This window comes from Ornithorhynchus anatinus, chromosome 11 (genome assembly GCF_004115215.2).
Source record: "Ornithorhynchus anatinus isolate Pmale09 chromosome 11, mOrnAna1.pri.v4, whole genome shotgun sequence".
Taxonomy (NCBI): Eukaryota; Metazoa; Chordata; class Mammalia; order Monotremata; family Ornithorhynchidae; genus Ornithorhynchus; species Ornithorhynchus anatinus.
The window spans coordinates 5,371,226-5,442,619 of NC_041738.1; the positions used below are offsets into that span (position 1 = coordinate 5,371,226).

Below are 71,394 nucleotides of genomic sequence, written 5' to 3' on the forward strand. Positions count from 1 at the left end.
TCGAGAGGAAAGAAAAGTCAATGTTTTCAAGTTTATACTCTGGGTGGCACAGGCCAGGAAACCCAGAAGGTGAGTGAGCTGGTAGATTCTGTGAATTAATCCGCAAGGTTGGAATTCAATGTATGTTTGTGAACTGCTACTCACCTTAGGTAAGGGATGCAAATCTGAAAACTACATGAAAGAACCAGACAGCTCCATTTTAGACATTTAATGTCTTGGTAGGATTGACCGTCTCTTCTGGCCAGTGGAGGAGCCGGGGAATAATCAAAGACATTATTACAATTTATGAAAGAAAGTGAGTCTTTCAAGGTATTTCCATCTTTCTTGTTCCCTTTTGTAATTCAAGATGAATCTGCTAATTTGTTCTACATGGCCATTTTTAACTTTTAGGGGCATGAAATTTTATCCTAGAATTCTTTTTTTTCCCCCTACGGTACTTGTCAGGCACTTAGTACGTTCAGACACTGTTCTAAGCGCCGGGATAGATACAAGATAATCAGGTCGGACGCAGTCCCTGTCCCCCATGAGGCTCACAGTCTAAGAAGGAGGGAAAAGATCACACGGCAGGCAAGTGCCAGAGGTGGAATTAGAACCCAGGATCTCTGACGCCCAAGCCCAGGCTCTTTCCATTTTGGGTATCCGATTTCCCGCAACTCAGCTACCTGTGGATTGCTGAAGTCACTACATCCCACTATGGATCACATGGTCATCGTAGCTTGATCGGCAAAAGATGGGGGAAAGCCCCAAGTGGCCATTAATTAATAACTCTGAGGCCATCTCAACTAAATGCATCTAAAAGGATTGGGCCAGAATTCAAGGAAAACACTACAGGGCCAAATCCAAACAAGATCTCTCCTTTTCCCCATAAATCTGCAGTGAATTTACTGAAAAACTGTAAATAGGATGGAAGGCGCCAGCGAGCTCTTTACTCTCTTACCCTCAGACTACTCTAGGCCTCCGATCGCACTCACTCTTTCTGGGAGAATTCTATTGCCTCTCCACATTGTATCGCTGTTTGAATCATGGCTCAAGGTCAGTCTCTTCCAACGTTTATGATGCGCCACCCCCTTTCCTTAAAACTAATTTGTTGCCCTGCTATTTTGGGCCCATAAAGTTCACTGCCTCAAGCATGTTTACAAACTCCTCTGCCAGATAATGTTGCTGAGATTGTTAGACAATTAAATATACACTAGACGGGATTGGGGCTGGGGAGGGGAGACAGACAGACAGGCGGACAGGATAGTCATAGAGACAAAGAAAGGGTGAGGGGGACAGAGCTATAAAGTGAAACAGAGACAGTGAGAGGGCGCAGGATCCATTCAAATCCAACTGTTTCCTTAATTATGAATTCTGTATATCGAGAGAAACACCTAGGAATTATTCCTAAAAGAGGAAGGTTGAGTGAAGTACACCTACTGAGACATTGAAGAATGAGGACAAATGCGAGTGAATGGATAAATTAGCGATTAAGGAAGAGGTTGTTCTTTTTTTTTTATTATTATTCCAGGATCTGTGTCCAGTCTGGCTTTCGAGGTTCGAGCAATCTTTCATTGTCAGCGTGGGCCAGAAGATTGATTCAATTAAGATTAGCAGAGTCAGAAAAGTGGCGTGGGTTAGTTTTGATTAGTATTGTCTTTCCTCTCATCTCCCAGTGGTTTTGACCCTCCTGGACCAAAACAGTTTAAATATATTGGGTCATTATGAAGGCGGCTCTTGTGTTTGGTGTGTGATGAGGGGAGGGGAAGAGAGCTTGCTCTGATTCCAGAGATTTCATAGGTAAAAAGCACTTTCGTTAGCTCTAATTTTTTTTTTTTTAGAATTAGCTCCTTCTAGGAGAACACAGATAGGCCTTGGGACCATTGGATTCAGGTACCCATTTCCTGGAGCAAATCTATGACCCTAAGGAGGTAGATGATGATAATGATAACAATAATAATAATAAATTTATTCATTGCTTACTAAACACTGTGCTAAGCATCAGGTGGAGCATAATCAGATTGGACACCATCTTTGCCCCACTTAGAGCTCATTCTCTAAGAGGGAGAGCAAGTATTTTATCCCCATTTTACAGATGAGGAAACAAGCCCAGAGCAGTTAAGTGACTTGCCCAAGGTCACACAGTAGGCAAACGGTGGAGCCAGGAATCCTGACTTCCAGTCTCATGCTGCCTTGATGATGAAGATGATGATTGATGATGATGTCTTCAAACTGTCTCTCTCACCTTGGTCCCTGGGGTAAATGTGGTGAACTGGACATTTTCTACCCAGTTCATTCATTCATTCATCCATCCATTCATTCAATCATATTTATTGAGTGCTTACTGTGTGCAGAGCACTGTACACAGTGCTTGGGGAGTACAACAATAAGCAGATAGATTCCCTGCCCACAACAAGCTTACAGTCTGGAGGGGAGACAGATATTAATATAAATACATTACAGAGGTATATAAATGCTGCGGGGCTTGGAGGGGGGGGATGAATAAAGGGAGCAAGTCAGGGTGATACAGAAGGGGCTGGGAGAAGAGGATAGGAGGATTCGGTCGGGGAAGGCCTTCCGGAGGAAATGTGCTTTTAATAAGGCTTTGATGCCGGAGATGCCAGATATGAGGAGGGAGGGCTTTCTAGTCTAGAGGCAGGACATGGGCAAGAGGTGGTCTAATGAAAAGAGAATGGTTCTGTGAACCAAGAGCCCTGTGACTCTTTTTCTAGTATTTGTTAATTGCTTACTATGTGTCAAACACTGTTCTGAGTGCTGGGGTAGGTACAGGTTAATTAGGATAAACACAGTCTCTGTCCCGCATGGGGCTCACAGTCTAGATAAGAAAGAGAACAGGTATTTAATCCCCATTTTACAGTTGAGAAACCGAGGCAAAGGAAAATTAACTCATTTGCCCAAAGCCAGATAGGAAGCAATTGGCAGAGCTAGGATTAGAACCCAGGTCACCCGAGTCCCGGGCCTGTGCTCTTTCCACTGGACCACGCTGCTTCCCCGTCATCCTAGAGCTGCAGCTGGCCAGACACCTAACCTCAAGGGTGCCTTTCTGTGCCTCAATTTTCTCATCTGTAAAATGGGGATAAGATGGCGGCTCTCCCTACTTCCTAGATTATGAGTGCTGTCTGGGAAGGTGCTATACCCTATGTGATTATTCCTGCCTCCGCCATAGTTGTAGGATTTGCACCCTTTATTCACCCCACCCTCAGCCCCTCATCACTTATGTACATATCCATAATTCATTTATTTTGTATTAATGTCTATCACTGCTTCTAGATCGTAAGATCCCTGTGGGCAGGGAACATGTCTACCAACTCTGCTGTGCTCTCCAAAGCACTTAGTACAGTGCTCTGCACACGGTAAGCCCTCAGTAAATACGATGGATTGATTGGCCTATAGCTAGCACTTAACATAATAATGTCGGTATTTGTATTTGTTAAGCGCTTACCAGGTGCAGAGCACTGTTCTAAGCGCTGGGGTGGACCCAGGGGAATCGGCTTGTCCCACGTGGGGCTCTCAGTCTTAATCCCCTTTTTACAGATGAGGGAACTGAGGCACCGAGAAGCGAAGCGACTTGCCCACAGTCACACGGCTGACAAGTGGCCGAGCCGGGATTCGAACCCATGACCTCTGACTCCAAAGCCCGGGCTCTTGCCACCGAACCACGATGACTTAAAAAGGGAGAGTAGCTCTGAAGTGAGCTCTGGATGTGGTCAACTCCTTTCCCGGCAGCTCCAAATAAAGGCTCCTCAATGGAAACCGAGAGGTTTTGTGTTTTTTTTTCCAGGATTAGATCATCATTCCCCAAGTCCACTGGCTTCCGACTCTCTCTGCCCCCCCCCGGCTCCTCCTCCACTCCAGGGTCTCCAAAAAGGAGGGGGAGGAGGGAAGGGGTGTGGGCAGAGAGACCAGGAGCCCTCTGGCTTCATTCACGATTCACTTTTAAATGCGGTAACAGTTTTATGGCCCTTAATGATCCCCTATTGTGCTGTTGATCGCCAATCAAGGATCACTTAATGACCAAGGGGAATCGTTTAACCCTTATTCGAATGACAATAAGGAGAGTGGCCCACTTTGGTGTTTTGACGGCCGAGGGGTCAGAGGGAAAGTTTTTCTGGCTGAGTGATCTAGACGGCCCGAACAAGCTGTTGCATCTCCTACTCGTCAGCAGCCTGGGACAATACGATGAACTTTGAACCTTCCCTTTGATGGACTGCGGGCATTAGAGCGTTTGAGCCGCCCAGTCCGAGACAGGTGAGCCGGCCCTCCCAGCAGCAGCGCCCCAACGAAAGGAGGCTCTAGCAGGAAACCGCGTCTTCCACTGCCAAAACCATTCCGATTATCATTATGGTATGTGTCAAGCGTTTACTATTAAGCATCGGAGTAGAGACAAGATAAATCGAGTTGGTCTCTCCGGTCAGACTGACGGGACCGACCCTCTGTCTTTCACTAAGAAGACACACGCAATCGATGACGCTCAAAGGAGTCCCCAAGAAGTAAAAGAGCCGATCCTTGCCTTCGAGGATTTTACGGTCCAACACAAGGTCATCTGCCAGTAGGAAATGGACAAAAGCGGATAGGTGAATAGATATATGCGTAATTAGTAGAGAAGCGGTGTGGCTTACGGGGTAGAGCAGAGGCCTGGGAGTCAGATGGATCAGGACTCTGATCCCAGCTCTGCCGCGTGTCTGCCATGTCACCTTAGGCAAGTCACTTAACTTCTCTGTGCCTCAGTCACCTCATCTGTAAAACGGGAATTGAGACGTGTGGGACAACCCGATTATCTTGTATCTACCCCGGCGCTTAAGCACTTAACAAATGCCATCATTATTATTATTTTTGTTGTTATTATTGTGTACATCTCCTTGATTCTATTTATCTTGATGACGTTGTCTTGTTTTTGTTTTCTTCTGTTTTGTTTCGCTGTCTGTCTCCCCGTCTAGACTGAGAGTCCGTCACTGGGCAGGGATTGTCTTTATCTATTGCCGAATTGTACGTTCCAAGCGCTTAGTACAGTGCTCTGCACATAGTAAGTGCTCAATAAATACTACTGAATGAATGAAGTAGTAAGCACTTCACAAATACCTTTTTTTTTAAAAAAAAAAAAAGTGGTATTTTAGGAGGGTTGTGAAAATAGGGAGAGCTGGGATAATAATATTAATCATAATGTTGGTATTTGTTAAGCGCTTACTATGTGCAGAGCACTGTTCTAAACGCCGGGGGAGATACAGGCTAATCGGGTTGTCCCACATGAGGCTCACGGTTAATCCCCATTTTACAGATGAGGTAACCGAGGCTCAGAGAAGTTAAGTGACTCGCCCACAGTCACACAGCTGACAGGTGACATAGCCGGGAGTCGAACCCATGACCTCTGACTCCGAAGCCCGGGCTCTTTCCACTGAGCCACGATCATGATGATATTTGTCAAGCTCAGTTAATCATGCTGGATTCAGTTCTTGTTCCACATGGGGCTCGCAGTCTAAGTAGAAGGGAGAACAGGTACTGAATCCCCATTTTACAGATGAAGAAATAAGGCCCAGAGAAGTGAAGTGACTTGTCTAAGGTCATACAGCAGGCAAGTAGCTGGAGCGCCTTAGAACCGAGGACCTCTGGCTCCCAGGTCTGTGTTCTTTCCACTGGGGCACGATATCATTAAAGCTCTTACAACCCATTTAGATTCCAGGAAATGTCTCCATGGGCGGACATGACCCCAGTCTTGGAAACTGATGCCGCGACTAGAAACGCGTTTAGCTCTCCCACGCGCTGTACTCTGCCTTCTGAGGACAGCAAGGTAATCTCAAAGCAAATGTGTGGCAGGAGCTGGGATTTTTAATTTCATCCATTTTATTAAAGTGCCCAGAGACATCTAAACACTCTAAATATTGGATTTTTTTTTTTACAGCTGGAAGATAATATCTAATTACAAGAGAGAGCTTTAGGTTATAAATATGTAATTGGCGTTAATCCAGTACAATGCAAACAAATAAAAAACAAAATCACAGATGCACCCCCCCCGCTGAGGCCCCGTTGCCGTGATGGTGTCGGGGTTTGAACGAAACTTGGGCTTAGTCCTGCGCACCGGACCTAAATAATGATTGTAAGAATAATGATAATAGTATTTGTTAAGCACTTACTATGTGCCAGGCACCGTTCTAAGCTCTGGGGTAGATAGAAGCTAATCAGGTTGGACGCAATCCCTGTCCCACGTGGGGTTCCCAGTCTTAATCCCCATTTTACAGATGAGGTAATGGAGGCACAGAGAAGTGAATAGACTAACCCAAGGTCTCACAGCAGACAATTGGCAGAGCTGGAATTGGAACCCAGATCCTTCTGACTCCCAGCCCTGTACCCTCTCCACTAGGCCATGCCGCTCGCCCCTCCTGTCTACCCCGACCCCAATCCCTCTGCCCATGTCCTTCTTCACAGAGGGCAAATACAGATGTGCCTGGGGGGAGCAGATGACACCCCGAAACTGGAAACGATCCCCAGGTCCACAGTCCCTGTCCCACATGGGTTCGCAGTCTAAGTGTGAGGGAGAACAGGTATTTAATCGACCTTTTACAGATGAGGAAAGTGAGGCCCAGATAGTGACTTGGACAAGTTCACGCAGCAAATAAGTAGCAGAGCCTGACTGAGAACCCAAAGTCCCCCGACTTCCATTTCTGTGCTTTTTCCATTATGCTGCACTGATAGTTCCATGAAGGAAGGTGAAAATGTGGATTTATTTTTTTCCCCTTCCTAGAAAGTTTTTTCACCTTCAACTGCAAATACATAAATGAGGATAGGATTAATGCAGGGGTTAGTCTTATTATTAATATGGTACTTGTTAAGTGCTTACTTGGGCTTAAACAATGTTCTAAACTCTGGGGTCAATGCAGATTAATCAGGTCAGACACAGTTCCGGACCCACATGGGACTCGCAGTCTAAGTAGGCGGGAGAACAGTTATTGAGGCTCCATCTTACAGATGAGGATACTGAGGCCCAAGGAGTTGCCTAGATTTAAACAGCAGGGAAATGGCAGAGTTGGGATTAGAACCCAGGCCCTCTGACTCCCAAGCCTGGACTCTTTCCCGAAAGATGGGGAGAACTGGGAAGCGGAGGCTGAGGAAGCCAGCGGACAGGACTTCATGTGCAACTGATGGAATGACCTGGACGGAAGGGAAAGGGAAAACAGATATGCAGATGAGTAACTGCTTAAATAGGGAGGAGAGTAAATCAGTATTTATAAGAGTGCTTCGTGCATCCCGTTGGCACTATCAGAGTCAGAATCCTAAACTGAATGGATTTTGGACCCTGGATCTTATCCTGCCCCCAGCTCCCTTAAGTAAAAAGTTGGACAGAGGGGAGGCAGAGTGATCTAGTCGAAAGAGCATAGGATTAGGAGCCAGGAGACCCAGGTTCTAGCCCCTGTTCTGTCACTGGCCTGCTGTGAGACGTTGGGTAAGTCACTACACTTCTCCGGGCCTCAGTTTCCTCATCGGTAAAATGCTGGTTCCATACCTATTTGTCCACCCCTAGACTGTGAGCCCCAAATAATGCAGGTACTATGTCTGATCTGATTAATTTGTGTCTACTCCAGCGCTCGGCACTTAGGGAGCGCCGATAAGAAGGCCACCAGTCTTATTCGAGTCACGGGGGGGCGTTTCCCCCATCCCCATCGCCCGCACAATGCCCAAGTAGCACCAGCAGCTCTGGCCCTCACCCCCTACACACCAAAGCAAAGCGCCTGGCTCTGAACCCCAACTTCGGATCGGGGCCGCTGGACCAATCCTGCATGGGTCCCCGGGGCAGCCAGCGTTTGTGCAGAGATGTCCCGGTTAAATCTCCCGGCTTGCTTAATTACACACTCACGGGCAACTTGTTTATCTCCCCTAAACACTGCCCCGGTGGTGAGCGTTTGTTATCTCCAGTGTGAAATGGAGGCTGACAACAATTGATACCCTCCTAGCCGGTAGCTCGGTGGCGCTCAGCCCGGGAAACTGGGTAATTCCCAGCGTGCGACTGGGCAGCTCCTGGGCCTCTCCCCGTCACTCATTATCCCGGGGCTCTGAGAGTGTTGGCGGCAGCTGACAAACTCCCCGCGGCCTCCTGAGAGACTCCGATGATAAAGCATCCTGCTTTGTGGTGTAATCAACTTGCTATACATGCATTACTTCCTAATGAGAGCCGTGTTTAAACAAGTGTATAGAACACATCTGTCCGGGCCGGGGGATTTGAGACCGTGTGACCGATTCAGCATCTGAAAGTTAAATTAATGGTAAAGAGTTTAATTGTGAGTAAACAATACCGCATTAAGGAGCAGAGAGCGCAGCAGTAGGGGACTCAAAGACCCGGCTAGGCCATCGCAGATGCGGCTGCTTCTGGGCCGCCGTTAACGATCTGCCCGGGTCGGGTTGCCTGACAACTTCTCCCGCTTCATCATTCATCTAAATGGGCCGTTTCCCTCCCTGGCCCTGCAGCAGCCCACGGGGGCATCGGGGATCTCGCCACCCGGCGTCGAGAGGGCAGCCCGGCTGTTGGACTTCAGGGCCGCTGTCCTGGGCCGGGCTGGGATTTAATAAGAATAATAGTAATAATGTTAGCTGTTGAGCATTTACAATGTGCCCAGCACTGTTCTGAGCTCTGGGGTAGATACAAGGCAGTCAGGTTGGATGCAGTCCCTGTCCCGCATGGAGCTCACGCTCTTAATTCCCATTTTACAGATGAGGTCACTGAAGCCCAGAGAAGTTAAGTGACCCGCCTAAGGTCACACGGCAGACATGTGGCGGAACCGGGATTAGAACCCAGGTCCTACGGACTCCCAGGCCCGTGCTCTCTCCATTGTCGTGCTGCAACTGTGGTATTTACGGAGTGCTCACTATGTGCCGAGCGCCGTACTAAGCACTGGGTTGGCTACAAGATCATCAGCTCCTACAGGGGACTTGCAGACTAAGTAGAAGAGAGGACGGGTACTGAATCCTCATTTTGCAGATAAGGAAAGTGTGATTCGGAGAAGTGAAGTGACTTGCCCAAGGTCACACAGCAGACAGGGAGTAGAACCCAGGTCCTCTGACTCCCAGGCCCATGCTCTTTCGACTAGGCCATGCTGCCTCTACTTTGAAAATAGTTTTACTCGTGTCTCCCCATCTAAAGAGTAGGCTCCTCGGGGGCCGGGGCTGCGATGAGAACCTGCCAACTTCATAGACGGAGTGAATGGAATATGGGCCTGGGAGTCGGAAGGTCATGGCTTCTAATGCCAGTCCCGCCACTTGTCTGCTGTGTGACCTTGGGGAAGTCACTTCACTTCTCTGGGCCTCAGTTACCTCCTCTATAAAATGGGGGTTGAGATTTGGAGCCCCCCATGGGGCAGGGACTGTGTCCAAGCCAATTTGGTTGTATCCACCCTGGTGCTTAGTACAGTGCCTTGCACATAGCAACTACTTAACAAATACCACAATTATTATTATTATCCTTGGAAAGTCCCTCATTACCGACCGACCACCTGGGTATGACCGTCCAGTGTGAGCCCTGTGGGCTCTTCAGGGAGAAGTCCAGCCATTTCCTCTTTAAAACAGAGAGCAGAGGGTCAACCCATCTTGAAAGGGGGCAAATGTCACTTACTGAGACTCTGAAGGTCATTTCCCTTCCCTTCCAGATCTGTGGTTCACTTTGAAGAGTCCATTTTCACAGTGTATTGATTTTTTGTTTCCTTCTGGTCTATGACTGACAACCTGGATTAAGTCAACACCATGTGAAGTGTCACCAAGTCAGCATCACTCCGCCGTGCTGAACGAATGCCTTATCCCGCATCGCAAAGGGTCCCGGAACAACGCAGAAGATCTCTGCTAGGATGGAAGATCCTCGAGGGCAGGGATTGTGTCCACCATCTCTATTGTACTTAGTCCGGGGCTCTGCACAGAGGGAGTGCCTGGTAAATACCGATGGTTGAATGCAACCAAAGACAGAGCAGGTGGACGGGTGGACAGGCCATGCCTCAGGAAGGGGCCTGGGAGGAAACTGACCTCCGGGCCCCTTCGTGGCAAAAGGGGCTTCAAGGAGCTGCAGGTATGTGAGGTGAGGGAAGCGGACATCTATCTGAGTCCTTCGGTACACCCTGGCTCCCGCATTTCTGGACCGATCAACTCCTCTTCTTTTGCCGCCTGTCTGTCGCGGCAACTTCCCAGAGTCTCCTGAGCCAGAGGCGCAGGGCTCCTCGGGGCCCGAGAAGGTAGGGGTGAAGTGTCCCAAAAACGAATCACTGCACAACATCAGCCTGGCAAGAGAGGGGCAGGGAGAAATCTCCGGATGGGGCTTCCGTTCTCCAAAGGGGATCACAAGGTGGGGCAAAGGTGGAGAAATGTGGCATTTCAAGTCCATCGGCTGCTGGGATATCTGCACTGCAAGTCCTCAAATGCCTTGGGACCTAAACTGAACGATGACTGGGTAATGCTGCGGTCTGAGAATGACCATCCAAACATTTAAAGGGAACTAAAGCTGCTAAGGGGCTCAGCTGATCAAATGAGCTAGGCTATTAATGTACTTTTCTAAAACTGGCCAGGGCTGCCTGTAAACATGGACCGACCCAGCTTCAGACCATGTCATTTGGTTGGTTTATTTAAGCCTGTCCCCGTGGATAGATCATGGGCCTGGGAGTCAGAAGGACCTGGGTTCCGATCACAGTTCTGCCACTTGTCTACCGTTTGACCTTGGGCACTTAACCGCTCTGTGCCTCAGTTACCTAAACTGTATAATGGGGATTAAGACTGTGATCCCCATGTGGGGCATGGACTGTGTCCAACCTGAATAGCTTGTATCTACTCCAGTGCTCAGTATAGTGCCTGGCACATGGTAAGCACTTAACAAATACCATAAAAAAAGCCAATTTAAAAAATCCTGAGATGTTAGCGTCCTTATCTATTCCAAAATCCATGAAACTCCTCATTTCCCTGTGTTTAGAGTGACTAATTCTCCAGATTGGCAGTAGTAGTAATCTTCCAGATTGGGAAACAGCATGCCATTGGTGGATAGGGCACGGATCTGGAAGTCAGGAGGTCGTGAGTTCTAATCCTTGCTCCGCCGCCTGCCTGCTCTGTGACCTTGGGCAAGTCATTTCACTTCTCTGTGCCTCTGTTCCCTCATTTGTAAAATGGGGATTAAGACTGTGAGCCCCATGTGGGACAGGGACTGTGTCCAACACGATTTGCTTGTATCAACTTCAGCACTTTGTACAGTGCCTGGCACACAGAAGCACTTAACAAATACCAGAATTATTAGTAACACAAGGCATTAATTGCTTGATCATCTTCAAGCTTTCTTCAGTTTGCTAAAAATGCGGGACAATAGTTATAGATCAATCAAACATTTTTTTTTTTGAGCACTTACTGTGTGCAGAGCGTGTACTGAACATTTGGGAGAGCGCAATATAAGAGAGTTGGCAGACACGTTCCCTGCCCACAGTTATCAGAACTTCACAACATCAACAGGAGGGCAGGATGGGCCAGGAGTTGGCAGCCCAAATGAAGTTACCCGTGCCAACACCCAGGATTTCACGGCTCCCTTTCCGCTGGGATTATCCTCCCAACCCGACTCTGCCTCTCGAGCAGTACCCTCTCTACTCAACTTCTCCAGGTTCAATCTCAGCATCGGCCACATTTATTAAGCACCATCTGTATGTACAGCACCGTAGTAGAACACCGGAGGAACCCACAGAAAAAGTGAAAGATGCCATCCCTGTCCCCCCAGGACCTGATCGAACTGACCAATATACCCCAGTTAAGACTGAGAAAATAGATATAAGAGGAACAAGCGAAGGAATGAGCAAATGAATGACAGACCCATTTATAAATAAATATCATGCTTCATACAGAACTGGCTCAGGCACTCGAATGACCAATGAGTGAACAGATTTTGATCCCTCCCTTCCAGGAAAAACAGGCCCAGTGCAAGAGGGCTGGAGAAGAGGGAGAATCGTGAGGTTGAAGAGCCAGGGAGGACATTGGTGGCATTCGAGAACGCTGCCAAGTAAGTCAGTCGTATTTATTTAGTGCTTTCTCTGTGCGGAATGCTGTAATAAACCCTTGGGAGAGTAGAGAATAGCGATAGACCAGACACGCTCCCTGCCCACAACAAGCTTACAGTCTAGATGGGGATACAAAATTAATATCAACACTGGACACCCTCACACGCAGAAGCAAAGACACACACACAGCAGACAAGGGACAGACTAACCGAAAACTGAACTGTCCGATATAAACAGAAGAATTGCCCCCTTACAAAGCTTGGGATGAGGTGGTGAGGAGATGGCAGCGGCCTAATTGCCGCCATCTTGCCAAAGGGCTTTCAATTTCCCCACCTCACCCTAGACTAAGTAAATAGAGACGAGGAGTCAGGAATATCAGCTTTTAAACTGGGCCCTTAAAGGAGGTTAATTAAAAGGGTGCCACAATCCAGTCCTCTCTGCGATCCTAACAGATTGGAGGGTTTGCCTTTTTGAACCTCTCAGCACGATGAAAAACGGGAGGCAAACAACAAAAGGTGTTAATAGCTTTATTAGAAGCACCATGCTGATAGATTACCCATTATGGTGATGGCTCCCAGGCTAGGGCAAATAGGTTTGATCAATTAGATTTTAATGTAAAGTGGGGCTTGGAAAAACAGCAACCAGAAGAGAGAAGGCCCTTTACTGCTAATGTGTCTGAAAAAAGCACTTAATTGAGGTCATAATAATATTAGCGGTCCTCTCCATCAATAATTCAACCTTATTTATTACTGCCCAGGAAAGTCCTGTCAAGGCCGAACGGTGTGGGCTTTCGAACAGTGTGAGCTTTTGTTCGGTGTGTTAGCGTGCGGTGAGCTGTGGGACGGTGGGCCCCTCGGCTGCTCCACATTATGGGAAGGCACCGGCTACCGGTCCCCTCCTCCAACCCTGGCTTCTCACTGGGATGGTCATTTGTCTGATTCTGTCAGGAAGTCAGCCAGTCTACCCGATTTAAGGAGCGTTTACTGTGTGCAGAGCACTGTATTATGTGCTTGAGTGAGTACGGAGAACGATATAACAGACACATTCCCTGCCCGCAGTGAGCTTACAGTCTAGAGAGGAAGATGGACCTTAATACAATTAAATAACAGATATGCGCATAAGTGCTGTGGAGCTGGAAGGGGGGATGAATAAAAGGATCAAGTCAGGGTGATGCAGAAGGGAGCTGGAGAAGAGGAAAGGAGGGCTTAGTCGGGGAAGGCCTCTTGGAGGAGATGCGCCTTCAATTTATTAAGACTTTGAAGGCGGGGAGAGGGATTGTCTGTCAGATATGAAGAGGGAGGGCATTGCAGGCCAGAAGCAGGAGGTGGGCGAGAGTTCGGCGGTGAGATAGGTGAAATCGAGGTAGAGTGAGATTCGCATTAGAGGAGCGGAGTGTGAGGGTGGGTTTGTAGTAGGATTCTCTGCCTGATAGCCTGTATTTCATCTGATCTACGATCCATCAGGTACTCTGAAGGTGCTTGGAAGGATGGGCAAGAAACCAAGACAAGTCCTGTGTTCTTGATGTTGTCGGTGTCCATACCCTTTTCTCAGCTAGCCAGTTTGGCAACTTGCAGAGATTGGCTCTGCGTATCTAGGCTCTTCTGCACAAGCAGGAGAAGCAGCGTGACCTAGTGGAAAGAAAGAGTACCATCCTGGGAGTCACAGGACCTGGGTTCTAATCCCAGCTCTGCCAATTGCTTGCCGTCTGACCTTGAGCAAGTCACTAAACTGTTTTGTACCTCAGTTTCCTCAACAGTAAACTGGATATTCAATACCCGTTTTCTCTACTCCTTAGACCGTGAGTCCCATTGCGGGACAGGGACCTCTGTGCAACTTGATTATCTTGCTACCCTAGCGCTTTAAACAGTGCTGGACATGTAATAAGAATTTACCAGATACCATTTAAAAAGCAAAAATTGCGGTCCATTCAAGAAAAACAGTGGGTCGGGGGAGAGAAGAGGCTTTATCGCTGAAGCAGTGACCCGTGTATCTTGCCTAGACTGTAAGTTCATTTTGAGCAGGGAATTTATCTACCTACGTTTTTGAATTGCACTCTCCCAACCGCCAAACAAGGTGCTCTGCACACAGTAAATCCTCAATAAATACTATTGATGACGATGATGAAGAGAAGCAGCATGGCCTAGTGGATAGAACATGGGCCTGGGAGTCAGAAGGACCTGGGTTCTAATTCTAGCTCTGCCACTTGTCTGCAGTGTGTCCTTGGTCAAATCACTTCACTTCTCTGTATCTCAGTTATATCATCTGCAAAATGGAGATTAAGGCTGTGAGCCCCAGATGGGTCAAGGACTGTGTCCAACCTGATTTGCTTGTATTCAACCCAGCGCTTAGTACAGTTCTTGGCACATAGTAAGTAGTTAACAAATACCACATTTATCGTGATGACGATGATAGTAAGATAACCATCAGTAGAGAAGTAATTTCAATCTTTGCACGACTTAGTCCCCTGAAGAGGAATCAGCCTCTTCATACAGTTTTAATCACCTGTGGTTGGTAATCTTAAAAAAAAAAACAAAGAGCTGCTCAATGAACGTATAATTGTACAATTAAAGATGCTAACTCCAGTGTTAAAATTTTAAGTGTATTAGTCTCATAAAACTGCCTCATTAATCTCCATGTCTTAAAGGACACACTTGTCATTTAACGAGGCAAACGCTGGAAATGGAAGGCAGAGAGTGAGAGAAGAGTGAGAATGAAAGAGAGGGAGGAGGAGACATTCCAGGTCAATTCTTTTTTTCGTTTTTCAGAGAAGGGTAAAAACATTTAATCAAGATCATTAAAACACTAAAGCCCTCTCTTCCCCACCCCTCACCCTGCCCCTTTGTCTAAAAAGCTGGAACCTAAATAGTAATAGTAATTACTAGAGTAATAATACTATTACTACTGTTGGGGACAGGGCTGAAAACTTAACTTTGAACCTCTCCAACCCCAGTTGCCACTCCTTGGCAGGACACAGCTTTCTTTTTCCCCTTGCATTCCCTGATGGAACAGCCATTTGGAAAGAGAATTCACTAGCTCATTCCTGAAATATTGACCGCTCTGGAGCTGAGGAACCCAAACTGCTCCTTACTGCCAGAGAAGCCGGGGATAAATGATGGTATTTGTTAAGCGCTCACTATGGGCAAAGCTCTGTTCTGAGCACTGGGGGGATACAAGGTGATCAGGTTGTCCCACGTGGGGCTCACAGTTTTAATCCCCATTTTACAGATGAGGGAACCGAGGCACAGAGAAGTTAAGTGACTTGCCCGAAGTCACACAGCGGGCAAGCGGCGGGGCCGGGATTCGAACCCATGACCTCTGACTCCCAAGCCCGGGCTCTTTCCACTGTACCACACTGCTTCTCTGATTCGCATATTGGCTAGAAAACCGGCTTTATACGGCAAGCACTCTATTCCCGCAGCAATCCTTTTACTCTGCTGCGTCCCTTATCTGTAATTTATGTGACCGAAGGCAGTGTTCTTTCCAAGGCTATGTTCAATCTGCTTCTGAATCCCACCTCAAGGGTGACTACTGACACGCTAAGGAATTCTGAACTCTGCTGACTCCATAGCAAAAGAGGAGGAAAAGAAGGAGGAGGATGAAGAAGGAGGAGGAGGATGAAGAAGGAGGAGGAGAAAAAGGAGAAGAGGAGAAGAAGAAGAAGAAGGGGAAGGAGGAGGAAAGAAAGAAGAATTTGTTAAGTGCTTACTCTATTCCAAGCATGGTACCGAATGCTGGGGTAGATATAATAATAGGGGTATTTGTTCAGTGCTTACTTTGGGCCACGCACTGTACTAAGCATTTAGGAGAGTACAACACTACGCGTTTGGGGGAGTTGGTAGACACGTTCAACTGAGGAATGTAGAAATTAGTCGATTTGCCGAAGGTCATACAGCAAGGTATAAAGAAGTCCGGCACCTATCAGTATGGGGTGGGAAATGGCCATGTTGAAAACTGACCTACCCATAATATCATGTGAAAAGTGTCCAATCCAGTCCTGGACCGTAGGAGCTGAACCATTCTGCAGATGTTTCATCGATAATAAAAGTTCCTTTGATCAGTTAGTCTCTCTATCCACTTTCCTCTCTCCTCATCCCACCTTCACTCCCGAAAAAAGACTGACACACTCCCCAGAAGCTACCAAATTACAAATGCAGCTCCCTAGCCATTTGCACGTTTAAAAATAACTCAAACAGCACCTATGATTCCTAATTGGAGCAGAGCTCTGATTTTTAAATTTGCTATTACTTCTCTTTAACCAATGCCGCAAAGCACGTCAGCCTGACCAATTTCCCCTGCATATTCCGCTGTTTGCTCACGACAGTTTTTGAACATGCTTATTATTTCTTGTAAAGCCCTTATCATTTTCAGTGTGAAATTTAAATCACACTGATCCGACTCTTCTTAGCTAAAGTCAGCTTTATCAACCACAAGAGATGGGGGATTTCAGAGAGATCTGAGTAAATTCACATTGTTTGATTCAGGGAGCTCAGTAAATCAAAGCTGAAATGGATATGTGCCCCAAAGAGACTTCGGTGCTTGAAAACAAGTTACTTTTTTTTTTTTTTTAAGGGTTAATAGTTCTGGTCCTTATTTTAATAAATATCTTCACAGTCCATGATTCGAATTGTTACTAGTGCTGGGGCCACTTGACACCAGATGATATAACAAAGGATGTAAAATTGTTTACACATGGGAATCAAATCATCCTAAGAAATAGCATCTCTCCCCCTACAAGGCCTGGTCAGTTTGTGCTACCAGTTATAGCAAGAGTCCGTTCGACTTTATCCCACCCTTAAAGGAACCGTGTGTATCGTGACTATGTAAAACCACTCCTCTGTAGTTTTAATTATCTCAGTCTGCAGGGAACAAACCAAAATGAAAGTGTGCGCCCGCTGACAGCTAAAATGTCTGTCCTGGCCGGTTGAGATTTCCTGTAAAATCTGCATCGGAAAGGCGGCTTTAGGTACACTTAAAATAAAAAGAGTATTTGCATCTAATTTGCTACACTCGCAGTATTAGAGTTTTATCTGCATAAAGACACGTCAAATGGATTTATATAGTTAAGCTTACAGTCTAGAAAGTCAACACAGTCACATCAGCTAAATTCAGCAAAGTTGCACAGAGCAGTTAAGGGTGTTTCCAAATTTTTTCACCGTGACTTTAAAAATCAAGCAGACGGTCGAGCAATCTACATTCTTGTGAGGTGCTGGGATGCGATTTTTTTTTTTATGAGTTTGTATAGAGTTTCCCACCTAGAACCAGAAGGTTGCAAATCTTAGCTCCCCCCCCGGCAGAGAGTGAGAGAAGGATGAATTCTATCCTGGGGTTGTTATTGCATATTCATACTAAGGATAAGCTCTTGTTAAGGACTCAAATGGAAACAGGGGAGTGGAGAGGGAGGCAATGGTTCCCTGGGCCACGTTTTCCCTAATGTGCACGTGTGAGTGGCGGGGAGGGGGGACTTAGAAAAAACACAAACCATTCCCACACCTCCCAATAGCTGTGGGACCACAACTAAAACGCTCTATTCCTTGGCGAGCCTTGTAGGATTTAAGGATCAAGGCACAGTCCACTGATCAGTACGACCCAGAGATCGTTTCTCTGGGCACCGCATGAGTTCCCGCCATTTTGTAGTCCCACTGGGCGGCCCCGCTGGCTCTCCAGGCGCGAGTGGAGGTGAGAGCTGGGGGCTTGTAAGGCGTGCTCCCCCTGCTTTGTAACACTCAGCGGGATGAAGTACACCAAATCCCCAGATCTCGGCAACAGCCTCGCCCAGCTGGAGTCGGATTCCTCATTCCACCAACCTCTCCTTCCCACTGCAGAGTTGGGCGCAGACATTTGGTTCCTGTCAGAGACAGAGAAGGGCGGGGGGAGAGAGGAGAAGAGAGAGGGAGAAGAAAAGGGAGAGAGGGAGAGAGAAAGTGTGTGTGCACACAGGCATGAGGGAGAAAGAGGAAATAGAGAGAAAGAGAGCCAACACCTCTGTGTCCATCCCAATACTTCCAAATACAGGCTCCCCAGCCAAGCATCCTTTTGTTTTCTCTGGACTCCCCTTCCCCATCCAGCTCTCTCCCCATCTCCTTCCTATCAAATATGCAAACTCCTCCAATGGGTTGTTTACACTCACTGCCTCCACTTCCTCTCCGCCTCCCTCCCCGATCCTCTACAATTTCCGCCCCCTTCACTCGACTGAGAATCTTCTCTCTAAGGTCACCAACGACCTCTTTTTTCTGTTAATGGTATTTGTACCGCGCTTACTCTGTGCCAAGCACTGCACTAAGCACCGGGATAGAGACGAGATAGGTCAGATGCAGCGCGACCCAGTGAGAAGCGGCATGGCCTAACGGCAAGAGCCCGGGCTTGGGAGTCAGAGGATATGGGTTCTAATCCTGGCTCTGCCACTTATCTGCTGTGTGACCTTGGGCCAGTCACTTGACTTCTCTTTGCCTCAGTTACCTCATCTGTAAAGTGGGGATTAAAATGGGGAGTCCCCTGTGAGACAACCTGATTACCCTGTATCTAGCCCAGCGCTTAGAACAGTGCTTGGCATATAAGTACTTAACAAATACCATCATCATCGTTATTATTATTATGCAGTCCCTTTCTGACCTCGTTCTCACCACCTAAGAGGAAAAGAGAGCTGGGATTTTATCCCCAATCTACAGATGAGGAGAGTGAGGCACAGAGAATTTAAGTAACTTACTCAAGGCCATACTGTGGGCAAATGGCAGAGCCGGAGTTAGGACCTGTGCTCTTTCCACTGGGCCATAGCTGTTCTAAAGCTGTTTTGCCTCAGCCCATTCCCTCCCCACCCCACATAAGCGGCTGGGCTTGGGCTGAGGAAAGGAAACTGCGGAAAGGAGCAATCTCAGACTGGCCCCCTCCTCCGCTTCCTTACCTAGAGCTGGTCAGTTTGTAGGCCAACCCCTATGAGTTTACCTCTATTTTATCAGCCCAAAACAGCGCCCACCCACATCGAGTTTGCTTGAGAGAGGGAGGGGGCGGTTTCTTACCATCCCACCTCCATCTCCAGATGCCCCGAAGGCAAGGAGAGGTCAGAGGGACTGAAACGGTGTCTGGCTGGTCCCATTTTCTTCTTTAAATCAAAGCTGGATCAGAGAGGGCATGGGAGGTAGAATTATCCCATTCTTTGTGTCTGTGTCTCTCTGTGATCTACCAGTCAGGGATGTGATTGGATTTCAGCTCAACAAAACCTTAAATTACACACCTATCGTGCCCCAGCTAAGCTTGGCTTCTCTGTGGTGAGGTCGGCTCCTCACCGCTCTCTGGTCCCATTGGATCAATGCCGGCTAGCATCCGCAGGATGGGGAATGGGATTAAGAAATCCCATCCCAGTGAGGCTACTGGGGGATTTGACAGAGACTGGAGGAGAGGGGAGGAAGTGGATGGCGCTGCCTGATAGGAAACAGTCTGTTCTACCTGGATTCATTCAATTGTATTTATTGAGCACTCACTGTATGCAGAGCACTGTACTGAGCACTTGGGAACGTACGGTACAACCATAAACTGACACGTTCCCTGCCCGCAGTGAGATTGCAGTCTAGAGGGATGTCACCAGCAACACTTGGAAGACCTGGAAAAGGGTCTGGGTGAAGGTTGGCAGGAAGCTAACCTACTTCCTAGCCCAGACCAGCCCACGACAATTCATATCGCTGTACTAAACGCTGGGGTAGATACAGGATATTAGGCTGGTCACAGCCCCTGTCCCATATGGGGCTCACAGACTCAATCTCCATTTTACAGATGAGGTAACTGAGGCCCAGAGAAGTGAAGTGACTTACCCGAGGTCACACACTGGACAAGTGGCAGAGGTGGCATTAGAACCCACGACCTCTGACTCCCAAGCCCGGTCTCTTTCCACTAAGCCATGCTGCCTCCCCAAACACCGCCGCTTAACAAACACCACGGTCATTGTTAAGTATCGGTCCAAAGAGGCAGATCAGTACAGCAGGACGGCATAATGGACAGAGCACGGGCCTGGGAATCGGAAGGTCATGGGTTCTGATCCTGGCTCTGCCACGTGTCTGCTGTGTGACCCTGGGCAAGTCACTTCACCTCTCTGAGCCTCAGTTAAAATGGGGATCATTGGTAAAATGGGGGTGAAGACTGTGAGACTCATGTGGGACAGGGATTGTTTCCAACCCAGTTGGCTTGTATTAACCCCAGCACTTAGTACAGTGCCTGGCACATCGTAAGTGCTTAACGAATGCCGTAATTATAATCATTATTACTCTCCAACAAGATGGGGGAAGGGGCCCCTAACCCTTTAAACAGTTACGTTTCGTCAGATGTAGCATTCACTGTACCGGACCGGCCCTCTCCCTCCCCGCACCCCACTCTTTCCCGTTTCCTGCAAGAGAGAAGGCCGCCATCACTCTCAAAAAGCACAGGAAATGAAAACCACCAAGTGAGAGGCTCCTTATAAAAGGCAATAAGCCGGGTGGCATCTCCTCCCCTGCCGCGAGGAGTGCCCTGCCCGCTCACTGGGCCCAGCCTCCCCGGCTCTCGGCCTCGCTCACGTCGGTCCCCAAATGCCACGCAGATGTGGGAGCGGGGCCCGGTGGTCCCCATCCCCCTCTCCTCTGTCAGTGGGAGTTTCACTCTCATTACCAGGGCCTGTTTTGCACGTTGTAAAACTCCCCGGCCCTGACCGCCATAAGAAAACGAACATTTAGCTCAGGAAACGGTAGCTGACCCCGTCTGCTCCCTCTCTTCCCTGGCATCGGCATAGACTATTAACACCTCCCCCTAGGCCGCCTCCGCATTCCCGGCCGGCCCGTGTGTGTTCTGCATTCGTCCCGGACAATCCCGGCTGGGACTTCCCACCGGCAGCTCTAGGCTAGGCTCCTACTGCCTCCTTCCCTTCCCCGGAGTCTCCCTATCATCCCCTCTCTGCCCCACTGGCACCTCTTCTTCTATCTCCTGCTTCCCGGCTGTTTCGGAGTCTCCTGCCTGCTCTCCATAATAATGCTAATAATGATAATTGTGGCATTTGTTAAGCACTTACTATATGGCAAATACTGTAGTAAGCCCTGGGGTAGGTACAAGATAATCAGGTTGGACACAGTCCCCGTCCCACCTGGGGCTCACAGTCTCAATCCCCATTTTACAGAAGAGGTAACTGAGGCTCAGAGAAATAAAGTGATTTGCCCAAGGTCACGTAGAAAAGTGGCAGAACCGGCATTATCCGACCCCCCGTTTCCAGTGCCTCTGATCCTTCTCTCTCCCCCTCTCACCTCTCCAATTCCCGGCTCTCTTCAACCTCTCACCCTCTGTTGCCTCATTTCCCTCTGCCTTCAAACCCACCAGAATCTCCCCCTATTAAACGAAGCCCTCTCCCAACCCCACAACTCTCTCCTGCTATCACCCCGTCTCTCTGCTCTCAATCCCATACAAACCTGTGGAATCGATCATGGAGAGTTTCTAATCCCGACCCTGCTGTGTGATCTTGGACAAGTCACTTAACTTCCCCGTGCCTCGGTTTCAATATCAGTAAAATGGGGATTAAATGCCTGCTCTCCCTCCTACTTAGAATGTGAGCCCCACCAGAAGTGTATCCTACTTAAATATCTTCTATCTACATGAGTGCTTAGTACAGCGCTCAGCATATAGCAAACATTTAACAAATACCATAGTGTTATTATTATATTTGTTCTCTCCATCCACTATTCCCCAACTCACTCTCTCAAACCAACCTTCTAGCTGTACCTCACTCTTGACTCTCCATCCTCAGTTCCCTTCTCCACCCCGACCTGGCACTCTCTCCCGCATCCCTTGCTCTCCCCAAATCCCACCTCCTTCAGCGTGACTTCCCTGATTAATTCCCAGAACTCCAACTCACGGATCCCCCAGCAATCCCATCCAGATCAACGTTTTCATATGCTATTCAACTGCCCGTTCAGTTACGTTGAGCACTCTATTCGTAAATATATTTACACCTCTCTCCCCCATTAGAGTGCTCGTCCTTAGGGGTAAGGAATGTTTCTATCTCTTCATCTAGATTGAAAGTTCCTTGAGGGCAGGGATCGGGTTACCAAATCTAGTGAACTTCCCAGGCGCTTAGTAAGGTGCTCTGCATGAAGGAGGTACTCAGTACATACCATGCAATGATAAGGACACACAGCTGGATGCTACTGACATCCTCAGCATTTCTGTAGCCCTTCAAACCATCCTCAAATCCCTTGTCTCCTGATCGCAGTTTCTTTCATTTTCCCCCAAACCTTTGACGTCTCAGCCACGATCCCCTAACAAGCCATTAGCCCGCCCCCAGCCACCATCCCCATGCCCAGACCAAGAACTAATCTCCAGAGTGACTCTTCCCTTCTCTGCCAATGATTATTAAACTCCACTGGTGCTCCAGACCCAAGTTAAAATCTAATCCCAGTGAGTTTGACAAACCTGGGCTTTAACAGCCCACTTCAGCGGGATATGGAGGGGGTGTTAATTTTGAATCGTGTCAGCATTTCCCGCTTGGAGTATTAATGTCAATTAGTGCTGTGTAATCTCCAAGTCCTCATCTCTCCCCTGCCTGGATGAGAAGGTTCCGTGTCTAAATGAGTCCTGTCAGGAGCAGAAACCAACAGGCCCGAGAACAGCCAAGTAGGCCTTGGGGATGGGAATAATAATAGTAATGATAACTGTGATGTCTGTTAAGTGTTACTATGTGCCAGGCACTGTACTAAATGCTAGAGTAGATATAAGAAAATTGGGTTCTGCCACTTGCCTGCTGTGTGACCTTGGACAAGTCACTTCACTTCTCCGTGCTTCAGTTCCCTCATCTTTAAAATGGGGAGTAAGACTGTGAGCCCTGTGTGAGACTGTTCAACCCGACTATCTTGTATCTACCCCAGCTCTTAGAATAGTGCATGACGCACAGTAAGTGCTTAACAGATATCACAGTTATTATTATCATTATTACCCAACAGTGCATCAGAAATGAAAACGAGATCAGCAGATGGCCACTAAATCCGTCCCCAAATATCCAAGCACGGAGCTGAAGTTAACTCTGCGACCTGATTCCTCTGCATTTGCATCCCGTCTGTAACTCCACAAGATCCAAGGTTCCATTCTTGGCTCCATTTCTATCCCACTGGGTGACCTTGGGCAAGTCACTGAACCTCTTTGAGCCTCCATTTCCTCACCTGTGAAAGGAGGTGAGTTCTCGCTGTCGCCCAGGGAGATGACAGATGTCAAAACTATGGGGAGGATGGGCCCGAGATAGGGCCGTGGCTGGAACGTTCATATTCACGAGAAGGTTGTTGCCATTTTCTCCTCTGGAATTGGGAGTGTGGTCAGAGATGCCAGAATGGACATCCAGCTGCCGGGGCCAGCTCACGAGTCAGGCGTTAAGCAGAAGGTGTTTGCGAAAGGGCCGCCTGACACTGTCAACACGTTAAACAGGTTGCATCTCCGCCATGTCAGACACCTCATTTCCAAACAGACGGATCCTACCCCGCACACTCTGACCTGGCGGCGCGAGGCCCCTCCCAACCCCCTCACGGACTGACCCACGGTGGGAGAGGGGGCTGCTGAGGTGGGGACGATTCCGGAAGTCTCCGCTCTCCCCTCCAGACTCCCGCCAGGCGGCCCTTCAGCCCCCCACGCTCCGTGGGAACGTGAAGCCGATTAAGTAATTTCTCCTCACCAGCCGGCTGGTGTTTCCTGGCAGGGGTGGGTTGGGAGGACCGTAGCTATGTTGAAATGGCACTCAGGGCCTTGTACCAACACGACAAAAGCGGCTAACACCTCCTCCTCCTCCTCCTTCCCCTCCTCCTCCTCCTAATGCGATCGCCTCTTCCTTTTCTCCTCCCAACTTCTCACTCCACACTCCCCCCAGCCCCCCCATCCACCAAGGGCCCCTGCCATGACCCACGAAATCGCCCCACCTGGGACGGAGAGGCCTGACCGGCAGCGGGACCCACGACGGGTGCTGAGCCCGGAGGCCTGGTGGGAGATCAGGAGTCCCGGGGAGATGGCCAACTCCCTTCCCCTCTTCCCCTGAGGGTTGGGCTCCCGTTGACTGATTATTTTTTTCAATGTTTAATAACTTACACTCCAAAGCCTGACAGAGGCCATGGCTGATCTACAGCTCTGAGAAGAGTTGTTTACGGTTCCCATAACTCCGTGTTACGGCACGGATCGCCTAACACTCAGAGCACTAATAAAGGTGGCGAGCGTCCCGCCGCTAATGGGACTTGTATGCACAAATGACATGTAATTGATCCAAATGCATTACACAACCCGGCAGATATTTGAAAAACAAAACGCTTCCCTCCTCCTGACTCCATTTCCCATCCGTCCAGCCGCAGACAAGGGGCTCCTGTCCTCAGCTCACCCACAGCCAAATCTTTGATCGGATTTTCTATTGATGCTTCTGAAACCAAGGCCCGTTTTGAGAAAGGAGAGGAGGGAGAGAAGAGAGACAGAGGCGGAGAGACGGAGGGAAGAGAGACAGAAGATCGAGACAGCCCATTAGAGAGACAGAGGGGGCAAGAGAGAGAGAAGGCAGTGAGAAAGAGAAGATGCATAGGGAAGACAGAGGGAAGAGAATGAGAAGACAGAGAGAGGCAAGAGTTAGGGAAAGAGGGAGAGAAAAAGGACACTGAGAGAGGACACAGAGAGAAAAAGCCAGGGAACCAAAAGGGAGAGAGAAGAGTTCGAGTCACAGAGGCAGGGGGAGGAGAGAACACAAAGACACAGGGAAACAGAAGGGAGAGAGAAGGTAGAGGCAGAGAGAGGAGAGAAGACAAAGTCACAGAGAGACAGAGGGGAAGAAAGAGGAGGGGGGAGAGAAAGAGAGAAGACAGAGATGTGGGGAGGTGGGGAGAGAAGTCAAGGAAAAGAGACAGAGAGGGAGATAGAGAAGACAGAGACAGAAGAGGAGAGAGAGAGAGAAGACAGGCACAGAGAGAGAGAGGGAGAGAGAAAACAAAGAGAGACAGAGGGGGAGAGAAAGAAGACAGTGACACAGAGAGATGGGGAGAGACTGCTCTCTCCTCCAATGCTCACGTCTGAGCCCTTGAAAACAAGGAAAGCAGCCAGAAAAAATCAGCCTCCCCACCGCAGACCCCAGGCAGGAGAGAAATCAGGCTGCGGCAGAAAGTCAGCCTTCTGGAAACCAACCTCCTGTCCCTTCCTTCGGTCTTGAGCTTCAACCTCCTAGCGACCTGATCTATTCCTGTTCTCCCTGGGATGGGGATGGGGATGGAGGGGGCCTGAGAGGGCGGGGATGGAGAGGGGCAGCAGGGGAGGGTGGGATTGGGGGAGGGGAGGTTGTCTCAGGCTGTTTGGGAGCTGGTCGTCCGCTCTAAATGAGGAAATGGATGGACTTTCCTCCAGCTGGGCTACACAATCAATCGATCAATGAACCAGTAATGTTGATTGAGCATTTACTCTAAGCGGAGCACTGTATTCGATGCTCGGTACCGGTCCACTTGCCATCTGATCTCGCTCCACTCAATCCCCTGGGCCCTCTGGCTACCCCTGGATGAGATTGAGTCGGAAACTTCTATCCCCCCACCCCGTCCTCTCCCAGCCACCCCCATCTCCCATCTCTTACTTGTCTGGGTTAAACTGAACTCCCCTTCTTTGTGGCATGCAGTGTCAGTGAAAATCCACCACTTGTCTGCTGGGGGATCTTGGGCAAGTCACTCTACTTTTCTGTGCCTCAATTACCTCATCTCTAAAATGGGAATTGAGACTGTGAGCCCCAGGTGGGACAGGGGCCGTGTCCAACTCGATTCGTTTGAATCCAACCCAGCATTTAGTAAAGTACCTGGCACCTAGTAAGTGCTTAACCAGTACCAACCATTACTTTGGGAAGATTATAGTAGAGTCAGGGAGATATGAGCCCTGCCCTCGAGGAGTTAACAAGCCTTCGGTGAGCTTGGGCATTTAGGAGAGAATGAATAGTCAAGATCGCTACTTTCAAGGAGCTTACAGTCTAGCCAGGGCTGGGGTTACTCCACAGACTACCTCGGGCCCGGCACTCTCCTTCAGGGTGTTCTTATAGATACTTATATGCTTGAACTCTCAATCACAGGCTGACCCACTCCCTACACCAATTTTCACCCCTCCCATCCCACCCAAGGAAACTGCATTTGGGAGTTTCCTTCATTGTCATTTATTATCATCATCATCATCATCATTATTATATTTAAGTGCTTACTATGTGCAAGCACTGCTCTAAGCTTTGAGGTAGATACAAGTTAATCAGGTTGGGCACAGTCTCTGTCCCACAAGGGGCTCACGGTCCGAGTAGGAGGGAAGACAGGTTTTGAATCCTCGTTTTTTATAATTGAGGAAACGGAGGCAGAGAGGAGGTAAGTGACTTACCCGAGGTCACACAGCAGACATGAGGCAGCACCGGGATTAGAACACAGGTCTTCTGACTCCCAGGTTCGTGCTCTTTCCACTAGGCAACAGTGCTTCTCAAGCGCAAGTGTTGAAATGGTGGGAAATAGACACACAGAGATCCAAGGCTGCCAGGGACCGGCAGGCAAGCCGAGTCCAGCTCCACCAGAGACGCTGAGGGACTGGAACTTGGGAGAGTCCATGGCCCACTCTCAGACAGGAGGGGGTTGGGGGGGAATGGAGGTCCAGGGAGGCAGTTATCACATGGCTCCTCCCAGCATTCTGCTGCCTGGGAGCCAGAGGACCTGGTTTCTAACCCCAGCTCCACCACTTGTCAGCTGTATGATCTTGGGCAAGCCACTTAACTGCTCTGGGCCTCAGGTGCCTCATCTGTAAAATGGATTTCAGTATCTATTCTCCCTCCTACTTAGACTGTGAGCTCCATGTGGGACAGGGACTTTGCCTGACCTATTTGTCTTGTATCTCCTCCAGGGTTCAGCGTAGTGCTTAACAAATAGCACTATTTTTATTATCTTCCAAATCAGATGCACTCTGATCAGGTAGATGCATCATGACGGCACAGAACCTTTATCCACGATCTAAAATGGGCGTTGGCACCAGAATCAACCTTGACGCCCCTTTTCCGAAAGCAAGAGCTGCAGCCGTGGCACGCCACGTACTCGGGCAGGGAGGTGGCGTGGCCTGGTGGAAAGAGCCGGGGGCTGGGAGTCAGGAGACCGAGTTCTAATCCCAACTCTGCCAATGGGCTTCGGGGTGACCCAGGGCACGTCGTTTAGCTCCCAAGGCTTCGCTTTCAACATCCGTAAAATGGGGAAAAGTTACCTGCTCCAGACTGTAAGCTTGCCTCTAGACTGTAAGTTCATTATGGGCAGGGAACGTGTCTGGGAACATGCCCATTCTGCTGTATGTACTCTCCCAAGCGCTTAGTACGGTGCTCTGCACATAGTAAGCACTCCAATTCCATCAACTGATTGTTTTCTATGTCTCTTAAAAGATTGCAAGCCCCAGGTGGGGCAGGGACTGAGTCTGATCTGATTTTCTCGCCTAGCACAATGTTTGGCATGCAATAAACACGTAATAAATACCATAAAGAGGTAAGCTGTGAGTCATTTCCACACACCAAATGGTGTTTCCAGGAGAGAGCACAGTCCTCCCTCGAGTGAAAGAGATCTGCACAGAGGGGAGGGACATGGAAATCTCCCCAAAGGCGGAGAACTGGCCAAAAAGTGGAAACAAGGTGAAGCTAAGAGATCATCGGCCCAGCTGCAGTTTGAATTGCGTGAGTTTGGAAATGAGTTTCACAGGTGACAGCCGCCAGAAGAATACCAACTGACTAGAGAGAGATGAACCCCCTGGCCGGAAGCTGCTGGGGGAGAAAGCAGAATCAGAGTCTGGCAATCACTCCCCTTCGCTGGGGAACAGTCAATCATATTTATGGAGTTTTACTAAGCGCTCGGGAGAGTCCAGTATAACAGGCTCGTTCCCTGCACACAATGAGCATACGGTCTAGAGCTAGCTAGAGGGCCTGGGTGAGATCCCAGCTGATGTAGGGCGGATGGGGTCGCCGTGCCAAAGGTGACCGGAGAGTTGCTGAGGAAACCCCCTGTCTAATAATAAATAATAATTAATAACGCATAGACCGAGTCCCAGCCACTACTGCCAGACACCACCAACACACTGGTTGCTGGGTTCATATTTGCAGGAAACCCCTGTTTTTGTTTTTTTTTTTAAAAAAAAGTTAAGTGCTTACTACTTGTCAAACATCTTTCTAAATGCCAGGATAGGTACAAGTGCATCATTTTGGACATAATCCCTGCCCCGCCTAGGGCTCACAGACTAAATAGGAGGGAAAACAGGAGAATTGAGGCATGGAGAAGTTAAGTGACTGGCCCAAAGTCAAACTGTAAACATTTGGCAGAGGCGGGATCAGAACCCAGGGCCTGTGATTTCCAGGCCCGTGATCTTTCCACTAGGCCACGGTCCTTGTCTGATTGACAAGAGAACCATGGCAGAGCCTGTTTGGAGGCTGAGGTCATTGTTTTGTGACAGGGGAGGGAGTGGGTGGCTTCTTTGCAGGGACAAGGCCTTGGGAGTTTGAACAGAGACCAATTGGTTGAAGAGCAGCCAGGAAACTGTCTGACTGAACAGCATTTACATAATGCCAGCCTCCTCCCCAATCTGCCAGGATCACCCTTCAGTCCGCAAACTCTTTATAGAGGGAAAACTCTTTAGCCAGGGAATCTGATTGTCCAGTCACCTAAGAGATTCCTGATGGCATCTTTAGAAGTAAACCAATGAGTGATAATAATAATTATTAAGCAGGGTCTATGGGCCAAGCACTGTACTAAGTGCTGGGATAGATATAATAATAATAATAATGATGGTATTAGTTAAGTGCTTTCTATATGCCAGGAACTGTCCTAAGTGCTGGGGTAGATGTAAGATAATTGTGTTGGACACAGTTCCTGTCCCACCCAGGACTCACAGTCTTAATCCCCATTTTGCAGCTGAGTAAACTGAGGTACAGAAAAGTGACTTGCCCAAGTTCACACAGCAGACAAGTGGCAAAACTGGGATTAGAGCCCGTGACCTTCTGACTCCCAGGCCCAAGCTCTATCCACTGGGCCACGCTGGGAAGCCAATGTCAAACAGATTCAGAGGTTCCATTTAGATGCCTATCTGAGCCTTTTGGTCTGGGAATTAGGCTAAAAGTCTCCCGTGAGCCTCCTTTCTCCCAAGATTTTCAGGACTTCACGATCCTAACGGGGATGGAAATGATAATTCAGTCTTTTTCTCTTTATCACAGTAGTTTCCCATTGATCCTGAACAAATCAATAGGAGCAAAAATATAAGTAATCCACTGGGGCGGACTGGCCAGAAACTGGGTGGAGCAGGGTTGGGAAAGGAGGATTCTATACCAGAGATTTCTATAAACTCAGTGAGAAATTTCATTCTGGGTTTTAATCGGGATTCCAGTCAGGGGTTTAATTACCAGTCAATCAGTCAAGAAGCAGTGCTGCCTAGTGAATACAGAATGGGTCTGGGAGTCAGAAGGACCTGGGTTCTAATCCCGACTCTGCTACCTGTCTGCTGTGTGACCTTGGGCAAGTCACTCAACTTAGTTACTTCATCTGTTAACTGGGGACTAAGATGTGAGCCCCATGTGGGACTAGGACTGTGTCCGACCTCATAAGCCTGTACCTACTCCAGCCCTTAGTACAGTGGGTACTAAGTACCTAGTACACTTCTATAGTAGGTGCTTAACAAATACCATAAAAAAGATCAGTAAGTCAATGGTATTTATTGAGCATTTAGTGTGTGCGGAGCACTACGCCAAGTACTTGGGAGAGTACAAAATAACAGAGTTGGTAGATACATTCCCTGCTCATAAGGGGCAGAGGGTGGAATATCAAGGGCTTGAAGGGGACAGATCCAAGTGGACAGACAACACAGAAGGGAGAAGGAGTAGGGGAAAAGAAGGCTTAATCTGGGAAGGCCTTTTGGAGGAGATAAAATTTGAATAAGGCTTTTCATTTGGGAAGAGCGGTGGTCTTGAACGTGAAGAGGGAGGGAGTTGCAGGCCAGAAGCAAGATGTAGGCAAGGGGTCAGCATCGAAATAGAACAGATTGAGGTTCGGTGAGTAAATTGATATTAGAGGAGCGAAGCATACGGGTTATGTCGTAGTAAGAAATCAGAGAGGTAATTAGTTGGGGGAGCGCTGATTGAGTGCTTCAAAGCCAATAATAAGGAGTTTCTGTTCGATGCGAAGCTGAATGAGCAACCACTCATGGTCCTTGAGGAGGGGGAGACGAAGACTGAATTTCTTTTGAAAGTGATCCGAGGAGAAGAATGAAGAAAGGACTGGAGGTGGGAGAGGCAGGAGGCAGGGAGGTCAGCGAGGTGGCTGACGTTGTAGTCAAAACGGGATAGGATAAGTGCTTGGATCAGGGTAGTAGAAGTTTGGTTAAAGAGGAAAGGGTGGATTTTAGCAATGTTGTGAAGGTAAAATTGATGGGATTTGGTGACAGATTGAATATGTGGGTTAATTGAGAGAGGTGAGTCAAGCATAATGCCCAGGTTATGGGCTTGTAATACAGGAAGGATAGTGGTATTAAATACAGCGATAGGAAAGACAGAGGAGGGCAGGGTTTGGGTGGGAAGATGAGTTCTGTTTGAACATGTTCAGCTTGAGGTGTTGGGGGATAGCCAGGTTGAGATATATTGAAGGCAGGAGGAAATGTGAGAGTGCAAAAGAAGGAGAGGAGTCAGGACTGGAGAAGTAGATTTGGGAATCATCTGGGGAGAGATGGCAGTTGAAGCCTCGGGAGCAAATGAGTTCTCCTTGGGAGTGGGTGTAGATGGAGAATAGAAGGAGGCCCAGAACTGAGGCTTGAGGGAGGCAGAGGAGGAGCCCATGAAAGAGACTAAGGAGCAGCTAGAGATGTAGGAGCAGAGCCAGGAGAGGACAGTCTCAATGAATCAAAGTTGGATAATGTTACCAACCAGTCCTTCACTAATTTCCTGCAAGAAAACAGTTTCCAACACTACTATTACTAGTACTAATAATTGTGGTATTTGTTAAGTGCTTATTATATGCCAGGCAATGTACTAAGCTCTGGGAAGGATACAAGCAAGTAGGGTTGTATACAGTTCCTATCCCGTATGGAGCTCAAAGTCTCAATCCCCATTTCACAGACAAGGGAACTGAGGCACAGAGAAGTAAAGTGACTTGCCCGAGGTCATACAGCCGAACATTCCACTCTTCAGTCTGACAAAGAGACAGAGCCAGAGAGCTGAAGAGATGGGGGGATACAGAGATAAGGGGAGACAAAAGGAGGGAAAGAGACCAGATGAAAACATACCAATTAGAGAAAATGAAAGGTACGCTGACTCTGCAGGAAGACAGTCGAAATGTCCCGGGATTCATCTTGCTCAGCAAATTCCCAATCGGACTCATCTTCTGCAGCTCAAGGGTTCCCAGTAGGGATATTTTCCAGTTTTCTTTTTAACCAAATGAGGTGCTCGGCCATGGTTTTCCACAGTGCTGTCAGCATCCTCATTTGCTTGACCCTGAAAGCCAGGCCCCTGCAGCTTAGGCTGTGAACCTCCCTCTGAAATCCACAAAAGAAAAGGAGAGAGGAAAGCTTATCTCCATCGGGCCTGCTTCGCCCACCCATCGTCCCTCCATCACCTCAGAAAGTCTTCCTACGGCCTCCTCCCTCGCTGACATCACGGGAAGCGAAGGGGAAAGGCAGAGGCAGACTAGAAGTCAGCACTGAAACTAGATCTGGATTTCCTTCCCTCTTCCTTTATCACCGTAAACTCACTGTGGGCAGGGAACGTGTCTACCAACTCTGTTATAGTGTACTCTCCCAAGCAGTTAGTACAGCGCTGTGCATAGAGTAAGCACTCAAAAAATACAATTGATTATTTGACTGCTTGGCTGATTGATCGACTGATCGTCCAAACTCATGCCACTGGAACTCGTTTTCCAAAATTTGACATCTGGTCCTTCATCATCAGCAGCAGCAGCAGCAGCAGTGTGCCTAACTGAAAGAGCATGGGTCTAGAAGCCAGAGTACCTGGTTTCTCTTCCCATCTCTGTCCCTTGCCTGCTATGTGACTTTGGGCTTGTCACTAAACTTCTCTGTGCCTCAGTTTCATCATCCATGAAATGGGGATTAAATCCTAATCCCTCCTACTTAAACTGTAAACCCCATGTGGGACAGGAACTGTTTTCAAGTCTGATTATCTTGTATCTACCCCTGTGCTGAGAAGAGTACTCGGCACATAAGTATGTAATACATGTTATCATCATTATTATTATAATTATGGGAAAACCTCACCTCAGGAACCCAAAGGAAATATGCTTCTTGGAATCCGAGGAGACAAGATACGGGATTTGTCTATCCATTCCATTCAAGCACGAACTCCTTGTATCCATTCAATCAATTGTATTTATTGAGTGCTTACTAAGTGCAGAGCACTGTACCGAGCGCTTGGAAAGTAGGGAATCAGTCTGGTGCTTCTACGATGCTTTCCCAAGCGCTTAGCACGGTGTCATGAGTGTCATGAGAACAGTACTTGGCACATAATAAGCATTTAATACATGTTATTATTATTATTATTATTATTGGAAAACTTCACCTCAGGAACCCAAAGGAAATATGCTTCTTGGAATCCGAGGAGACAAGATACGGGATTTGGCTATCCATTCCATTCAAGCGCAAACTCCTTGTATTCATTCAGTGATATTTATTGAGCGCTTCCTGAGGGCAGAGCACTGTACCGAGCGCTTGGAAAGTAGGGAATCAGTCTGGTGCTTCCGCGATGCTTTCCCAAGCGCTTAGCACGGGTGTCATGGGTGGCGGCTCAACGGACACCACCCCTGCTACTGCTCCAAACGCTCAGATGTTCTTCCAGAGTTCTAGAATGTCTGGTCCTTTCCACGGGGGATTCAGGAGGCGCGGATTGGAAGTGATCACAGAAGTAGTAGCTTGATTGATAAAGTCCCTATCTGGTCATTTACGATCTGGCTGCAGGAGAATCAGCTTTTGCCAGACAGAAAAGCAATTAATCTACAAACAAGCGAAGGAACAGCAGGGCTGTGCATTGGAGTCTCAAGCTGCGGCAGCTCATGAGAGGAGATAAGACCGCAGCCTGCTATTTATTGTACATTTTAATTAAGTGCTTGTTAACGGCAGTTATCTTAACAGTCATAAAATTACTGTTGTACTGCATTTTGTTTGAGGAAAAATGGAGGGAGCGGAGGACTTTATGAAAGCAGTCACAGATTGCCTTCACTTTAAATCAAAGAATAAATTCTGAAGAGGAGGGCTGTAGCGATGATCCAAGCTGAACGGCTAATGGTTATTTAATGTGGCCATCAGTGTTTGTGGAGTCCCCAGCATACGGAAAGCACACAGTAGCCTCCAAACTCTCTTTAACAGTTATTTGAGATGACAGGAAAAATGAAACCGTTTGTGCTTTCAATGGAAAACCAATCACCGGTACATTATATTCCGCCCGCCCTATCATGCAAATGCATGGAAAAAATGTCACCAAATGTATTTAAGGACCTGATGGAGTGTTGCCGTTTGATTCCTGTTCCTGGGCTGATTAATAAAAATCTTCAATTTGTATGTAAATGCAGCCGGGGGTCTCATATCATCCGCATACCTGCACCTGGAGAAAATAATAAACTGGAGCCTAATGCAGCAATTATCAACATTTATGGGAGTCCTAAAGCAGCAGTCGCCTGGCTGACCTGCCGGGAGGGGGAGGGAGGGCTGAGGGAGAAGAGATGGGAGAGGAGGGATGGAGGGAGGAGGGTGACCAGTAAGATGAAGGAGCCGTTGCTGAGAGAAAGAACCACCGGCGGCCGGCCTAAACCATCACTCTAAAATAGGGAATAAATTCAGAGCCATCTAAAGTGTCATTTATCCAAACTCGGTCTGTAAATGAAGGCTGTCCTTTATTTTGGAAAGGGAAAGGACCTTTTATACGTTACTGAAGAAACAGATAGCACCCGTGTCTTCTCAACTTCTAATACTGACTCAGCGACGAGCCCGATTTGCGACTTGAGGCGAAACACTAAACTCCTCCATGCTTCAGTTTCCTCATCTTTAAAATGGGGGTTCAATCCCTGACCTCCTTCCTACTTAGACTGTGAGCTCCATGTGGGGCAGGGATAGTGTGCCATCTGATTATCTCATATCTTCCCCAGTGCTTAGTCCAGTGTGTACAAGTGCTTAGGAATCACTTAACAAACATCATAGCTATTATGAATTATTACTTATGGATTTACATATTCCACTATTTAAGCATTTATTCTCTTGCCCATCTTCCCATTCTCTTCTTCCTCCTGTCGATTATTTTGTGTCTGTCTCGCTCTCTCCTCCTTTGCAATCTTGAACCTTTTCTGCCTCCAGGACATCTCTACATGAAAATTCTGTTGGCTTTTCGAATTCACCTGAAGTCATCTTCCCACCCAAATCTTATTCTCGGAATTTCCCCATCACTGATGACAACACCACCATCTTCCTCAACCTTCAACCTCACGGTGCTGGCATTTTTCTTGATAATAATAAATGTGGTATTAATTAAGTGTGCCAAGCACTGTACTAAATGTGGGGGTAGATACAAAATAATCAGCAGGGGGAAACAAAATAATCAGCTAGGATTCAGTCTCTGTCCCATATGAGACTCACAGTTTAAGCAGAAGGGAGAACAGTTATTTAATTCTCATTTTGTGGAGGAGGAAACTGAGACAAAGAGAAGTTAAGTGACTTACTCGAGGTCACACAGCAGGCAAGGGGCAGAGCTGGAATTAGAACGCAGATCCTTTGACTTCCTGGCCCATGTTCTTTCCACTCGACTACACTGTTCCGCTTTTCTTTCGACCCCCAAATTTAGTCGGTCTCCATTTGTATTGATGTCTGTCTCCCCCGCCTCTAGACTGGGAACTTGTTGTGGACAGGGACTGTCACCATTTACTGATATATCGTACTTTCCCAAGTGCTTAGTACAGTGCTCTGCACACAATAACCACTAAACAAATATGATTGAATGAATGAATGAATGAATGTCCAATAACTCTTTCTGAAGGACTTCGTACGGTGCTCTGTACCGAATCAGTGCTCAATAAATACTACTGACTGATCGATTTGTTTTCTGCTATCTACTAACAGCCTCACCTCTTCCTTTCCTTCCCAATTCCCTCATGCAGGGAGGCACAGTCCTTACCCCATCAGTTAGGATCCTAGTCCCAGCAGAGGCACGGAGAAGCTCTTCAAACTTTCAGACTTTTCACTTTAGTAACCAACATCGATTGGGAGCAATCTTCTGTCAAAAAGAGAGTCAACACAGCACCCAGCTCAGCTTGTCAGGGAGGTTTCGATCCCCACAAGGAGCTTCCAAGCCTACCATGGGGAGTTTACAGTCTACAGAGGCAGTAGTGGGAATCTGACCTGAACAAGTCGTCTTCTGGTGGAGAAATACTTAGGCCCTTCAAAAGGTTCCTCTGAAGACTTTTTTCTTACCACACGGCCTGTCTCCTGATTTGATTCCCATCCAAAAAGATGATTAATTCCTATGCTATTGATGTCTGCCTACTTGTTTTGTTTTGTTAGTCTGTCTCCCCCTCGGGCAAGAATTTAAATGGCTTGCCCAAGGTAACACAGAAGGCAAGGGGCAGAGCTGGAATTAGATTCCGGGATTAGAACCCAGGTCCTCCGGCTCCCAGCTCCATGCTCTTTCCACTAGGCCATGGTGCCTCTCTCAGGCCTACTAACTTTCCCTTAGCATTTAATACCGTGTTCTGCACAGAGTTTGCAATCAACTGAATGATGGACCGATTGTCGCTTGTCAATCCTCAATCTCAAGTCTTTCTGACTGGACCGAGGCTCATCTGTTGTTTATGACAGGAGACTCCAGTCATCATAACCTTGGGGTCATCTCATCTTGGAGTCACGATTGAAATTAAACCAGGGTCCTCTTCATGCAATTCATTCATTCAGAAGTATTTTTTCTGGCGCTTGATAAGCGCCTTCCATGGGCCCGGCACTGTATGTACCAAGTGCTGGGGTATATGCAAGCTAATTAGTTGTACACCGTCCATGTTCCACATGGGGCTCACATTCTTAACTCCCATTTTACAGATGAGGAAACTGAAGCACAAAGAAGTTAAGAGACTTGCCCCGGGTCACAGAGCAGACAAGAGGCAGAGCGGGGATTAGAACCCAGGTCCTCTGACTTCCAGGCCCGTGCTCCTTCAGCTAGGCCACACGGCTTCCCAGTGTTGACCGTGCTCCTTGTGAGTGAAGAGCGCTGGAAAAGACACCAGCCAAAACCATGTGCATTGGAGTCAAGGGTTAAACTCCATTCCTCATGAGGAGGTAAAGACAAGAATTAGCCACTGTATATCCTCTCCTTTCAGATTGTTCTTCCTTCCTGACTCTGGTCTAACACAATGGAGAAAGCTCTGACATCATTAATCACTGGTGCAACCCCAGGGATAGAATTCAGGAGGTCTAACAAGGTTACAACCCTCCCACCGAAAGGCCAAGTTTTTGTCAAAATCTCCTCTTGTTGGCTTTGATGGGCTGCTTTGGATGAAAGGCTTTCAGAGGCTAAATTATCCCAGAACAAGAGAAAACAGACCAAGCGCTCCCTTGATCATCAAGAAAGCTCCACTCTTAGGTTTTGGAAACCTAACATTTTTGGTGCTTGTTTTCTGGCCTCTCATCAGAGCGAAATTTGTATTCTCCCATAGATTCGTCTTACTAAAAACTTGAATCATCATTCCCTTCTGCCAAGGCATTTTTGAATGACTCAAACCACGAGAATCCTCTGAGTGAGAGAGTGACTGAGCAATATTAATACATTTAAATGCAAACTGGATGTCTCAGACGAGCCCAGAATGAGTTGGGCGGCTTTTATTTGACTAATTTACCTTGTCAGTCTCCTAACAAATGACACAATAAAACCTGCATGGCTTGTAATTTCTGCAGACTTTGAAGGAAAAGGATATCCTGCAGAATTTAAAGAAAGGCAGCCAGTTTAACGTGCCTGTAAATAAGCCGTTGACTTTCTTGATGAGATCTCCTTCTGCTTGATCCAAATGTCATGTTTTTCTTACATGTGGTTGCCAAGAAAACTGTCCATTACTCCCAAGCCCAATCTCCCATCTCAGCTTCACCTTGAGGGAAATGAGAGGATGATCACCGATATGATTACTTCTCTTCAGGTAATCTATCTCTGCTTTGTAATCTTCCCCTCGGATCTAATCCTTTTTCATCAAGGAGTCCAGGTCTGAGAGTCAGAAGCCCTGGATTCTAATTCTGGCTCCACCACATATATATTGGCTGACCCTGGGCAAGTCACTTAACTTTTCTGGGCCTCACTTTCCTTACCCGCAAAATGAGGATTCAGTACTAGTTTTCCCTCCTACTTAGACTGTGAATCCTATGTAGGAAGTGATAAACTTGTATCTGCCCCAGAGTTCAGAACAGTGTTTGACACATAGTACTTGCTTAACAAATACCACCAGCAAGCCAAGAGTACTTTTCACTATGAAAAAACTAGAAAAAAACCCCCAGGATTCATGCAGGAGTGTTCAGCCTGTAACTAACAAATGGATAAACTTATACCTTCATGAAAAGGAGAAAGTGAGATAAAGTGCTGGACAAATTGCAGGATGGAGCTCTGATGCAATCACGTCCTCTAGACCGTAAACTCGCTGCGGGAAGGGAATGTGTCTGTTTATTGCGATAGCGTACTATCCCAGGTGCTCGGCACAGCGCTTCGCACCTGGTAAGCGCTCAATAAATACAACTGAACGAATGAAATGGATGAATTTTCACGTGGGGCCAACACACAGATGGCCCAAGCTGATCCGGACTCTAGACTGTGAGCTCAAAGTGGGCAGGGAATGTCACTGGTTATTCTTCCACTGTGCTTTTCCAAGCGCTTAGTACAGTGCTCCGTACACGGTAAACGCTCAATAGAAACGATTGAACGAATGAATCCAGAAGCCACGAGGAGTAGCGGTAACAGCGATGGTAATGATTAAGCACTTACTGAGTGCAGAGCACTGAACTAAGGTCTGGAAGAGAATACAAAGGTGGGAATGGCACCTATTTTTTCTCCTCACACCTTGGAACTGCAGCGAGTCAACGAGGAGATGGGTCACAGCTCAAACATATCCCAGAATGTTTATGCGTGTTCTACCTTGCAATCTGATCGTCTCCTTCTCCGTAACAACTGGGAATACGGTTAGCCTGCCGTCGGCAATGAAACTAGGAAGGACAGCGAGAAGCTGCTCAACAAGCTGAGAAGCGCAGCCTTTGGAAAATTGGCAGTGGCAGTTTTTTTAGGGGTTAACTCCTCAGCCCCAGATCAACAGTAATCAACGAATCAACCGGTGGTATTTATTTATCACTCACTGTGTGAAGAACACCGTCCTAAGCGCTTGGAAGAGTACAATACGATAGAATTAGAAGACACAATCCCTGCCCACAAGGAATCGATAATCTTGAGGGGGGGACAGACACTGCACCCAGTAAGCGCTCAATAAATAAATGGAAGGAACGAATAAGGATACGTACATAAGTGCTGTAGAGCGGAAGGTGGGTGACTATCAAATGCTTAGAGGGTGGAGTGAATTCCTTAGGGGTACAGATCCAAATGCGTAGGTGACGGGAGGGTGAGTAGGTGAAATGAAACAATGGGAAATAATACACAGATGTGAATTAGACACAGCCCCAATTTCTCTGGGGGTTTGCAATCCAAATATTAAAGGAGAGCGGACTGGTAAGAGATGAAACAAAATACTAAAACAACATGAAGACAAACACAAAGCTCAGTAGGGTGCCGTGACCAGAGGAGAAGAATTTCAGGCTCCTCATGGCTGCGAGTCCACAGTCAGAGTCACAGACGAGAGAGACGGCTGCAGCAGCAACCGCCTCCGTCTTCCTGAGGTTTGCGGAGGCGGTGCCGTGCGGGAGCTGGGGTAGTATTCCCGTGGGGGGACTGGAAGGAGAACCAACTGATGGGAGGGGAATTAGGGCCAAACCTTCCCTGAAAAAGATTAAAAACCCCAAATCCACCAACTGAGCATTCACCGGTACCCACATGGGACTGCATTCTGAATGAGGTGCTTGACAGATTTCTGAGAAGTTTACTTCCAAAGCGAGGGAAAGAGAGACAGTGTGTACTACCGGATAAACCATGTCCCTGGCCCTGGACAGCCGTGTGACTTGGAGTAAGTCACTTAGAAATCAATCAGTCCATCAATTACTAATCCTTACCCTGTGCAGAGCACTGTACTGAGTGCTTGGGAGAGAACAATATAAAAGACTACCTCGGTTTGCTCATCTTTAAAATGGGGACTCGATACCTGCTCTCCTTCCCGATTGGAATATGAACCCCATGTGGGATCTGAGTATCTTGTCTATTTCCCAGCACTTAGTACAGTGCTTGGCACATAGGAAGTGCTTAACAAATTCTACAATTATTATTATTGTTGTTGTTGATGGTGGTGGTTATCATTATGATCAGGGCCTCAGTTTTCTCCTCTGCAAAGTGGGGGGTGGTCAATATCCATCCTCCCTCCTTGTTCTATGTGGGACAGAAGCTGTGTCCTACCTCTATTTTATTACTTAGTGTGGTGCTTGGCACAGAGTAAGCACTTCGGAATCCCCATAATTATTAGGGGACTCTGGACGCAACCACCGGCTGCTATTGCTGATGGGGTCACTGAGGCACCGTGGGAAAGGCATGTCCTAGCCTGAGAGAGCGTGGGAAGGAAGATGAATTGCTCCTACCTGGACAATGGCTTTGGCTGTCCCCTTTGCCTCTAAAGAAGCCTCCCTGTGGGGGTGCCTCTGTGATAAAGAAGCAACCCATATCCTCTCCGCAACCCTTGAGTCCTGACACCACCCCCAGACCGGTGACCACCTCCGGGGTAGGGGGTCGGGGAGGGGTCTCTCTCTCTCACTCAGTCCCTCCTCCACCCGGTCTGCACCACCAGCAGCAAAGATGGGAAGCAAGATGGCTTACTGGAAAGAACTTGGACCCGGGAGTCAGAGGACCCGAGTTCCGATCCGGCCTGCGCCACATACCTGCTGCATGACCTGGGGCGTGTCATTTAACTTTTCAGTGCCTCAGTTCCCTCATCTGCAGAATGGGGATTCAATACCTGTTCTCCCTCCTACTTGGACTGTGAGCCCCATGTGGGACCTGATCACCTCATATCTAACCCAGCACTTAGTTCAATGCTTGGCACATAGTAAGCGCTTAACAAATACCCACTATTATTGTTGTTGTTATTGTTATTATTATTTTAAAGAGAAAGGAGCAGGTGTCTGCCCACCAGTGGGAAATTACAGCTCCCCAGAGATCTGCCAGTCTTTCCCTACCTCCCCCTCTCAACTCTGTTGATTATTCGCCTCTGATCGCTATCTGCTCAGCCACTCTCTCCAGTTCGCCCATATATCTGCATTAAGCTTCAGGATCAAGTGGAAGGAAATCCTATCAGCTCTTTCCACTATCACTTCTGCCAGCGGCTTCCACCCTTTCGGGAGGGCAGCTTCCCGGGCCGGACATTAATGGTACTCATCACACTTGCCACACATTCACACTCATCAGTGTGATCGAGTGGAAAGAGCATGGGCTTGAGTGTCAGAGGACATGGGGTCTAATCCTGAATCCACCACTTGGTTGCTGTGTGGCCTTGGGCAAGTCACTTCACCTCTCTAGGCCACAGTTTCCTCATCTGTAGAATGGGGATTCAGTGCCTGTTCTCCCGCTGATTTAGAATGTGAGCTCCACGCGGGGCAGAAACTGTGTTTGACTTGATCGCGTAAATGCAGTGCTTAGTATAGTACCTGGAGCACAGTAAGTCTTAACAGATGCCAAAATTACTATTATTATTATCACACAATCAGCCACACTCACACTTTCCACACACCATGCTCACATAAGCTCCTCACACATACTTAATCATAGTTCAGCACTTAGTAAAGTGCCTGGCACATGGTAAGCACTTAACAAATACCATAACTTTATTATTATTATTATTATGATCATGACACTCACACACACCACACACATACTCACACACAATCATCACACTTGCATACTCACACTCATCCTACAAAAGTCAACCATACTCACACTCACACGTGTATACGCACCATCAGTCAATCGGTGGTACACATCGAGCTTTTACTAAATACAAATCACCGAACCAGACGTCGCAGTGACTGTAACAGAAACGAGACACACGTTTCCTACCCTCAGAGGACTTACATTCTAACCGGACAGACGGCAAACAAAAATGACCTACTAAGATCGGAAGAAGGAAGAAGAATAAAGGAATAAAAGAGAGTAGAAAGAGTATGAAAGATTAAACGGCTGAGGAGATAACCGAACGTACAAATATACGATCGTACCTAAGCGCAGGTCATAGGAATCAAGTGTGCATTTTCGCTCGCCACACTGACTCTAAACTCTCTCTCTCTCGCACACGTACCCAAACACACCTATTTCTATCAAGGTGACCTCTTAGGGACCTGTCCCTCAACAATGGCCCCTCCGGGGGGGAGAAGGGCCCAGCCTCGGTGGACGCTCAGCTTTGGAGGAGGACCAGGATGGGCAGAGAAGAGAAAGATTTGGTTCCGCTAGGGCTCTCCTCCCAACCTCCGGGGTTCAGGGCTCCGCCGGCCCAGGCCGAACGGGGCCACCCTACTTGGTCGGCCCTCCCGGCCTCCTCCCTCCAGGGAGCTACTCTGACTCTGGGCGGTTCCCCGGCCAAAAGGCCAACGGGCGGAGGGGCAGAAGGGCAGGTAGGTAGACAGGCAGGCCGGTAGATGAGCAGGCAGGCATACAAGCAGGCGGACCCAAAGGCGGATGAGGAGATAGACGAGTGGGCGGGCGGGCAGGTGGATGAGGAGGCAGGCAGGGAGGCAGACGGGCAAGTAGACAGGAGGACAGACAGACAGGCAGGCGGACAGGCAGCTAGAGGAACCAGCGGAGAGACGGACAAGCAGGCAGGCGAACAGGTAGACGGACAGGCAGCCGATGAGGTAGGCCGACGGGCAGCAGGCAGGCAGACGGACAGCCAGCCAGCCAAGCAGAAGGCGGGCAAGTCCTCTTCCAGGGAGACGGGGCTGGGCGAGGAGGAAGAGGGAGCCGAACCCCTGCATCCTCTTCCCTCCTTCGGCCCAGCCGAGACTGACCATTTCCAGGCGGCGATGCAGACGGCCTCATTTGCATCCTCTGAATATGCATGAGCGGCGGCTGCCGAGCCCTCCCCGCTCTACCGCCCGATGAAACCAACGTATTCCTCTCCCCGAGCTGGAAGAGCTGGAAGGGAGGGAGGCGGAGAGAGGCTGCGAGGGGTGAGGGGTGGGGGCGGCTGGGGGCGGGTGGAGGTAGGGGACTCTCAGATGCTGAAACGAAACTGTCGGTCAGGCCGATCGACGTCTGAAAAATCGGGGCGGCTTCGCGGCCCGGGGATAGTATCCCCCGGTCCTGGGATGAGGGAGGCACGGCCGGCCGGAGCCGGGGTGGGGAGGGTAGAGGGGGAGGACCCAGGCAGGGCGTGGGACCCACGAGCTGGAGGGCCTGGAAGTCGGGGGCTGGCGGGTGAATGGAGGTGCGGGTGCGGTGTATTGGACGGTGGCTGGTCCCTAGCTCCGAGCCGGCGGGGACGAGCTGCAGGGGGCCTGGGGGGGGGGGGTGTGTGTGCGGGGGTCTGTGTGTGTGTGTGTGTGTGTGACCAGAGGTGAGGGTGGGGTGCGGGGGCTGGGAGGTTCGGATGGGGACGGGGGACCTTCTTTGCCAGCCCGGCGACTGAGCGGTTTCATTGTGGGAAAGAATTCCCCAAATCGGCGGGGGTGGGAAAATTTCCCTAGCCACAGTGTCTCCGGGCGGGAGTCAGTCCTGCCTTCACGTCTCCTTTTCCCTCACCTCCTCTGCCTCCTCTCCCACCTTCTTCCCACTCCTCTTTCCCTTCTTCTTCCTCTCCCTTCACCTCTTCTTTCCCCTCCTTTTCCTTTTCCTCACTCTTGGCCCCCTTCTCCCTCCCCCTCCTCCTTTTCCTCTTTTCCCCTCCTCCCTCTTTCCCTCCATCAGCCTCCTCTTTCCATTCCAGTTCCTCTTCCCTTTCCTCCGTCCTCTTTCCTAGTTCCCTCCCTCCGCCTCTTCCTCCCCCTTCGTCCTCTCTTCTTCCTCCTCCTCCCCCTCCTCCTCTTCCTTCTCTTCCTCCATCTCTTCCCCGCCTCCTCCGAATCCGCCCTCCTCGACTTCGCTCCAGACGGGCGCAGCCGGGGGTAGCGGATCTCTTCCGATCGGGCCTTGGACGGACCCAGGCGTCCAGGGCCCGGAGCCTCCCGGTCCCGGCCCCGGGCTCCCGGACGACGGAGAAGGAGAGCGACAGAGAGGGAAAGGGGGGAAAAAATATTCTCAGCTCAATTTAAGTCTCATGGAAAGAGCTTACAACTGTAATTAAATCATTAAATTCTTGTCTACGCTTCACAGAGCGGAGAGAAATTAACTTCCACCAACCTCATTTTCTATTTGAACATGAAATAATGATTTTCTGCCCGTCTAATTACAAAGCCAACATCTGATCAAGCCGGCATCCAGAGGGGATTATCGCATGCACAAGTATTAGACCTCATTACCAGCTTGAGTGCAGAATTATTACATCTTGTAATTGGATGGTGAGATTTATATACAGATCGGCCCGGGTTCTGTAAGATTGTAATTACAAGCTTCGTTGGTTCGCTACTTATCAGAACTTTGCAGGAAAACAAAACAAATGGCAGAGCAAAACGAGCATTTCATTAACCTGTAACCCGACCGCGGGGGTGGGGGGAACAGGAGGAGGGGAAGAGCGGGGTGAGAGACGGGGGGGTGGAAGGCGGACGAAGGGCCCAGCCCCGCCCCGCCGTTGTATCGTATTTCCCAAGCGCTTAGTACAGTGCTTCTGCACACAGTAGGCGCTCAGTAAATACGATCGGATGAATGAATGACCCCAAGAGAGGGGGCGGCGGGGGGTGAGGAGGAGGCTTGGGGGGTGGGGAGAGGGAAGGGGGGGAGAGAAGAAGTGGATAGAGAGGGAGGGGTGAGGGGAAGGAGTGGAGGGAGGCGTCTAAGACATCGTGGCCGCCGGCCTCTGCGGGCTCTCTCGGGTCTCCCCGTCTCTGGGTCTCTCTGGGTCTCTCCGGATCTCCGCTCCCCCTCCCAGATCCCTTCAGGGGAGCGGGGGGCCATTTCCACAATTGGGCCGGTCCCGGGTACCAAGGCCCGCCGCCTGATTTCGAGGGCTCGACTACAACTCCCTAGCGGATTCCGCTTGGCCCCCGTTAGAGGTGTGAGGCGGAGCCAGGGTGGAAACGAAATAACCAGCCCGGGCCAGAGTCGCTGGTTCCCGGGGGCGGGAGAGGGGACGAGAGGCTTTATATCGGGGGGATGGGAGGGGTCCTGGAACGCCCCCCCCTCCGCGGCCGCCTCCACTTCCTCGCCCCTGCCTCCCCGGCCTGGAGCAGTCAATTCGATGAGGAAGGAGATGAAATCACGGCGGTTTGGGGTTTTTTTTCTGTCTTTATGTGTTTGTTAGTTTGTTTCGCAAAATATCGACTGAAATTTGGAGGTCCGCAACTCGGAGAATTACGGCGCGGTCCTGCCTCGCCTCCTCCCGACCCGGGACCCCAGGGCCCGGCGACAGTGCTCGTTTTCGCGGAAGTGCGCTATACCGGGGGCTTCTCGGTTCCAAATCTGCCACCGCAGGGATTCCCTGAAAGGGATTTTATTATTTTTTTTTGGGGGGGGGGGGTCCAAGTTAAACCTCAAGTCGCGAAATTCCGTCCAGAAACCGTCCCATCGTACATCTTCCCCGAGCCACCATCCCTCTCTCTCCCGCAACGCTTCTTTCGGGGAACCCAGAAGTTTCTCCAGAAACGAAATCCGGCGCCGGGAGAAAGGACTGGAGAAGAAAGCAGTCCTAGCTGCGTTCTCGTCCGGCCTCGAGGCTGCCCGCGCTTTGAGCTCCAAACTCGGGACCCGATGGACAGGGGGGAGGAAAGGACCACCGAAAGCCCTCAATGGGGGAGGGGGATAAAAGCCCCTCGCAGTCTCGGCGTCCACCACAGTCCCTCCCTCGGATTTCCCCACCGTCTCCCTCCGCCTATTCCTAGAGCCTCTTTGCGGGCTCCAAATTTCCCGATCACTTTACCAATCGGCCCACCATAGAATCGATACGTCCTAGACAGGTTGGGCCGGAGGAAGAGAGGGAAGGAGAGAGGGAAAAGGAGAGGCAGAGCACTCAATCAATCAGTCAATCATTCGATCACTGATATTTATTAAGCCCTTACTATACGCAGAGCACTCTCCTAAGCGCTTGGGAGAGTATAATACGACAGAATTCGCAGAGACGCTCCCTGCCCGTAACGAGTTTACAGTCTAGAGATGGAGACTGACATTAATGTGAATAATTAAGTCATTTATATGAATAAAAAAGAGGAGGGGTGCGGTGTCTCTACTGCTTCGAAGGGGAGTTTAGTCAATTTTCCGACGAATTCATTCATTCATTCAGTCGTATTTATCGAGCGCTTACTGTGTGCAGAACACTGTCTAAACGTTTAGGAAAGTACAATACAGCAATAAATGAAATTATTTAAATAGATACGGATAGAAACAGACGTGGGTTAAATAGATCCCTGTAACGCCCAACCAGAAAATTCCAGCGCCCTCCAAATCAAGTCTGGGGCCTGAAAGATACGCTTCGATCGTCTGCACCGATCGAATTAGCGGGATATTTGACGCCCCTTCATACGGACTCCTAAAAGAGGCAGCCGGAGGGAGACAGGCAAAGCCGTTGAAAGAAAGGCGAGTGGATATTGCAGACTGGCTCGGAGGGGGATGAGGATGGAGTCCCTCCCACCCCAGGCCCCCTAAAAAACCCGGTCCCCCCATTCCCCGTCCCGTCGACGCCTCTTCCCTCCCCGTTAGGGAGAGCGGCGCGTTAACCGGGGCGGAACTGGGAGATGAGGGATTTGAGGGTTCGGGGAGCCGCTCCAGGCCGAGGATTCCTGGAATCAGAAATCAATAACTCAATCAGCAGAGTGGTGGTCGTCTCGGTGCGGGCGGGTGAAGTCGGGCTGCCCCCTCCCAATTCCTCCCCCCTCCCCACCTCCCGAATGAACGCGAGCATCAATTCGCTCCATCAGCTGGGGCCGCGCTATAAAGAGGAGAGGAGCCTAATGCGATTAGCCATGTTCCCTCCGGATTTCCCCATCTCGATTCGGGGAATTTTAATCCCGAGCCTCGCCTGCTCCTTAATCCGCGGGTTTGGGGGAGGGGACAGGGAGGTGGGGGTGTCCCACACGGATTTCAAAAGGTTTTATTTATTTCCGAAGACAAGAGAGGATTAAAGGGGGGAGGGGGAAATTAAAACCACACACACACACACACACCCCAAAAAAACGAAAAACAAAAATAATCCCCCTCCCCTCCCTGCTTGCAATGCTCTTTCTCCTTCCCACTGTCCAGGCACCTCGAAAGAGACCCCGTTTAGCAGGAGGGGATGGGGGAAGGCCCGGGAGCAGGGACTCGAACCGGATTGGAAAAAAATGCCCATTTCCAAACTTTCTGAAAACGTCTCTGTCCCCTCTGTTTGACCGGCCTTGCTGCCGGGGCCGATTATCCGACTCCGTGGTCCATCCATCCATCCATCCATCCATCCATCCATCCATCCATCCATCCATCCATCCATCCATCCATCCCTCCATCCCCGCGCTCCCCGCCCACCATGGGCCCCATGGTGGCCCCGGGGGAAGGGAGGGGCTCCTCCTGAAATCCGCATGGGGGGAAATGAGGAGAACGAAATCTAAACCCTTCCCCGCTTTAGCCCGAATCCCGAGTCCCCGTTTATAGGAGACGGTCGTTCCTAAATTGTCCGGGGTGAGGGGGAAGGGCGGCCAAATAGGACTTGACATCTCGTCCTCCGCCCGGGTTCTGTCCTTCGGATCCGAAGAACCCTTGTGGGTCCCGGGGGGGGGGGGGGAGAGGGACGGGAGAGGGACGGGAAAGGGACGGGAAAGGGACGGGAGAGGAGGGCCGTCGCCTCCCGGCCGGGTCCCCGCGCGGGGCCGGGCTGGGCTCACCCTCCTGTAACGCGCCCCGGCCATTGGGCGATCCCCGGGACCAGACGGTAGAGAAACTCGAATGGGAAAACGAGGCGTCTGGGCGGAGATTTGGGGAAGGGAGACGTGGGGCGGGGGGGGGGGGGGGAGGGGGGCGGGCTAAGGAAGGACCGGACACACACCCCCCCCTCCAAACACACACACTCGCACACACTCTCACACACACACACTCTCTCTCTCACACACACACCGGCTTTGGTGACCACGAGTCCGGAGCGGAGGGGGCAAGCATTCGTCAGGGGAGCCCGGGGGAGCCGACAGCAGAAGGGAGCGAGGTTGGGGAGAGGGACGAAGAGGAGGGAGAGGCCAAGGGACGATAGGTAGAGAAGGGGAGAGGAGAGAAGGGACGCAGGCCCGGGAGAGCCCCAGGGGAGGGAGAGAGGGTGAGGACAGCTAGACAAGAGAGGAGAGAAGGGGAGAAGGAAGGAGGGGAGAAGGAAGAAGGGGAGAGGAGAAGGAAGAAGAGGGGAGGGGAAGGAAGAAGGGGAGAGGGAAAGAAACAAGGGGAGAGGGGAAGGAACAAGGGGAGAGAGGAAGGAAGAAGAGGGGAGGGGAAGGAAGAAGGGGAGAGGGGAGGACGGCACGGGACGGGACGGGACGGGAGAGGAGAGGAGAAGAGAGGAGAAGGGAGAGGACAGGAGAAGTAAAGATAAGAGAAGGGAAGAGAAAGGAAGAGGAGAGGAGAAGGGAGAGGAGGAGGGAGAAGGAGAAGGGAGAGGAGAGGAGAAGGGAGAAGGGAGGAGAAGAGAGGGGAGAGGAGAGGAGGGGCCTGCGGCGAAGTAGAAATGTCAATCAGCGCCGGGGGACCCGGTAATCTCCGCCAATCTGTTCGGACCTGAGCCGGGTCTGCGCCGCCGCCGCCGCCGCCGCCGCCGCCGCCGCCGCCCCCGCGGAAGAGATCGGTCGCGGGGCGCAGCGCAGCGCACAGGGGAGCGGACCCCCGGGAGGCGCCGGCGAGCGCGGCCCCCGGCCCCCCGGCCCCCCGGCCCCCCGGCCCCCCGGCCCCCCGGGCCCCCGGCCCCCCGGCCCCCGGCCCCCCGGGCCCCCGGCCCCCCGGGCGCGGAGCGGCGCGGGACGGCGCGGGGCGGGGGAGCGTCCGCCTGCGGGCCGGGCGGGGCTCCCGGCCTCCGATGCCCGGCGGAGCCCCGGGACGGCGCTGAGCAGGGCGGCCCCGGGGCCTGGGCCCTCTCCCCGTCCGCCCCCGGCCCCGGCCCCGGCCCCGGCCCCGCTCCCCGCATGGCCTTCCCGCAGCTCGGCTACCAGTACATGCGCTCCGTCTATGCCCCCGAGCGGCCGGCCGGGGGCGGCGGCGGGGGCACGGTGGGCACCGCGACCCCCGCGGCCCCCGGGGGCCCGGGCGGAGCGGGCGAGGGACCGGCCCCCGGGAGCCTGTCCAGCGTGCTGTCCTCCGTCTACGGGGTCGGGCCTCCCTACGCCGCCGCCGCCGCCGCCGCCGCCGCCGCCGCCGCCGCCGCCGCCGCCCAGGGCTACCGGGCCTTCCTCCCCTACGCCGCCGACCTGCCCCTCTTCCCCCAGCTGGTAAGCAGGGAGCGGGGGAGACGGCCGGCCGGGAGCGGGGGGAGCGCCCCGGGCCGCCGAGACGCGGGCGGGGGGCGCACGGGCGGGGGAGGGAGGGCGGCGTGGCCTAGGGGACGCGGCCCGGGCCTGGGAGTCCGAAGGGCCTGGGTCGTTATTCTTATCACGAACGAGAATCGTCCATTATATAGCGTCATATTATAATAGACGATTATTGCTAGTAATGAAGAACCCCGGCATCCGTTAAGCGCTCACTACGCGCCGGGGGTGGATACGGCAGCGCTCCAGCGCTCGGAAGGGTCCTCGGCACGTCGTCAGCGCCCGACACCCGTTGTGGGATGGGGGTGGTCTCTCTCGAACCGTACTCTCCAAGCGCTCGGCACAGTGCTCTGCGCGGAGTGAGCGCTCAGTAAATACGACCGGATGTAGGAAGGAACGACCGGAGGAGCAGATACCCTCGATCGTCTTCATTATGACGAGGTGGTCCCCCGGGGAGGAGGGAAGCGACTTGCCCGCGGTCCCACAGCGGACAGGTGGCGGAGGGGGGCGGGATTAGAACCCACGTCCTCCGGCTCCCAAGCCTCCGGGCTCCTCGACCTGTCCGCCGTGCGGCCTCGGGCAGGTCCCTTGGCTCCCCTGGGCCTCGGCGACCTCGACCGCAAAATGGGGTCGAGCCCGGGAGGCCCCACGTGGGACGGGGACCGGGTCCGACCATCCGATGGGCTTGGCTCCACCCCGGCGTCGAGTACGGTGCCCGGCACGGAGGAAGCGCTCAACACACACCGTCGTCATTCTTCTTCTTTTTTATCATCATCATCATCATCATCTGGGAGGAGGTGGCGGGGGGCGGCCGCCCCTCCTGACCCTCGCGGGCCTGGGCCTGCTTCTTCCCCGCAGGGCTCCCAGTACGAGCTGAAGGAGAGTCCGGGGGTGCAGCACCCGGGCTCGGCGCCCGCCTTCCCGCCCCCGCCCCCGGCCTTCTACCCCTACAACCAGTACCAGTTCGGGGACCCGGCCCGGCCCAAAAACGCCACCCGCGAGAGCACGGCCACGCTGAAGGCCTGGCTGCAGGAGCACCGCAAGAACCCCTACCCCACCAAGGGCGAGAAGATCATGCTGGCCATCATCACCAAGATGACCCTCACCCAGGTGTCCACCTGGTTCGCCAACGCGCGCCGGCGGCTGAAGAAGGAGAACAAGATGACCTGGGCCCCGCGGAGCCGGACCGACGAAGAAGGCGACGCGTACGGCAGCGAGCGGGAGGAGGAGGAGGAGGAGGAGGACGACGACGACGACGACGACGACGACGACGACGACGACGAGGACAGACGGGACCTGGACCTGGACCTGGACGAGGAGGAGGAGGAGGCGTTGAGGAGGGTGGTGGCGGCGGGGGCGGAGGACGAAGGCCCGGCGGGCCGGGGGCGCCCCGAGGCCCCCCGGGAGGACGAGGAAGAGATCGACTTGGAGAAGTTGGACGGGGCGGCGGGCCGGGACCCCAGGCGGGAGCGGCCGCGGGCCCGCCGGCGGGGCCCCGCCTCGGACTGCGGGACCAGCGACTCGGACGGCTCCGAGGGCTCGGAGGAAGGGCCGCCGCCCCCTCCCCCGGCCAAGGGCCCGGCCCCGGCCTCGCCCCCGACGGGCCCGGCCCCTCCCCGCGCCCCGGCCCCGGCCCCGGCCCCGGCCCCGGCCCCGGCCCCGGCCCCGGCCCCGGCCCCGGCCCCGCGGAAACCCAAGATCTGGTCCCTGGCGGAGACGGCCACCAGCCCGGACAACCCGCGGCCGGACCCCCCGAGGGGCGCCGCGGCCGGACCCCCCTCGGGGCTGCGCCTCGCCCCGGGCCCCAGACTCCTCACCGGCCCCTTGGCCAAGTTCCCCGGCTGGCCCGCCCCCGGCCCGCCCCCGCTCGCCCTCCTCGGCTCGGCGCCCCCGGCCCCGCTGGGCCCGCCCGGCCCCGGCCCCGGCCCCGCCGCCGCCTTCGCCCGACCCGTCGAGCCCGAGGCTGCGACAGGTGATTGGGGTGGGGGGGGGGGGGGAAGGGCCGGGGGGCGGCGAGACCCTCCCCGGGGTGGGGGGGGGTGTCTCCCGAGGACCGGCCCCCCTCTCCCCTCCCGCCCCCTAACCCTCTCGCCCTGGGCCGGTCCTCCCCCGCAGAGATCTCGGGCGCCTTGGACGTGGAGACCAAGTGGCTCAAGTCGAGGACGGCCTTCCAGCCCGTGGCCAGGAGGTGAGACGGGGGCCGGCGGGGCTGGGGGACGGGGAACCGGGCCTCGGAGAGGAGATGGGCAGAAAGAAGCCGGTACTTTCGGGGCCTTGGGGATTTTACGGCCGAAAAAAACTGCCGGGCCCAGGACACTGCCCCCTCCTTCTAATCCCGGCCCCGCCGCTTGTCAGCTCTGTGACCTCGGGCAAGTCGCTTCACTTCTCTGCGCCTCGGTCACCTCATCTGCCAAATGGGGATGAAGACCCCGAGCCTCACGTGGAACCACCCCATCGCCTTCTGTCTACCCCAGCGTTTAGAGCGGTGCTTGGCACGTAGGAAGCGCTCAGCAGATACCGCCGTTATGCTTATTATCCCATCCCCTCCTCCGGGCCCTCGGCCCGGATTGCCCTATGGCTCTCAAATTCTACTTTCTTTCATTCGGCTTCTAAGCGCTTAGTACGGTGCTCCGCACACAGTAAGCGCTTCAGTGAATACGATTGCATGAATGAATGAATGAATGAGCGAAAGAGACCAAATGGCCCCCGGCCTCTGCCGTAATCACGATGGCATCTGTTAAGCGCCTACTACGTGCCGAGCGCCGTTCTTAGCGCCGATGGATTACGAACCGAACTGAAGGCCCCGAACCCTCCTCGGGCGGCCCGGGGCCGGGGGCGGTTCACGCCTCCTTGCCCGAGGTCCCCATTAAATCTTCTCTCCCGTGTCCTGTCTCTGTCTCTCTCTTCCAGACCCCAGAACCACCTGGACGCCGCTCTGGCTTCGCCGCCCCTCTCCTCTTAGCCCTTCCCTCCGTTAGACCGATGTAAAAGCCCCCCGCGCCGTCCGCATGCCCGTGTCCGGAAAAGACAACCCTCATAACGGAACGAAAAGCCCCTTCCCCATCACGGCCCCTCCCTCCCTTCCTCCCTCCCCGACCCCCGTGTCCGAGCCGCTTCTGCCCTCCCCCCCCCCCCCCGATCATCCGAGTGCGGGAGGTCTTGGGGAAAATTCCGTGAGAATTAGGTGTGTCGGATATTTTTTTTTTTGTATATACAGTTAAAAAAACAATGTACATACGTGTGAACCAGATTGTACAAGAAAGTATCTATTTTTGGCTAAATAAATGAACGGTTGCCACTTTGACTTGATGCCCGAGCTCCCGTTCCGATGGGCTTGAACGATTTTATTTGCTGGGGGCCGAGCTGAGGGCGGGGGGCGGGGGGGGGGGAGAGAGGGGGCCGGGAAAGGGGGAGACGGGTGGGAAAGAGAGGGTGCGGAGAGGAGAGACACGGACACGGAGAGGAAAGGGGACACACACACACACACACGCGTACGTACGTAAGGGACCCGGGCCGGGCGGTCCTTGTCCGTCTCGGACGGAAAGGGGGAAAAGAACGATAACGATGGCTTTTGTTAAGCGCTCGCTCTTTGCGAGGCACCGTCCTAAGCGCTGGAGAGTGATCAGGTCGTACCACGTAGGGCGCACCGTCTTCATCCCCATTCTACAGATGAGGTGACCGAGCCACAGAGCAGTGAAGTCGACTGGCCCGGAGTCACACAGCTGACAAGGGGCTGAGCCGCCATTTGAACCCATGACCCCCTACTCCCAAGCCCGTGCCCTTTCCACGCAGCCACGCTGCTTCTTCTCCAAGTCCCTGTGGGTCCCCACCCTGAGGGTTTGTCGGCGGGCGATGGGGGAGTTTGTGAGTGGGGGGCGGGGAAGGGGGGGCCCGGAGGGGTGGGCGGGCGTTGTGACTTAGCGATGGACCACTCCCGGGCTCGTGGATCTTCCTCCGTGCGAATCCCCGAGGGGTCTCCGGGTGAGTCGGCGTCTGCGGGCCCCGGTGGGCACGGGGATGGGGACGGCCGCCCCATCCCGCCGCCCCCTTCCCGGAGACTCCGGTGAAGGGCTGCCGTCGGGCCGGATCCGGTGGGGGAGGACGGGGTCGGGGTCCGGGGAGGGGGAGGGTCGGGGCCGAGCCGGGCCCGGAGCCGAGGCGGGGACGGAGGGAGAGAAATTTGGGGCAGGAGCTCCCTCTGCAGGGTCGGACCGCGCGCTCGCCTCGGCTCCGGGCCCGCGGGGGGCTCGGCCCCCCGACCGGGAGGAGGAGGGAGGGGAGAAGGGGGGGGGGGGAGGAGGAAGGGGGGAGAGGGAGAAGCATCCGCAATCGATTGCACTTAATGAGGAATTCGTCAAGCGCTTCCTAGGGGCCGAGCGCTGTCCTGAGCGCCGGGGGGGCCGCAGGGGAATGAGGTTGCCCCACGTGGGGCTCACCGTCTTCCCCCCCCATTTTCCAGATGAGGTCGCCGACGCGTGAAGGGACTTGCCCAGCCGACAAGGGGCCGAGCCGGCCTTCGAACCCGTGACCTCCGACTCCAGAGCCCGGGCTCTTCCCGCCGAGCCACGCTACTTATCGGGTGAAGGCTCACGGTTTTCGTCCCCATTTTCCAGGCGAGGGAACTGAGGCCCGGAGAAGTGACTTGCCCACGGTCACACGGCTGCCAAGTGGCAGAGCCGGGATTCGAACCCGTGACCTCTGACTCCCAAGCCCGGGCTCTCTCCTCCGAGCCGCGCTGCTTCTCCGCCCGGGTATAGCGGCTTCCTGCCCACGGTGAGCTTCCAGTCCAGGAGGAGGAGGAAGAAGTAGGGGAAGAGGGGAGGGCGGGAGGAGGAGGAAGAAGAAGGGAAGGAGGCTGCAGAGATTCCGCTCCCTCTCGCCTCTAGCCCCCCACCACCCCGCACCTCCTTCCCCGCCTCCAGCAGCCCCAAAGTGGAGGCCGTTTTTACCAGGGAACCCGTTGGCCGTCCAGAGGCGGGGGCCGCACGGGGGCCGTTACCCCCCGGATAGGCCGCAGCGGAGGTGGGGGTGCCGAGCCGCCAGGGAGGCGTGAGCGGAGATTCGAGGATGGGGTCAACACCTCCCCGCGCCCTCCTCCGCCCACCCTGGACCGGGTCCGGGAGGGCGAAACGGGGCAGTGGGAGAAAGACCCTCCGAGAGATGCTTTGCTTCCTCTGACTTCACGCCTCGGGACCCCGTTGCCCGGAAGAAAGAGGGCTGGAAATTCTCCGCTTGGTACCCCATTTCTCGTTGGTGTTCAGAATCCGGATGCCGCCCGCCGACTGATGAGACACAGGTCTCTCCCCTGGGCTCCTCCTCCCCCGTTCCCTGGCTCCCCGCTCGCTACACCTCTTTCCCGTGACGCGATGACCGCGGTGGGAAGATGGGGCCTGTGCCCAGCTGGTGAGGGGTAGGTCGGCCAACGTCTAAGATCTTGGAAAAACAGGATGGGCGAGAAATGGGTGCCAGCCTCGGGGGGGTTGTTCTAAGTCTGGGCTTCCCTCTTTCACCTCTCGAACAAACCCCAGAGCCTTCGGAGAGGCGACGTATATGAGGACTAGCTGGCCGGGACAGACATTCTTAGGCTGCGACCGGAAGTTTCTGTTCAAGCGGCTCATTTCTCTAGGAGGTGGGGGGGGAGGGGAGTATTCCCGATTCCTGGTCTCGCGGACCGCGGAGGAGGCCAGGAATCGACAGTCTCTCTGGCTGTCCCCTCGGTTGTGACCACTCCAAGTGTCTGGTTTTTCCGGTGCGGGGATAGGTAAACGCAGGTCCGTTAGGTTCGTGGGATTGTTTTGCCCACGGCGACTCGTGGTGTATCACCCAGTGCCAACCGAGAGGGGAAAACAGAGGGACCAGATGTTTGGGCCTCGGTGACCAGAATCCGTGCCGCCTGTTGGAGAATTGGCCCCCGGCCCCAGGTAGGCCCTCTGCGTCCGGAAGGAATCGTGAAGTAAAGTTGGTCTTTAAAATCTGGCAGAACTTTCCCACTGGGTCTGGGGACAGCTTGGTCTGTTCCCTTCGGTCATGGACATGTGGTCTCTGAATGTCCCATGTGAAAACGGACAGGGGAGATTGCTCTGTGCCCAAGAAATGTCATGAAGATATAATGACCACCCTGATCCCAACTCCAAACTCTCTCCAAACCATCTCTGCCCATCTCCCAAGAAACGAGGAGCGGCCACTTCCCCTCACCCCGCCCACCCTCTCCTGGGCTTCTCCCCCCACGCTTTTGTTCCGGCTTCCTTCTGCCCCGACCGTGGAGACCGCACACGGTCCCCGCTTTCTCCTGGGACCGCTATCCCGGGGAGTTTGCGATTCGGTTTTTATTTCAGTGACGAAAATAACGATAAAATTTGCAAAAAGTGCTTACTCTGGGCTAAGCACTGTACGAAGCACTGGGGTAGGTGCTAGAAAATCAGGTCAGACACAGTCTCTGTCCCTCACCGGCTCATAGTCTAAGAGTGGGGGCGGGGGGGGGGGGGCGGGCGGAGGAGAGGTATCGAATTCCCGTTTTACGGATGAGGAAACCGAGCCATGGAGAAAAGCGATTTGCTCAAGGTCACGCCGCAGACAAGTGGCAGAGTCGGGAGTAGAACTCGGGACTTCCGACTCCCAGGACAGGGCGCTCGCCACTAGACTGTACTACTACTACTGATAATGTTGGTATTTGTTAAGCGCTTACTATGTGCACAGCACTGCTCTAAGCACTGGGGTAGACACAGGGAATCAGGTTGTCCCACGTGGGGCTCACAGTCTTTATCCCCATTTTACGGATGAGGGAACTGAGGCACACGGAAGTTAATCCAGGGGAAGGATTGGATGGTCCTTAGGTCAGAGCTAACGCTCACTGCCTCCTCCTGCCTTCGCCCCTTAGAAGCAACCAAGGGGGACCTTTTTGCACCCCCCAAGAGCACGGTACCTATCGTGATGAATGTTGCAGTCACCACCCTCTCCGGGGCTCTGGGAGCCGGGCGAGTCGGCCCGGAAGCTCCAGCTTCTCCCCGGCGACAGAGCTCAGTCTTCATCCTGCACGCGCAACGGAGGCACAGACGCACATCTAGATGCGACACCCCAGGTATACGTACCCACATGTCGAGAAGCAGCGTGGCTCAGTGGAAAGAGCCCGGGCTTGGGAGTCAGAGGTCATGGGTTCCCATCCCAGCTCCGCCGCTCGCCCGCTGTGTGACTTTGGGCAAGTCGCTCAACTTCTCTGTGCCTCAGTTCCCTCATCTGTAAAATGGGGATTAAAACTGGGAGCCGCACGTGGGACCACCCCATCACCTCGCATCCCCCCGGCGCTTAGGACGGTGCTCTGCCCGTAGTAAGCACTTAACAAATACCACCGGACACAGAGACACAGACTCCGCCAAACGCTTACCTCAGGGGTATACAGACACACCCATTCACAGATTCGACCCCTAGACACACACAGAAACACACACAGAGGCACAGATGCTCGCACAGACAAAGGTACACCCCAGGCACACGCGCACACCCACAGGTGCACGCCCTAGGCACACCCACACAGAATAGAGGGAAGTCGTCCGTCGACTCGGACGCGAAAGGCAGTGAACGTTTCCCTTTGAGTTGATAACCGAAGAGGGGCCTAGCGCCGCTTAGGAGGTCCTGCTGAAAATACTTATATATAATTTGACAAAAAGAAGCTTTGGTACCAAGAAATTATGGTTTAAAGCTTACTTATTTGGGAACCTTCCAGACTCTGTGCTCGTATCCCAGTTATTACAGTAAAGACTTCCAAATGGGCTGATTTCGGGCGTGAACAGCCTGTGGATGATAAAGCATGAAACGGTTGAGCCCAGAGATGTTGAAAGGTTCCAAATTGGACTGGGCAAGAGACACACGTAACTTCTGACCAGCTGCCCTCAGGAAAATCAGCAGAGAAACATTGTTCTGACAATCGGCCTCAGACAAAGAGCAGGAAGGTCATGTGCTCTGTAGGAGCGTGGGAAGGAAGAACTATCAGCCCCCGTTGAGATTTTGTTTCTTATGGTATCTGTTAAGCGCTTACTATGTGGCAGGCACTGTTCTAAGTGCCGGGGTAGATACAAGCTAATCAGGTTGGACATAGTCCATGTCCCACATAAGACCCATGGCCTTAATCTCCATCTTACGGACGAGGTATCTGAGACGTAGAAAAGTCAAGTGACTCGCACGGGGTCACGCAACAGACAAGCGGCAGAGCTGGGACGGGAAACCGGGTCCTTCTGACTGCCGGGCCTGTGTCCTATCCATCAGGCTACGCTGCTTCTCGAGTAGAGTCGGTCAGTCTGTCAGCGAATCGTATTTATTGAGTGCTCACTTTGTGCAGAGCACTGTACTTGGAGCTTGGGAGGGTACAATGTAACAATACACAGATACATTCCCTGCCCACGACAAGCTTACAGTTCAGAGGGGGAGACAGACATAAATATAAATAAATCACAGACACGGACATAAGCGCTGTGCGGATGAGAGGAGGAGATGAATAAAGGGAGAAATAAATGAAAATTGCAAATGCTATTTCAGTGCAATGTTCCAAGTGCACTTTTTCACATCTCTAAGTTCTTACATGCGCTTCAGTTTAAAACAGTGATTTTGAAGCTCATATTACAAAGGTGCAGCCTTTTTAGATTGTGAGCCCCTGGTGAGACAAGAGTCTGTATTGGATCTTTCTATATCGTAGCTACCCTGGCACTTAGTATAGTGTTTGGGCCATAGTAAGGGCTGAACAGATGCTATTTTTTTTTTTTTTGGGGGGCAGATCAGCATTTTCCCCATTTTCAAAGTCCTACTGAAATCCTATCTCTTCCAGGAAGCCTTCCAAAATTAAGCTCTCATCCCCCCTCACCCTATCTTTCCTCCCTACTGCCATTCCCAAGTACCTAATTCCTACCCCAAGCCCTTAGGTACCTTACCCCATGCCTACCCTCCCCCAGCCCTTATGTCTTGTCTTATGCCGTCGAATCATCTCCGACCCGTAGCGACGCCGTGGACGCATCTCTCCCAGCTTGCCCCACCTCCATCTGTAATCCTTCCGGTAGTGTCTCCAGAGAGTTCTCTCGGTAAAAATACAGAAGCGGTTGACCATAGCTTCCTTCGGTGCCGTAAACTTGAGTCTCCGCCCTTGATTCTTTCCCGTGCTGCTGCTGCTCAGCACAGGTAAATTTAGACTTGTAGCAGATTTTCTTCCACTCGCCAGCCACTGCCCAAGCTAGGAGTCTGCTTGACTTTCCCTCCCGTAGTCGAGACTGGTAGAGGACTGGAAACTCTCCAGGTGCCGCCCAGAGAGGGGACAGCCCTGAAACTCGGTTGCCTCTCTTCTTTGTAACGTATTTTAATGTTTGACTGACTCCCCATTAGACGGTAAACTCCTTGAGGGCAAGGATCATGTTTACCAACTGAAGCGTGCGCTACCAAGTGCTTAATTAGTGCAGTGCTCTGCACAAGAGTAAGTGCTCACTCAGGGTTGACCGATCAGGGACTTTGAGTGCATGTCTGCAAAATACAGAGCGAGAAGCATATTTACACCTCGTCACTACGTGTTATGTAGAATGACGTAACATAGTCTATGAATGGTGTTCAAACTATCTATAAAGTCATTTCCGATATAAGCAGTGTGGCCTAGTAGAGAGAGCATGGGCCTGAGCATCAAAGGACCTGGGTTCTAATCCTGATCTGCCACTTACCTGCTGAGGACTTCGCACGAGTCACTTTATTTCTCTCTGCCTCAATTTCCTTATCCGCAGAACGGGGATTCAGTACCAGTTCTCTCTCCTTCTTAGACTGTGAGCTCCATGAGGATTCTAATGCTCTTGTATTTAGATCGGGCTTAAGTACGGTGCTCGACACGTGCTAAGAGCTTAACAAATATTATTATTATTACTGGCTGCTTTGGAATTGGAGAGGCCTCAGCTGATCCAAGAAGTCAAAATGGGATTTATCGAGTACCCAGTGGATGCTCTGAACTGTACTAAGTGCTTGGGAAAGTATCACAAAAATACCCTAATCACTTCCCCATAAATATTAACGAGCCATGCTCAGGGACCCATCCCGGAGCTTTAATCTGCTGAAGACTGTGCTCTACAAGAACAAACCTGAGAAAACAGGCAGAGGCAGAGTGGGTAAAAGGAGACAGTGGTGTTACTCTCAGTATAAACCAGGGAGAGTTGGCGAATCGGTTTGACTGACAGCCTCCACCCAGGAAGTTGCTCCAAACGGAATAACGCCGGTCGTTGGCCCCGTTGAACCCATGGCGGATCAAGGGTCCCCAGTCATTTGCCCCGTTGAACCCATGGTGGATCAAGGGTCCCCCTGACCAGGATGGCAGGTCAAGCTCACGCTCGTATCACTTGGATCGGGGAAGATGTGGTGTCCAGGAAGAAAGGGCCAGTGGGGAATTGGGGGACCACCCTCGAAATGGAGTTGTACCCCCTTAGGGGTCACCGGGGGGGAGGGGGGGGCAGGGGGAGCTGGGAGGCAGGACCAAATCAATCAATCAATCATAATTATTGAGCGCTTACTGTGTGTAGAACACTGTACTAAGTGCTTGGGAGAGTACAGCATAACAATATAACAGTCACATTCCTAATCCACGACCAGTTTACAGTTTAGAGGCAGATTAGGAAGGATTTCTAATTATCTGAGCAAATATAAAGCAAATGCGGTACCCAAAGGGTCTCAGTTACCATTTTGAGGGTGATGCTAAAATGTTGTCTGACAATCTACGGCCCAAAGGACTCTGTTTAAAACAGTAATTATGGTATTCATTAGGCACGTTTTTATGGGCCAAGCACTATGCTAAACCCAGGTTAGATATAAAATGATCAGATTAGAAATTGTGCTGTCCCACACGGGCCTCACAGTCCAAGAGTCAGCGAGAACAGATGTCTTCTCCCCAATTTACAGATGAGGAAACCGGGGCTGGGAGCGGTTCAGTGACTTACCCAAGGTCAACCAGCACAGTTGTAGCAATATTAAGGGGAGAACCCGGGTCTCCTGCCTCTCGGCCAGATGAGTTAAACAGGTGGAGAAATTCCTTAGAGAAGTAGCCCCCAGGCTTGCCTTCTCCAGATGGTGGATAAATGAGAAGCGGCGTGCCTAACGGCTAGAACACGGGCCTAGGAGTCGAGAGGATCTGGCTTCCGGTCCCTCATCCATCTCTTGACCTTGGGCAAGCCACTTCACTTCTCTCTGCCTCTGTTACCTCATCTGTAGAATGGGGATTAAGGCTAGGAGCCCCACGTGGGTCATGGACTGTGTCCAACCTGGTTAGCTTGTATCTACCCCAGGGCTCAGTACGGTGCCTGGCACATAGTAAGCGCTGAACGAATACCGTAAAAAAAAAAAATTCCACAGACTCCCACCATTTTGAGGGCAGGACCGAAAGGATGGGGGCGCTTAGTGGGGGTAGGGGGAGACCTCTCCTCCTTCCCGATTATTTGCAAGTGCTTCCCCCTTGCAGGCGGGAGTCACCTTTCTCTCGAGAGCAAGAATGTCCGGGACTGACAGGCCGAAAATGGCTCGCTTGCTTTTAAGTGCCCAGAGATGTAAATAGTTTTAGTCTGCGGTGGTTTCTGATGGAATAGCCTTTTGAAGTAATGATAGCTATAATTTAAAGCAACAGTTACCATATTTTCCTCTCTGGCTAGCATTCTTTGAAGCACACAAAGTATAAATCTGCTTAAAATCTTAAAATAGCCGTAGCTCTGCTGAATATCCTACCAGGAGCAGGGGAAGAGTCTACCCTTAATCTTCCTCATATGCAACCAATATCTCCCACAGAGTCCAGGTGCCTGCAGTTCCTGCTTCGCCACTATCCTCAGAGGTTCGGGCTCAGGAGCAGATGGTTGGCTCGGGCTGAAAGTTTTTAGAAGAAACTAGTGGTAATTGGCCTCCGGGGTCTGCTCAGCCCCTCCCCAGAGGGTGTCCGGGCCTGAGGTGCGGGTAAGGGCCAAGAAGTTCTCTTTCCACCTCCGCCACTGGCCTGTCGTACAGTCAAAGCTGAGTCGCTTAACCTATCGGGGCCCCCAAAGCCTCATCCAGAAACAGCATGGGCTAGTGGAAGGAGCACGGGGCTGGGAGTCAGAGGACCTGAGTTCTAATCCTGGCTCTGCCAGTGGCTTGCTGCGTGACACTGGGCAAGTCACTTCACTTCTTGGGCCTCGGTTTCCTCGACGGTAAAATGGGGGATCGAATCTTACTCCTACTCAGATTGCGAGCCCCATGAGGGACGGGGACTGGGTCTAACGTGAATAACTGGCATCTACCCCGGGGCTTAAAACAATGCTTGACAAATGGTAAGCACTTTACAGATATAGCAATAATGATAATAATATCTATAATAATGACGACCCGCAAAAAGGAGACGCAATTACCGGTCTGCCTCATCCACCCTCACGGGGATGCCGGGAGCCCAGGACCAACCCACCGAGATGAGAGCATGTTGGGAAAATAAAGCAGCTCCTCCAAACTTGAGGTATGGTATTATTAGTGCTGCAGAATGTGCACTGCCCCATCGCTTCCATTCCAGTGCTCTTGGAAGGAAAGGGAAGGGAGGGAAGGGATGGGAAGGGAGAGGAAGGAAAAGACAGGGAGGAGAGGGAATGAAAGGGAAGAGGAAGGGATGGACAAGTGAGAAAGGAGTTGGAAGAAGAGGTGACGTTTGGAGAGGAGCAGGGAAAAGGGCAAGGCTGAGCCTTCTCTGGGAGAAATGATGAGTTAGGGGTGAGCGGGCTGGAGGGTCAGAGTCCTGTGACCAACTGCTCAACCTACCCGCTCTTCCTTCACCCATCCAAGCCACCTCCCCAGAAACAGGCGTCCCTCAGGCAGGTCTTCCCCAGGCGAGTCTCCCCCAGGCAGGTCTCGCGGGTTTCGACATCTCCATTGTCACAGCTTTGATCTCACAGATGGATCAATCACTCATATCTGTTGAGAGGTTACTGCGTGCAAAGCACCGTACTAAGCACAGATGCCTCAGCCCATCCAGTAACACCCCCAGTCTCTGGGCTGTCCTCCTTCCTGCAGTGGGCTAACAGGTGACTGAGGGCCTGTACTCTCACCCGAGAACTACATTCAATGCTCTGCCCTTCGTAGGACTCAATAAGTACCGCTGATCGCTCCGCGAGGGCCGCTCCACCATGAAATGGTGGGTTCAGTCAGAATTGAAGGGGTTTGGTCCGATGCTTGCCCCATCCCCAGTGAACCAGATCAGGTCTGGGGAATAACAGTGTGTTCTGTGTAGCCTTGTCAGTCCTGGACATTCTTGCTCGGAAAAGCCTGATGTCCCTCTCCTGCGGGGGCGGAAAAGACCTGCAAAAGACTTGCAAATGAAGAGAAGTCACTCCCTGCCTACACGGTGCCTCACCCCCCTTTCGGCCCTGCGATCAAACTGGTGGGAGTTTGGGTAAACTGGGTTCATGTATCCACCATCCTAGGGAAGGCAAGCCTATGGGCTACATTCATTCAGTCGAATTTATTGAGCACTTACTCTGGACTGAGCGCTTGGGAGAGCTCAGTACATAACTAGCACATTTCTCCGGCCTGTTTAACTCATCGAGCCGGGAGACCCAGATTCCGGCCTTAATACTGCCCCAACTGTGCCGTGTGACCTTGGGGAAGTTACTGGACCTCTCTGGGTCCCAGTTTTCTCATTTGTAAAATAGGGAGAAGACCCTCTGGTCTCTCAGCCTATTACACTGAGATCTCTGAAGGACTGGATTGGTCAGGTTATCTCGCATCCACCCCCGTGCGTAGCACGATGCTCGGCCCTGAGTGTAAGCTTGATGTGGGCAGGGAATGTGTCTGCCAACTCTGTCGTATTGCACTCTCCTCGGTGTTTAGAACAGTGCTCTGCACACTTCAAGTGCTCAATAAATACCATTGATTTAGGGAACGAATGAGTAGGTGCACACGTCTGAAGGTCGCCCACCTCCAAGTGAACATCAGCATCAGCACACAGTGCTCGCTTCCGGGAGGTTTGCCAGGCGTGGCCATTGGGAATGGGCGATTCGGGATTGGGTGGACACTGGAAGCAGATTTACCAAATGGGAGACCTTACCCCACCAGCGTACTGCTCTGGCAGAGAGTGTGACACGTTTTCCTATCCATAGGTTTTCCTTTGCCCTGCTAGACCTCCCTCTGGATGAGGGGTAAGTGGATGAGAATGTACTAATTATATACTATATTATAAAATATAATATATTTTAAACCAGGAAGGGTACATCCTGGATGTTGCCATTTTGTTTATTTCAGCCCAGGCAGCCCCCACAAGCAAAGTCAGAGATTCTAAACACAAACAATCAGCTTAAAGCTGCACGCGGGCGCTATGGGTCTGGAGGCCCAGGGGACTCTGGGAAGGGACAGGGGTGAAGGTTGGGGGGGGGGAGCGGGGAAAGAGGGATCCCAAGCAAATTTTCTTTACAAAACGGACCTCAGTGGATAGGGCGCCGGCCTGAGAGTCAGAAGGATCTGAATTCTATTCTCGGCTCCATCGCTAGTCTACTGTCAGGTCACTTCACCTCTCCATGCCTCAGTTTCCTCATCTGTCAAATTGGGATTAAGACTGCGGGCACGATGCGGGACGGCGATCGTGTCCAACCTGATTAACTTGCATCTACCCCAGCACTCGGTACAGTAAACACCGGCCCATAGTAAACATAGTAAATACTTAACAAATACAATCAGAAAAAAGTCATTCAGGTGACGCTCTGCTCTCCTAATCCTGTTTGCGGTCAGCCTCACCTCTCCTCTTGGAGAAGGACTGGGTGGTCCCTGGGTCTGGAAGTCAGGTTTTGCCACAGAGAAAAGCGGCATGGTGGGTGGGAGGGGCTGGGGGAGAGAAGGGAAGGGATGGGGAGAGAAAGGGAGAGGGAGCAGTGGTGAACCTGCAGGACAATACGTTTTAGAGAAAACCCATCAGCTATAGAAGCTAATAATCAGTCACCTTGATGGTTAAAATCCTGGAAGCATCTCAAAAGCAGTGTAGGAGAGAGGCTGGAGGGAATGAACTCTTACCTAAATCTCTTACCTCCCAGAGGAATTCCCTGTGGCTCCCGCAGATCATGAACTATCCGCCTAATGTCAGATAAAGCGGTGGCAAAGATGGAGCCACACGGCTAGCGCTTCGCACTCGAAGCTCTCTAGGAGAATTCACGGAGTATTTAAAAGGAGGCTGACATTTTGGGTCACGGATCTTTTCATTAAAGGTAACTACCACTTTAAGCAAATTGTTTCAGGGATTGGAATGTGGCAATAACTGATCTAATTAGTGTAGGTTGTAATTTAGGAGGGTTCATTATGTCACAGACTTTGTGACTCCTGGGTATTACCGAAGGACCCATTCCTAGCTCTGGAAATGAATTTCTCATGAACACCCAGAATGTCACCCGTATAGCTCGTGCGCAGCTTTAAGCCGACTGGATGTGTTTAGAATCCCTGACTTGGCTTGGGGGAGCTGCCCGGGCTGAAATAAACAAAATGGCAACAACATCCAGGATGTGCCCTGGTTTAAAGAAACCACAATTTAATGGGCTATTCAGACTGGAGAAGCATCTGAACTCTTGCACTGTATCATCAAAGGACATAAACTGCCCAAGATAAGGTATTTCATCAAATTGTAACAGAGAGAGGCGGCATGACCTAGCGGAAAGAGCCTGGGTCTGGGTGCTAGGAAATATGGATTCTAGTCAGTCAGTCGCTTGGTTTATGGGTCACTTAATGTGTGCAGAGCACTGTTCTCATTGCTTAGGAGAGTACCATATAACGATAGACACATTCCCTGCCCGCAGTGAGCTTACAGTCCTGGATTCTAGTCTCAGCTCTGCCATAAGCCTGCTGGGTGACTTTGGGCAAGGCAAATGACCTCTCTGGGCCTCAGTTTCCTTGCCCGTGAAATGGGGATAAGATTCCTCTTCCCCCTACCTCTCAGACTCTGAGCCCTGTCAGAGGCAGGGACTACGTCCAAACTGCTGATCGTCTCTCTACCCTGCAGTTTGGCACAGATGAGTAAGTTTGGCACCGGTCTCGATAAATTCCAAAATCATAAAGCGGCCCAATTGGATTAAACTCCAATCTGACTCCAACAACCCCTCCCTTCCCTCTGAGCCAAGAAGTCTCAAACTGCAGTTTTGGAGAGAAAGCGGATGTGAGGCTCCCCTCTAATGGCTACCCTGCACCTTCCCAGGCCCCCAGTTCTCTAAAAGATTTCAGCAACTTACGTAAGACTAGCAACATTCCTATAAAGTCAGATGCAGAATAAAGATGCCGCTTAATTGCAATAGAGGCCGTTCTACAATAATGACTATATTATTAAAGCAATCATCAGGATATTTGATCTCTGGTTTGACTTCTCTCCTGGTTTCCAATTTTGAAGGAATGCTTTTTCAAAAACCTCAGTCGTCGTTTCTATTTCACCTCCTATTCTCACTCCCCCGCGACACGCCGACAGAGGCCCACTCATTGGTTAGCCGCCCGTTGGGTATTGCACCCAAGAAGGGTGCTTTCTCTCACTTCCGAGAAAACCGAGATACCTTTCAGATCAGTCGAAGCCTAAACGAAAGCAAACAAACAGCAACACGAGCGAAAAACTGGATACGCGTCTCACCTCGGACCTACGCTCTACGTAATCGCCACCTCTGCTTCTCTTCAGTCAAGAATATTTATTGAGCACCTACTACGTGCAGAGAGTATGGTACTAAGGGCTTGAAAGAGTACCGTGAGTTTGTAGACACAAGCCCTACCCTCAGGAGGCTTACAATCTAGCAGGGGAGACAGACCCTAAAATAAACTACAGGGGGAAGGAAGCGATGGAGTCTTACGGGTGGGAGGGGGAGAGGGAGCGAGTACCTACCCTCTCGTCCACTTACCTTTCATCCAGAAAGAGGTAGAGAGACGGGTAGAGAGTTAGAGTGGGCAGGGAATGCATCACTTCCTTGTACTGCACTTTTTCCAAGTGCTTAGTACAGTCCATTACGCCCCCTGGGTGCTCAGTAAATGCTCAGATGCTTCAGTTAGGGAGTTTGGGGCCCTGAGTCTTCTTGTCACTTGGTGAGTGGCCCACTTTCACTTCTCATTTGGATTGTGGAGGTCCCTGTTGGGCTGGTAGTAATAGAAGTAGTGATATTAGTAATAGAAATAGTATTAATTAAGTGCTTACTGCCCGCAGAGCACTGTACTAAGTACTGAGAGAGAATACAAAAATGGGAATTAGACACAGTCCCCGTCCCTTGGGAGACACCCTTACTAATGGGGAGTCCCCCAACCCCAGGGGACCCTGGAGGTTTTCAAAACAGCTCCGAGAGAGTTCACGGTGACCGGTAGCAAAGCCACATCTTTCTGGCTGATTTTGATTTTGATTAGTTAGCGAAATGCCGCCACTCACTCCAAAACGCACATCAGCTGCTCGATCCGGTAGATGGAAAGCCAGAATGAGAAGAGAAAAAAAAAGTTCCTTCTCAGGACTTTCCAGACTTGCCCCCATCTTGGCCAGATTATGATCGAATCGCAGCGAAGTCTGCGGAGACGTCAAAGGACCTCATCTGAGGTCAGTGAGCAATATGCACGACAATCAGAATCAGGCTTCTGGCTCCCCTTCCTGAGTGGATCCCAGGCCACATTGGGCAAACCAATAACCGTAGCCTCACGCCCCGTGCGCAATGCCGAAATAGCAGCTGTTCATTATGACCTAGCAGTTTCTAAATCTGCTCCATAAAAAAGAAAAAAAGAAAACCGGAGCTTTTAGGAAAAGCTCTTTAAAGAGGGAAAATAGAGCCGGTTTGTGGGGAATAAATTCTGATAAATCATTTCCCTAAATGTTAGCTGAGCCTTATAAAGAGACTAAGTGCATCAGACACTTTCCTTGTAATGTCCAGCTGTTCCGTCTAAAGAATTCCAGAGAACCTCCATGTGTCGTTTCAGAAAGTTCCAAGGGGGCGGGGGATTCCACGGGTTTGGCTAATGTTTGGAGTTAGGTTGATTTTGATCAGCCACTTCTTGCCCTGAGAGCTATCGGGACCGGACAGGTGTCCGGTCCTTCCGCCTTTGTCGTTCTGTGGACAGCTGTGTTGCGACCCTCCTGGCTTTCCTGCAACCCGATGCAGATGTTGAAAAGATTAAAGTTCTGTGCAGAAACCACCAGCCAAAATGAGTCGAGGCTGTCCCGCACCCACGGGATCAATAGAGCTTCAGTGGCAGAGCTTCCGACACTGACGGCTCATTTAATTAGGGTAGTTAGAAAGTCCCCGTCTCTCGCGGGGCTCATAATTTAAATGGTGAGGAGAGCTGGTATATTTTCCCTATTTTACAGATGAGGAAACTGAGGCCCGGAGAGTTTCAGGGACTCGCCCAGGATCTCCCAGGAGGCAAGGGGTACAGTTGGCATTAAAACTCAGGTCTACTGACTATCAATAATAATAACAAGGCTAATAATATGTATTGAGCACTTACTGTGGGCCACAGACTCTATTAAGCAATGGGGTAGATACAAGATAATCAGGTTGGACACAATCGCTTTCCCACATGGGGCTCAGAGTCTAAGGAGAAGGGAGTAAACTTTAATCCCCATTTTACAGATTTTTTGGGGGGGGGGGGGGTATTTGTTCAGCACTTACTCTGTGCCAAACCCCGTTCTAACTAGTGAATTAGGTTGGACACAGTCCCTCGTGGGGCTCACGGTCTAGGTAGGAGGGAGAACAGAAGAACTGAGGCACGAAGAAGTGAAGTGACTTGCCCAAGGTCATACGGCAGACAAGTGATGAAGCTGGAATGAGAACTCCGGTCTTTTGACCTCCAGGCCCGTGCTCCTACCTCTAGGCCACACAGCTTTCCTTCCCCAGCCAGACGTTTGCCTTAGTGGAAAGAGCATAGGCTTGGGAGTCAGAAGCCGTGAGTTCTAATCCTGCCGCTGCCACCTGTCTGCTTTGTGGCCTTGGGCAAGCCACTTAATTTCTCTGGGCCTCAGTTACCTTATCTGTAAAATGGGGATTAAGACCGTGGGCCCCACGTGGGACAACCTGCTCACCTTGCATCTACCCCAGCGCTTAGAAAAGGGCTTGGCGCACAGTAAGTGCTTAACATATACTATAATGTTATGATGATGATGACTGTCCGTCCATTCCCTCCATGTCTCCCCAGCCTGGCTTATTTCATCTGAAATTGACCCCTTCCAGGGATTAGATCGTCGATTAGACCGTGAGCCCGTCAAAGGGCGGGGACTGTCTCTATCTGTTAGCGATCTGTACCTACCAAGCGCTTAGTACAGTGCTCTGCACATAGTAAGCGCTCAATAAACACTACTGAATGAGTGAACCTATGGATGCTACGGACAGGCGCCCCCCACTCCAAACCCCTGAACTCTTTCCTGAGCTGCAGAGCCACAGACCCATCTGGGGAACTCTTCCCTCAAACTCTTGTTCGCTGTGAGAGTCTCCTGGGCCTCCCATTCCCCCGCCTCTGGAACCAGCCCCAAGGGAAAGAAACACATTGGGTTCCCTGGGTTGGGGGCCTGGAGGAAGTGCCGGCTCCTATCAATCCACCAGTCGTATTTATTGAGTGCTTACTGTGTGCGAGACGCTGTCCTCAGAGCTTAAGAAGCAGCTTGGCTCAGTGGAAAGAGGCCAGGCTTGGGAGTCGGAGGTCAGGGGTTCGAATCCCGGCTCTGCCACTTGTCAGCTGTGTGACTGTGGGAAAGTCACTTTACTTCTCTGGGCCTCAGTTACCTCATCCGGAAAATGGGGATTAACTGTGAGCCTCCCGTGGGATGACCTGATCACCCTGTATCTCCCCCAGCGCTTAGAACAGTGCTCTGCACATAGTAAGCGCTTAACAGATACCAACATTATTATTGTTATTCTGGTTGGCCACGATCTCAGCGCGGGTGGCTCCTAATGGACTAGGGCCAAGTGGCATAAGTGATGTCGCAGCCCTACACGGTACGTTTGGCGCGGTTGCATACGACTGGAGATTCGATATCCACGGGGGCTGTGTCAGTGGCCACGCTTCCTCGGCCTCGGGCATCCCAAGGGGTTAGGGAGTGGTTTGCAGAAATGGCATAGGCAGGAAGACAGGAAGGCTGGTAGGTAAAAAGGTAGACGAGCAGGCAGGCAGACAGACAGACGGCAGACGGATGGGTAGAGGGAAAGGTAGATGCGCAGAAAGACAGGCAGGCGGGGAGACAGGCAGACAGGTGGGTAGGCAGAAAGACGGGCCGACGGGAAAGAAGGTAACCGAGGCACCAGGTACAGCAGCTGGGCAGTCAGGAAGGCAACAGAGTTAAAGAAGCAGCATGGCCAAGCGGCAAGATCACACGGACTCGGGAGTCAGAGGACGTGCGTTCTAAGCCCGGCTCCGCCACCCGTGGGCCGTGTGACCTCGAGCAAGTCGCTTCGCTTCTCCGTGCCTCATTTACCTTATCTGCAAAATGGGGATCGAGACCGTGAGCCCCGCGTGGGATAACCTGATCAGCTTGTATGCGCCCCGGTGCTCAGAACAGCGCTTGGCACATAGTAAGTGCTCAACAGACCCAATAATGATAATAATATTATTATTATTAAGAAGAAGGTAGGTAGACAGGCAGACAAGCGGGTAGGCTGGCAGATAGAGAGGAAGGCAGGAAGGCAGGGAAGCAAGGCAGGTAGAAAGATGGGCCGAGAGACGGGTAGGCTGGCAGGAAAGAAGGTAGACGCGGCAACGGACAGAGCAGACGGGCCGACGGGCAGACGAGTGTATAGGAGGGCAGATAGGCAGGCAGGTGAGCAAGACAGACAGGTAGGCAGATAGGTAGGCTGTTAGGAAAGAAGGTACCCATGGCAACAGACAGACACAGCAGGTGGATCGGCAGGCAAGAAGGTAGACAGACCCCCCTGTTGCTATCCCTCTCTCCTCCCACTGGGTCCCCCCGAGGACGGAGGAGGAGAGCGGGAAGTGGCCTCCGTCCTCCAGCGCAGGTCGCCGGTCTTTTAAGCCTCGGCCGGCGGCCCCGCCTCTCTGCTGTTATCTGGGCTTCCCGGTCGGGCCAGGTGCCAGCTCCTATTCACTCGATTACCGTCTCCGACAGGACGTGATGATCCTCTCCTCCGAAAGCCTACGTTGCGGGCAGATAGAGACGCTTTCATGGCAAGAGTTCAGAGCTCAATCCTCTTTTGATACTGTCGGCAGCTCCCCGCCAAGCTGACACTGAATCTTACAGAGAGAGGGCTCCCGGGCACAGAAATGAAATTAAACGGGATATTAATACCAAGTCGTTAGAGGAAATGATATTTCCTTTCGGATTCCACTTTTCTTTCAGTGGGTAAGCCAAAATCTCCAAGAATCTCAGCCTCGCCAAAGCGGTGCGGCCCAAGGCTTTCAGGCCCCGGGCCCCGAGAAGCTCTCTCCTCTGAAGAAAGAGACAGTGGCCTGACTTTCTTCCTCTTCCTTTCCCCATGACCCCTAGCCCTCTCTCCCATTTATGGGTTTCTCTCAAACCACAGAGGTACATGAGGCACGAGAGAGGAAAATATTCCTTTTTTTTTTTTTCCCATTGAGAAATGGGAAATGCAGAGAACATTTTTTCTTTGTTCCTTCAAAGCACGTTCTTTAGGAGCATTCTGGCACTTAATGCCAGTGGGTCCAGAAAGGAGAGTGAAGGGACCCCATACAACAGTCCACTTCAGCCTAACAGGTGATGACGTGATTAAAACAAGCACTATAAAGAAAGCCAACACCATCTTCTAGCTTCCCGGCCCTCGGGGTCATAGAGCTAAACCTAACCATCAGGTGGTTTGTATTTCGTGTTTTCTTCGGACAAAAATAAATCATCCAAATACTAGGGGAAACAAAGCTGGACTGGTGGGACAGATGGGAAAAAACAATGGTGGTTGAAGAAAAATGGAAGAACACCTGACATCTCACTATTATCCCTCTCTCATTTACCCTCACCACAAGAATGAATCACCTGCAGTTTCCTCGAGGGGAAAGAGGAAGAAGATAATAATAACTGTGGTATTTGTTGAGTGTTTACTGTATGTCAAGCACTGTACTAAGCCCCGGGGTACATCCAAGAGAGTCAGATCGGACACAGTTCCTATCCCACTGGGAGTTCACAGTCTAGGGAGGAGAGGGAACAGATATTGAGGGTCCCACTTTACAGATGAGAAAACTGAGGCACAGAACAATCCAGTGACTTGCCTAAGGTCACACAACAGGCAAGTGGCAGAGCCAGGATTAGAACCCAAGTTCTCTGACTCCCAGGCCCAGGTTCTTTCCACTAGGCCACGCTGCTTCCCCTTGATCTGAGCAGGGCGCGTGGCCCCGAATAGTTTGGGGTCTCCACGTCTGGTCCCAAATCTCAGCATCCTTGGAGATTCTGAATTGGAGAGATTGTAACAGTCCCAGAGCACCTATACACATATCCACACTTTATTTATATTAATGTCTGTCTCACCCTGTAGACTGTAAGCTCGCTGTGGCTAGGGAATGTGTCTGTTATTTTGTTATATCGTATTCTCCCAAGCACTGAACACAGTAAGCTCGCGGTAAATACGATTGATTGATCGTAACCTCCTTGAGGGCAGGGATCGTGTCTGTATCCTACTCGCCCAAGTGTTTAGGACAGTGTCCTGCACACTGTAAGCACTCAATAAGTAGCATCGAGTGAAGGATGGATATGGCCCTTGGCTGTCCTGGCCCCTGGTCTCCTGGGTCACCAACGGGGTTATCCTCAGCAGTGCAGATGACCTTACTGTGG

General features: G+C 51.4%; 1 protein-coding gene across 1 annotated transcript; it reads left to right on the plus strand.

Annotated features, from left to right (window-relative positions):
- Positions 1-48,321: 48,321 nt before the first annotated feature.
- On the plus strand, positions 48,322-51,975 carry IRX3 (iroquois homeobox 3). Its single transcript, XM_039913476.1, has 5 exons — positions 48,322-48,635; positions 49,530-50,264; positions 50,334-50,643; positions 50,787-50,859; positions 51,582-51,975. Exons 1-5 carry the CDS (start codon positions 48,333-48,335, stop codon positions 51,631-51,633), a joined length of 1,473 nt encoding a protein of 490 aa, XP_039769410.1. The 5' UTR covers positions 48,322-48,332; the 3' UTR covers positions 51,634-51,975.
- Positions 51,976-71,394: the final 19,419 nt, after the last annotated feature.

Coding starts and splice junctions, on each gene's coding strand:
- IRX3 (XM_039913476.1), top strand. CDS start 48,333: ATGGCCTTCCCGCAGCTCGGCTACCAGTACATGCGCTCCGTCTATGCC. Junction 50,644..50,786: donor CGAGCCCGAGGCTGCGACAG/GTGATTGGGGTG, acceptor CCTCCCCCGCAG/AGATCTCGGGCGCCTTGGAC. Junction 50,860..51,581: donor TTCCAGCCCGTGGCCAGGAG/GTGAGACGGGGG, acceptor TCTCTCTTCCAG/ACCCCAGAACCACCTGGACG.